This window comes from Ailuropoda melanoleuca, chromosome 1, assembly GCF_002007445.2.
Source record: "Ailuropoda melanoleuca isolate Jingjing chromosome 1, ASM200744v2, whole genome shotgun sequence".
NCBI lineage: Eukaryota > Metazoa > Chordata > Mammalia > Carnivora > Ursidae > Ailuropoda > Ailuropoda melanoleuca.
Window position 1 is genome coordinate 167,977,667 of NC_048218.1, and position 72,089 is coordinate 168,049,755.

The following is a 72,089-nucleotide window of genomic DNA, read 5'->3' on the forward strand; positions in this document are numbered from 1 at the left end:
TGCGTCAAGGTGCTAGTAAGGTGGAATAATATAATTGAAATATGAACAGTTGTCACAGTTTATAAACTGCTTTCATATGCAGATCTCTTCTAATTTTAATGAAAAGCATTTTCTTGGGAAAAAAATCTTATTTTCCCAGCAAAATATTACATTAGGCGATTATCTCTGGAGAGCCCTCCCTGATACTTTATGTCTGTGTCCATGTTTGTATCTATCTCTATCATCTCTCTGTCTCTGTTTCTGAGATTGTATCTCCTTTGCTACCAGAGCAGTAAAGTAGCTGGGACTTCTTTTCCACTGAGAAGAGAGTCAGCCCACACAGTCGCTGGAGATGGGGAGAATTCCAAGTCTTGATTCTGCACTCCTTTCTATGAGCCAGAGGGTCAGCCTGTCTTCTTAACTCTTTTTTTGTAGGTTGTGTCAGTTTTACAGATGAGTGGCCATATTCTTTAAATGTGGGCTTAACTAGTTTGGTGGGGGGTTGTGGGGGGGAGGGTGGGCATAGCCTATGGTTTGCTCTGTGGGCCAACAATGCTAATAATAACAGAAAGTACATAGCCGCTGCTCTTAACAGTATCAGCCATTACTTTTCTTTACAAATCTGACTTATTTTTAATAGACTTTATTTTTTAGAACAGTTTTAAATTTATGAGAAGTTGCCAGTACAGTACAGAGTTCCCACACACCCCACGCCTAGTTTCCCCTATCACTAACATCTTACATCAGTGTATCTGTTATAATTCATGAACCAATAATGGTATGTTATTATTAACTAAAGTCCCTAGTTTATTCAGATTTTCTTCACTTTTACCTAATGTCCTTTTTCCATTCCAGGACCCCACCCAGGGTACCATATTATATTTAGTTAACCACGTCTCTTTAGGGTCCTTTTTTCTGTGACAGTTTCTCAGATTTTCCTTGTTTTGATGACTTGGCAGTTTTGAAGAGTATTGTCAGGTATTTTGCAGATGCCCACTACTGGAATTTATCTGATGTTTTTCTCATGATTAGATGGGAGTTATGGGGATTTGAGAGGAAGATCATGGAGGTAAAGTGCCATCTTCATTACATCATTTCAAAGGTACATGCTATCAACACGATTTCTGACTGCTGATATCGACCTTGATCACCTGGATGATGTCGTATCTGTCAGATTTCACCCCTGGAAAGTTACTTTTCCCTAAACTCATTATGTGCAGCCCACACCTAAGAAATAGGGAGTTATTTTTCCCCTCCTTCAGGGCAGAGTCTCTACATAAACTATTGGAATTCTTCTGTATGGGAAATTTGTCTCTTTCCCCTCAGAAATCACTTTTCAAAAGTTATTAAACACAATGGTATCAAAGTTTTGAAAGGAAGTTATACTATCATTTCTCTACAGAATTACTAATCTGTCCATCCAAGGTATGTATTTTGAATCACTCCACAAACCCAGAATTCCATTATGGCTACAGAGGTGCCAGGCATTGTGCAGAAAGCTCAAGGAAGCAGTATGTAAAGTTCCCAGTCTGTGGAGAAATGTTAGAGGAATAGCTGGGAAAATTCCTAAGTGAGCGCTGAGATCCCCAGGGCAGCTCCAAACCAGGCAGGTGGAGGATTCCACAGACAGTCACCCATGCTGTGATAGACTGATAATGCAAGTGTGGCACGGAGTGTGCCCTGGGGGCCTAGCGTGAGTAGGAATGCCTTCCCTGCAGACAGCTCGGGAGGTGCTAAGTGGTCTGTGGTGGAAGGACACATCAGGAATGGGTGGTTGACCAGAGGTGCTTTTAGAAAGCTCTGTTGGTGCTGAAGAGGAGGAGGGTGGGAGGGAGCTGATAGGGTGGGGCTGGTGAGGCCTGGGGGGAAAGAGTTGGCCACAATTGCCCACCCTTCTGCTCTGCCCTTTGTCTCAGCTTTGTTATCTCTGCTGCAGGGAGGTGAAGTAAGGACCTCAGCGGAACCGAATTGACTTAATCACTGTCCTCAGTTCAGGTCCATGAATGTCATTGGTCCAAGTGAGCTGTCTCTTTTGCTTGGGTTTATTTGTTTTTTCCACCCATTCATCGTTCTCCCCAGTCCCATTCACCTTGCCCTGCATGCACCCACTCCGCTATGTTCAAGCTGAGTCCTTTCCATCTACTTTCCCAATACTCCTAGTTTTTTAGTGCTTACTGCAGTGTTGTTTTGAGTTTGTCATTGTGTTTTATTTTTTTATTTACAATTTTTTAAAATATAGCTGACACACAATGTTACATGAGTTTCAGGGGTACAACATAGTGATTCAGCTTCTTTGTATGTTATGCTATGCTCCCCACAAGTGTAGCTACCCCATCACCGTACGACGCTGTTACAATATCAGTGACTCTGTTCCCTATGCTGTGCCTTTTATTCTGGTGACTTACTCATTCCATAACTGGATGCCTGGACCTCCCACTCCCCTGTACCCATTTGGCCCATCCATTTAAAAATGTTTATGATAGGGGCGCCTGGGTGGCACAGCGGTTAAGCGTCTGCCTTCGGCTCAGGGCGTGATCCTGGCGTTATGGGATCGAGCCCCACATCAGGCTCCTCTGCTGTGAGCCTGCTTCTTCTTCTCCCACTCCCTCTGCTTGTGTTCCCTCTCTCGCTGGCTGTCTCTATCTCTGTCAAATAAATAAATAAAATCTTAAAAAAAAAAAAGATAAAAATGTCTATGATAGTAGTATCATGCTATACATATTACAATTTTTTTACTTTTTAAAACTTTTTAAATGTTATTTTCACTCAGTATTAATTTTTAAATCTATCCACGAATTCTCCCTTACCCTGCCTTTTGTTCCACTCTGGCCCCAGTGGATTGGACGAGGCCCGCCCACCCCGGGAAGGGCGATCTACTTCATTCAGTCTACCAACTCAGATTTTAAACTCATCCCGAAATACCCTCACAGACATACCCAGAATATTTTTTTTAAACCAACTATCCGGGCCCCGCATGTTCCAGTCAAGTTGACACATAAAATTAACAATCATAGAGAATGGTGGTAGGGGGTAGGTAATGCATTCAGTTTTTTTCTAGAAGGGCTGTTGAATGTCCAGTAGTTAGGACATTGGGCCTATAGGAAATATAATTAAACATTGTATGCAGGGCAGTTGTAAATAATATTTAAATTTAAATAAAATTTATTGATTTTCAACTTTTAGAACCAATTTATGGACAAAGAATGGATGATGTTTGCAGTTGCAGAAATTGATGTAAATGGTAATGAAAGTAACAACGGTCAAGTGCAAGTTATAGGGTAGAAGGTGGAAGGGAAAAATGTTAGAAGGAATGGGAAGCATGCCAGCATCCTTTTCGTATTTAGAAGAGAATTAAAATAATGGACTCGTTTGTAGGCCAAAAAATAGAATCATGGTGTTGTATGGAAGCTTAGTCATTCTCTCTGGCTTTCTTGAGGACTCAATGAAATGATAATACAGGAATAATCCCATAATAGTGAAGGAAAAATAGAGCGATTAGCAGCAAACAGTGGTCTTAGTAAATTTGTGAATAATAAAGATGTGGAAGCCCTTTGATGGTTAAAGTGAGCAGGAGAGCTATAGCTCAGGATATCCAGAAGGGGGCCTGCAAAACCAGAGCACGTCAGTCTGCAGGCCAGAGATCTGGAGACTCTCCAGGATCGGTTGGTGAGGCACAAGTACAGGAGTTGATGTGAGTGCGAAGGAAACCTGAGAATGGTGCTGGGGAGAGGGCGCATTTAATGGAAAGTCTGTCTAATACTTTTCCATGGAGGCATTATTGGCATTTTGTGCTGATCAGATTTTATTAAATGGGATGGTCCTACGTATTGTGGGTCATTTGGCGTCCCTGGCCCCTCCCATTACATGCTAGTACTAATGATCCCTCAGTTAGTATGACAACTAAAAATGCCCCCAGTTGTTTCAAAATAAAAGGGGGGTACTGCTACCATTTAAGAAGCACTGGAAGGAATGTCTATACTGGTTCCATGCTCCCTATATCCTTCTGTCCAGGGGACAAGTAGTTTCTCCCTCCCTCCATCACTACACATCAGATGTCTCTCTCAAGAAATTGGATAGGGGCGCCTGGGTGGCTCAGTCATTAAGCATCTGACTTCGGCTCAGGGAGCCCCATGTCAGGCTCTTCCACTGGGAACCTGCTTCTTCCTCTCCCACTCCCCCTGCTTGTGTTCCCTCTCTCACTGGCTGTCTCTCTCTCTGTCGAATGAATAAATTTAAAAAAATCTTAAAAAAAAAGAAATTGGGTAAAAATTTCTGAGAATTAAGGTCACAGTGTGGATGCCAGTGCCAACTTGTTACCTTCTTGTGGTAATAGAATTCTGCCAGCAACACACCCCACCCCTATGTATAACACTAGTCAGATTTTTCTATTCTTGGAAAAGACCTAGTGATGGGGGAATGGATAGGGAGATGTACATATATGGCAGCAAAAAAAAAAAAAAAAAAAGCATCACCCAGCTGTACCAACAGCTATCACTAGATATAAAGAAAACCAGTAAGCATGAAAATAAATACCATGGTAGATTAAATAGGATAATTCTCCTAGAAGAAAGTGGTTAAAGCAGAGAACATAAGAAATTAAAAGAAATCCTCTACTTAATATCCTTGGAGAGGTTCAAGAAGGTTCTATAGCCATAAAATAAGTACAGTATGCTAGGAGAAAAGGAACAATCATTGAATAACAAGGAGCTCTTGGAAATTAAGCATTTATTTCCCAAAACTAACATTTCAAAAGAAGAATTGAAAGATAAAGTTGGAGAAATTTCCCCCAACATGAAAATAAAAAACGAAAAGAGAGAAAACTTTAGATAAATGAAGCCACTCATCCTGAGAAGTACAGTATTTGACAAATACAACTTCCGTAGAATGCTTCTGTAAGTAGATGTTTTGTACATATTGATAGAAATAAATGAAGATAAATCCATTCGTGTGGAAATTCTTCATGTGATTGTTTTGGAGTCGTCTTTCATTGCCTAGAATTTTGGGATTAGGATCTCAGATTCAGACCCTTCCCTTTGGTGTTTTGAGTGCTCCTGAAGCCACTGTCACAGCCTAAACACTTCTAGGGTATAGGCAGGGAGTTCTCCCAGTAAGGAGACCACCAGGCACACCACACCTGCTTGTGGTGCCTGGATGGGTTGCTAATGGGAACTGGAGCCCACCTTTGACCTCCCGCTCCAGTGTGAGCCACTGAGACACTTCCTTCCCAGAAAATGGTCCAGCAATTTCCCTTGGATATTCAGGTGGATTCTTCTTCCTCTTAGGGAGATCTCTGCCCAAGTATTGTCTTCTAAAAGAAGGCTTCTCTGATCATCTGAGCAAGAGCAGGCCTCTCCGGCACCGTCATTCTCTGCCAACATAGGCAGTTTTACATTTCTGCATCTAACTGCCTGGCTTGATGGTTTATGTTCTGGGTCTTCCCCCCAGGAATGCATGTTCCAGGAGGCCCAGACTTTGTCTCTTTGTCATGGTGTTCCTAGCACTTGGCACACTGTATATGGTTAATAGGTGCTATTATTTGGCATTCTTTATTCAGGGACATCACAAGGGAACTTCTATTGTATTTTTATATTACAGGGAGCCCTTCTTTCTGTTTTCCACTTCTGTGGTTAGCTCCTTTCCTACTGGAGTCACTGTGGGAAACAGAATGGCAGGTGAGGGCAGTAAAAGTGCTGACAGAAGGGCAGGGATGCCCCAGTTGTGACTGTGGGATGAGTTTAGCCCCAAATGCTATCCTGATGGCAAGTTCGACCCTCAGCCCTCCAACACGTTCAAACCACGTGGCTGTATAAAGTGCCAGAGTTCAAGCTCTTGGGAGTGGAAGTCTTTGAAGCTAAGAGAAAAATTTATAGAATTAGGATCATACGCTACTGTTCAGCTTCAGTTAAAAATGAGTTAGCAAAACAAAGTTTAAAGTTCCCAACTGAACATTTAAAATAAAAATAGAATTTTGCTGGGAGCATAACACCTTTCATTTCAAGAAGAGATAAGCAAGCAATGAGTCTTTTCTGAAAAATGACATGACAGAACAATCCAAGGTCGTTGTCCAAGGTGACCGGAAATTTGTAGGGGAAACTCAAAAATCCTAGCTATCAATAACCTCCTTGCTCTTGCTCTACTAAGAGAGATGGTCAGCAAAGCCTGTGCTTGGCTACAAATACTCCCTAAGTTCTAATGTGTCTAGGGGTTGTGTGGAAGGGGCTTTTTAAATAGTGGCTGTTTTAGCTCCATATCTTGCAAGTTGATTTCCTTGTACTTTTTTAGGTTCAAGAGAGAACTGATTTTTCTGCCATCTTGCTCATTCCATCACTGACCCATAAATGAGCAAGTATAAGAGTCAGCACTAACAAAACAAATCTTGTGAGTGACCTAAATCATATATGCGGGAGGGACAATAATCAGAGCTATTAATCACCTGATATGGAAGGTTCTGAAGCCATAGCAAGAGGCTGAAGACTCTTCCTTCCTTATCAAACTTGCCGCACCTCTGCACATGCTGTTCCTACTCCTGGGAATGACATTGCTCCCAACCTGATGACCGGATCTCATGTGGAGTCTACTCAGATGTCACTTCCGTTGTGCAGCCTTCCTGACCATTGCTTTCCCCACAGATAGAGTTAGTTGCTTTCTCCTCTAAGTTTCCATAGTACTTTCTTTCATGCCACTATTGTAGTCATGCCACATATTGTAAATAAGTGTTTATCTGTTTGTATCCTTCAATGGATCATCAAGTCCTCAGGGGTTAGGGAGCCAAGTCCTCTTTATTTCTTGTCTCTAGTGTTTTTAGCAAGTGGCTGGCCCAGAAAGTGGACACAGGAGGGGGGGTCAGTCATCTACAATGCATATTGATCAACCACCACTCCAATTTTATGACCAAATTCTCCCATGACACAATGTGCTAACCTTGGTCTGATGTTGTCCCTGTGCACATGGACGGGGTCATGGCTGCAGGAGTCCTTCTCTTCAGATCTCTGGGATAAGATTGCACAGAGCAGCCAAGGTGGCAGAGGCTACACTGGCTCCTATTGGTCCGATTGATCATTACCACTAGGTACACTGCTGTGTGCTTCCTTCCCATTTTGGCAACTTCCCAGCGAACCCCAAAGGCTTACTCTTCAGTCTGCTCCAGATGCAGAATCATGGTTTGACAGGAAGCTTGGATCCATTTCTTGGTGCACTCTGCCTGTCTTTTATGACACACGCATTCTGCTGAGATCCACCATCAGCAGCATGGAGCTGCTCATCCTGCTCCTTTAAATTAATTTTCCCTGCTGTTTTGAGTCTCTGCCTTCTCAAAAGAGTGACCAGATGTCTTCGAGTGCCTCTGGCAGGCTTGGCACGAGAAGACACTGCCATTTCTCCCAGTGTACCTCCATCAGGATGCCAGGCCAAGATGCTGGAGCAGCTCTCCTGCCTGCCTGAGTACAGGGACTTTTCCAACACTGTCTGAGTTCTTAGATGTCTGCCTAGGGCCCAGTAAATCTGCACTCGTTAATTTATCAACAAGGCTTTAAAGTAAATGAACAAAACCTGGCAAAGATCATCTTGTCATGGAGTGGAGATATAATGAGGTCAGGTTCATTCTTTCAGAACCCCATAGCATGTGCTCACCAAATCGGTGTAGGATATATCCATGTGAGGCTGGTGTTTGGCCAGGACACAAACCTAGAGAAATGCCAGTTAATCATGTTCATTTCTGGTAAAATTGTGAAGTCCGATCATTTACCAACCAAGTCAGCAGACTGACTGGTAACCTTGACTCTTAAGCTGGCTTTTGATTTTTGGTTTCTTAATCTGAAAAATGTAAGAGGTCAGTAGTTCACTGAAGAAATTATGATGAACATTTTTATTGCCCCGGAGGTGCTGTGTTTTAGAAACCTGACCTCTAGGCCTGCCTCTGCCAACATCTAGCTGTGTGACTTCAGACCAGTCACCTCTCTCTTCTGGCCTTCACACTCATTTCATAGGAGTTGGGAATTCTTTCCATCTCTAATAAATCAAGCATGGAGAGATTACTGGAGCTTCAGAGATTGAATTTTCTGCAGGCACAGGAAGGTTCTCCCTATCCCTCGGGAACTTTTTAATCTCTTCCTCAACAAACAAGCTCCAGGTGGTCTGGCTGTTTTGTCCAGATCTGTCCAGAAGGCCCTGTGCTCCAGAGAGCTCCATTTTCACAGCTAGAATCCAAGGATGCCCCTGCCATTGTGAGACACAAAAGTCCAACAAAGTCTGCTTTTTTCTTTTTCTTGAAAAGATGTGTCTATTTCCAGTTTTGTAGCTGAAATTAAATAGATAATGGTATATAAATCATGAGGCAAAGCACTCATTTGTAAAATGTCATCTGAATATACCTCACAGCAAAAAAAAGAATGTTCACCTAAGCATAGCTCCATTGAAAATAGCAGTGTATCTGCCCTTCTCTCTGCCTGCACCAGCGGATTAAAAGAATTCTTTCTAGATACCCTCCCAATTCAGTGCTTTCTTTCTGGTCATTTAAATCCAATCTGCTGTTGGATCCTTCTGTGTTTGTCCTCTCTGATATCAGTCTATTTTCCCTCTCATTCCTTTGTGCAAGCCTCTCCAGCTCTCATTTAGACAACGACAGTATCTTTTGGTTTCCCCACCTGCACTCTGCCTTCCAGGCCATCTCCTGTGCTCCTGCCAGATGTTGCGGTGAAGACTAGGTGGGGGCTGTGTAGTCAGGCTCTGGTTTGGATCTGGGCTCCTCAGCTTGCTAATTGCACACTTGAATAGGTGACCTATCTTCTGTAAGCATCACTTTCTTCTGGAAGATGGAACTAATTACTGATCTAACACTAAAGAGTGAGGAGAAACTATATGTTTGGTACATTGTAAAAAAAAAAATGCTAGCTGCTCTTTTTATTCTTGGTATTCGTGGCTCTTTATAATCAAAGCTTACCATTTCTGCCCAAACTTATGTGTTTCTACCTTGCTTTACATAACCTGTGTGAGTCTACCCTGCTCCCTGTTTCTTGCAGAACACCTGGAAGTTCCCACCTCCACCTGAACACGTGTAGGTTCTTTCACCCTGGTTCCTTATTTATCCATGGTGAGATCAGTCGCTCATAACAAATCTGGAAAATTTCATCTGTATCACTAAAAGAGAGAGAATAATGAAATGAACCTTCCTGTGCCCATCACCCAGCTTCAGCAATGAGCAAACACATGGCCAGTCTGGTTTCAACTTTACCCCTGAATGGGTTATTTTAAAGCAGATGCCAGACATCATACCGTTTCATCCGTAAGTACTTGTGTGAGTATCTCTAAAAGATAAGGGCTATTCTGAAGCACAATACCATGTGCTTAAACCACCTTGCTTTAGCTACAATACCATGATCAATCTAAAAAACGAATAGCTTTTCTTTAATACCAAGTATCTAGTCAATGTTTAAATTTCTCCAATTGTCTCACAAATGTTTGTTAATTTGTTTTATAGTTGGTTATTCAGATCAGGATTCAAAGTCCACCCACTGAATTTTGTTGATATATATTTTAAAAGTCTTTTAATCCATATAGTCCCTTTTCTTTTCATGTAATTTGTTTGTTAAAGAAATTGGATTATTTGTCCTGTAGAATTTACCACAGTCTGCTTTTTGCCAGTTGCATTCCTATAGTACGGCTCCACACATTCCTCTGTCTCCTGTATTACCATTGGTAGTTGGGTCTACAGGCTTGATCAGACTCAGGTTTTAAATTTTGGGCAAGAATATTTCACAGACAGTGTCAGGAACCATTTGTTAGCCACTGAGCCCTGGGTGCGGTTCTGGGTGTACAGGGGGTGAGGCATGTTTTCCACATCAGGTTGCATACTCCTCCTCCGGGGTCCACCTCATGATAATTTTCTGGTACATACGTTTTTGCCTGGTATTAGGCTTTTTAGATCTGAATCTTCCTTTTCCCTTCTCTCTAGTGGTCTTTCCAAGGGAACCCTCCATGTGGAAATCAACTTCACGAACATCTATTTCTCCACCACCCTGACCTGACTGTGCAATTTTCCTGAGTGTTTACTCTGTACCAGGCACTGTGCTATGCCCTTAACATGAATCATCTCACACGATTTCACAAGGATCTTGTGACAAAGGTATTTTAGTATTCGCATTCTTGAGATGAGGGAATCGAGGGCAAGAGTTTCAGAATCCCCTGCAGAAAAACTTCTAAGTGATGCCCCAAATAACTGAGATGGTCTCCAGCTTTGAGTCTTGGCCTTTGGCAGTGATTCAGCCCTGTAGATCACGTGCTTCTGCTCCTCCTTTGAGAGAAACCCTTGGCTCTTCCTAGTGAGTGTTAGCAGAATTTTGCTAATTATAGAGGAAGTTGTTGGGAGTGTAAAGTCAGGTGTGAAATGCCTTGAGAGCTGTAGCTTAGAAGGGGTTGCAGTATGGTAGTTAGAGGAGGCAGAGGATTAGAATCCTAACTCTGCAACCTGTGTGTCGTTGGCCAAGTCACTAAACCTCTCTGTGCCTTAGTTGCCTCAAAATGTGCGTGCCAAATGCAAGTACTTAGAAAGATGCCTGGCATATAGCAAGCACTCAGTGAATGTGACCTGCCACTGTCGCTATTGTAGCCATTATCCAACGTGTTTGAGTAACTACCAGAAACAAATAAAAAGCTTGAAAACCTCATTTTGCATCCCGTGTTGTGAAAAGGCCATCCCCCTTTCCTTTAACTAGTTATGTCTTTTCTTTCCCACAGAAGCATGAGATTTACGGAGGTCTCCCCTCCCTCTTTCCCCCCACCGCACACATTTTAATTAAGGTGTCTTTTGAGAAGGAAGACTTTAATCCAAAGTGATCACTTTGATACTCGAAGAGACACATTTGGAGGCTACTTGGCGAGGAGGAATTAAAGACGGAGAAGCTGAATAAATAGCAAGCAAAATGTTAATGTTTTGGCTTTGTGGTGTCTGCATCTGAGAGCACTCGTCGCAGATTTTTTGGCCGGCTCCAGCTGGAAGCTGCGGCGGCTCCTTTTGTGTGCGCGAGAGGCCTGGCTGCGGAGCGCCGCGCTGCCCCTAGGGGTCAGTGTGGTGCAGGGATTGTCGGGATCCGCGCCGCTCTGGACATGCTGGCGCGGGACCAGCGGCTTCCAGAAGCCTGAGGGCGGCAGGCAGGTCCCCGGGGGGGGGCGGGGGGGAATGGGGGGTGAGCAGAGCCCTGGCCCCCGGCCACCGCCTCGCTCGCCCGCCGCCCTGCCAGCGCCTGACTCTCCCACCCCCGTTCTCCTCCCTCCGAACAGGATTGTTTAGCCAGGGTCAGAAGAGGTCGAATTGTTCTTGAACTTCATCGACTGGGATTAGCCTCACTTCTTAATGGTAAAAAGAAAATAAAAGAAAGAAAAAAGAGATGGATATAGATGGCTTAGTCATTTTCTGATAAACTCTTCATTTTTCCTGGTGCTACATTCAATTGATTGCGTCCGGAGCTATAAAATGTTAGAGGTGTGAGAGGGCCAATACCCTTCCTGATAACTGTTCATCTTACAAAAAAACAGGTCCAGAGGAGAAAAACAAGCAAGCACCCGGATATCACATTGGAAGTCTGAGCTGAAGGTTATTTCTATTAGCCATAACATTATTAGTTATTAAAAAAACGATGAATGATGATTAGCTTTAAAGGTCACGAACTGATATAAAAATTAGTTGTAAGGTGGTTAGCAGGCAAAACAGCACCGAGGTTAAGGGGGTGAGCTTCAGAGAGAGATTCTCTGCGTAGAAATGGTGGGTGGGACAGGGGAGCAATGGTTTCCACCCTCTGTGAGTTCCTAGGGCCTTAACCTCTTTTCGCCTCAGTTCTACTCTGTAAAATGAGCATAAATTGAGAAGTCTCATTAAAAAGAAATCCTACAGAATAATTTGGTAAACACTCAGTGGATGTCGACTGGCATCGATTATTATAATTAGAAGCATAACAAAAACAATTTTTGAAGTTGGAGGAGGGTGGGTACCCCGTATTTCATCTTGGGGAAGCCAATTTTACTCCTTCAGTTTGTCCTTCGCATGGTTCCCAGAGTGAAATTTAAACACGTTTTGTGAGTCCTTTCCCTTATCCCAATACAAAGAGCAGAAAATGAATGTCCCTTGGGAATCTGGTGAAAGAGTCAGGGGTAGTGTGCCAGGTCTTAGCAAGAATCTTTTCCAGGAGACATTTACAAGGATGGATTCCCAGCCTTTAGTACCTTCCTCAAGTTCAAATTGCAAAAGAACAGCACCTTCTGGGGACTTTGGATATTTTATTTCTTGCTCTGTGATTCAGTTGGCTGTGTTGTTCAAGCTCAGGTCATCCAATTGCAAAGTCCTAGAGGACAGAGACTCCACCCCACCATGTGGAGGGGATGCTTACCCCCCTGGACTATCTTTGGTACCATTCTTTCTCTGCAGACACCTCCTACAAGATAAGTGGTGAGAAGGGCAATCCAACAATAGACCACTGCCTTTAGGCTTCTCTTGTCTTCTTTCCATTGATTTTGCCGCATTGGTGGTGTTTGAAGATCTCGCCACAAACACTCTCCTCCCATTATTAGTACTTAGTCTGCTCTCTGAGAAGAGCTGGCATCCAGTTCTCCTCTTACCTGGCAAGTCTGGAGATATTTGGATTTCAGAAGCTTTGTTGAAGGCCATGTTAAAATCAAGACAAATTATACCCGTGGCATTCCTATTAATCAAATGTAATAACTGAGCTCAGGAAATAAGGTCAGTGTATCACCACTTGAGTTTCAGGGATTTGTTGCCTTCTTAGGCAAATTGTTACCCTCTCAGTGGTACTGTTTTTTTTTTTAAGAAATATGAATAAAATAGTACTATATTATCAGGTTGTATGGAGAGCACAATACTCCATACATAACATTTAGCATAATTTCTGGCACATAGTGTATGCTTTAAAATGCTAACTACTCTTTCTTGTTATTACTTTTATTTGGCCAGTTATGAACCCACTCAATTGGATTAGTATCCAATAAATTGTGCATTCATTCAATCAAGTCTGTTTTGATTTTTGAAATTAGTTTAACCAGTTTGGTGTTCTATAGCCAGAAACCATGGTTGGCTCAAATTTTATCATATCAACCTTTTTTGTTTACTTGTTTGTTTTGTTTCTTTGCCTGGAAGAGACAAAGACCTGAATGTGTTCCTTATGAGCAGATGCATGTGTTTGTTTAAGCTGGTGGCACAGGGCTGGGAAGGGAATGAGGTAGTAGGGCCAAGAGAGAACCTGGTAAATACAGGTCAGGCCAATGCAAAGAGAGTTTGTTGGCTAAGAATCATTTGTGTCTCAGTGATTTGTGAAAATGAAATGCACGGAGTTTTCTCCGTCTCTCAGCAGAGTAGTTTAAGCATATGGGAAACGGTCTAGCATGTTTCATGCAGTTGTATAAATTAATAAAATCCAAAATCCAACACTGAATGAGGCATGGTCACTTGCCTCTGTGTGGTTTGATCTGTGGAGTTTTAGCATGTGAGGGTTTTTTGCTGCTGCAGTTGAATGTATGTCTTGATATCCTCGTCACAGGTGATAGTTCCAGGTAATTGTTAATATCTAGTGGTTGTGGGGCACCTCGGTGGCTCAGTTGGTTAAGGGTCTGCCTTCAGCTGAGGTCATGATCCCAGGTTATGATCGAGCCCTGCATCAAGCCCTGCATCGGGCTTCCTGGTCGGGCTCCCTGCTCAGTGCGGAACCTGCTTCTCCTTCTTCCTCTGCTGTTCCCCTTGACTGTGCTCTCTCTCTCTCTCTGTCAAATAAATAAATAAAATCTTAAAAAAAATCTACTGATTGTGACTATGCCATTGTCTAAGATTTTTCTAAATTGCCTCTCTAGTCTTGGTATTATTTAATCCTCGAAACATTCTTAAGAGTTAGATATAATTATCTCAGCTTCCTAAACAGGGTAAATAATTTGTTCAAGGTCACGCAGCTAGTAAGGGACACAGCAAGTTCTGTTCAGCTCCAGCAGTTATTAACCTTTAACCATTGTGCTTTATCAGCCCCTCCATAACATGTTACTATCTTTTAGTAGATCTCAGTGGCTTCTCCAGCTTCCTTGGTGAGCTCTGAGAATGCTTTATGGAAGGAGGAGTAGCATATATATTATTTTTAAAAAATGGAAGGGCCACATAACTTCTTGTTTTAATCTCTGGGAGAAGTAGAACCAAAGAAGTTGGTTATAAATTATTCATGAACAGCCATTAATTACCTTCTTTGACTTTTGAAGTTTGATTCTCAGTTACTCAATTCAGAATTTATTAATTAATAATTTAATTAATTCAACAAATATTAAGTGTGTATCATTTGCCTGGCATTGTCCAAAGTGCTGAAGAACTTTGCTCCTCCAAGGGCTTTCTATACCGTTGGATAGTGGCCTAAACTCAATACTCTTCAGAAAACTTAGATTCTGAGCATCATTCCAACTTAAGTCTCTGGTGATTGCATTATTCTTTATCCTTCTAGTATAATTTATATGTAGCTATACTTACCCCAGAGCCCTGGCCTCTCCTCGCCTCTTATAGCCACTTAGCTAAACCCCATACATCCTTCAAGGGGTCAGGGTCCACCTTCCCCTTAAAAACTTCCCTGACCACAAGGCTGTAGGTTACAGGCTCTTCCTCCTCTAACTCACATGCATTTAGTGTCGCCACACCCTTTTGTCCCTTAAGACCATGACTGTTGGATTCTTATATTTCAAGGGTTCTTAACCTGAGGTGAGCCCACAATCACCCAGGGAATTTTATCAAACTTCATGTGCCTGGCCTTCATCTCACTAAATATTTTCTGATTCAATATTTCTGGTGCTGGAGCTTGATTATGTATCATCTGAAATAGCTTCTTGAGTGATTCTGAAAGCTGGAGCAGGTTAAGAAACCATCTTGTTATATTGTTGTCAGGCATTATTCCTGACTCCCTACATTTTATATTCAATTGTGCATGCCAAGTATTATCCCCTCAGCTAGATTTAAGCACCTGGAAACATTGTGATTATAATTCTTCGTATTTTCCTATTTCCTAGCATGATGCTGAACAAATACTCAATAGTTAATCACTGAATGAATCATCAATTAATGAGATTGATTCCATTTCCTCTTTCCTCAGACGTACTCAGAAAATTTCAGGAACGAATTATGCAGTCTGATGCCTAAGTGTGATACCTTAGGGGCAAACTCCCTGGCCTCAGCCTGTGGGGTAAACGTGACGATGGTTCACTTAACGGGCTGGTGTGCTTCCTTCCAGATGTGGTAGAATCGTGCTCCCCCACACCCCTGAAGTTATTTGTGTGGCCATGTGACTCTGTTGCAAGACTTGTGAGTGGAAGGGATGGTGTGTGTATGGGTACAGTTCCTCCTGGGTTCTGTTCTTCTGCCTGGGCAGCCAGCAGTGCTCTAGATATGGAAGCCCGTAGCATGTTGGGTCCCATTGGGTCTCCCGTGAGGAGCCATGAAGCAGCCCCTCCAGCTGCCGCATGTGGGCTATGAAGCATGAGTAAGAAATAACGCTTTGTGGTGATTAAACCACACAAATTTGGGGGATTTTTGTTACTGTATTTTAATCTTTCCTGACTGACTCATCGTGGGCCAAATCTATATTAAATTATTTGTCATATGCATTATATAAGACTTTCCAATTAAAATAAAAAGGGTGAAGAGTTGAACTGTTTCTGGGAAGGACAGTGGAAATGTACCTAGTCATGGGCATATTCTTTTCCTCACAGTTTTGATAGGTGAAAAACTGTACCTTGCCTTACTTTGAGTTTCTTTGGTGGATAGTGAGGTCGTCCTACATTACAGGTGATGTCGAATCTTTATTTCTTCTTTTCTGAATTGCCTCTTTGGATCTGTACTAGGGGAAATCTTTCGGGAGGTGATGTCTTTCACCACGTAAAAACACAAGTCCCCTCGGCCACTCTGCTCACCTCAGGGCCTCAGTACTGTCCCCAGGTGCCCCTGTCGACATCTCAGCACCCAGGGTGGCAGGAGGGCAGGGGTTGCCAGCGGTGCAGCACCTTTCAGAATCACTGCCTCCCAGCCTTGATCCCTGACTGTCCCACTTAGTGTACTCCCAAAACTCCAGGGTCTGATCCGTTTTCTGGAATGGCCAGGAAGGTTAGAGAGGTTAGAGAGGGTGTGAGAATAGGCAGCTCAGAACACTGGGAAAACCCAGACGCTTTCACTTTCAAAAATGGACCCCTTTTCCCCCTTCTTTTCCTTTTCCAACCTCTCCCTTCCCCTCCTTTTTCTACCCTAGGGCAGTAGCAGGGCTGCAGCAGCAGTGGAGACTGACCCCTTGCTTCCCTGGGAGCTTGTAGCAGCTTGTTCCATACCACACACCCCTCTGCAGGGGGCGGGGGATCACTCACAAGCCCTCCTGACCTTGTGGAAGGCCACATTTCAAGGAGGCTGTGGAACTTTCTCCTCCCTACCTCTCCACCCCACCTCCACTCAGGCTACCTCCATCCTGGTCTTCTGCCACACTGACATCTGTGTGATCTTTCGTTGTACTCATCTACCCTTCCTCACAGCGAAGGCCCATCATCTACAAAGCAGACGAGATCCCCTGACTCAATCACCTAACCCACCAGCTGACCAGGACTATTGGCCATACCTGGAAGTATAGACTGAGGCCAGATTCTGATGGACTTTGAATTCCAGGCCAAGGAGCTCAGATGGAATCCTTTAGACAATAAGAAAACAGTGCAAGTGGGTGCCTTATGATCAGAGGTGTGCTTTATGGGGAGGCCAGGTGACCCACTGCCCCCTCTTTTGTTTATAACACCTGATGAGAAGCATGTGGTCACCTTCCTGCATTAGGGTCAAACTCTCTGCTGAAAGAGGCACATAGATCAGATTGGTCTTTCTCACAAGTGCTGGAAGGCTGGTGGTGGGTGGTACCCTGACATTACCTTCGTCTTGGTAATAAGCACAAGGACAGTGGTCCAAGTGATAAGAGCAGTGATTGGGCCTTCATAGCTCCAGAGGAACAAGAAAAAGTCAGCCAGACTTTACTGCCAAACCAGGAGAGAGGGCTTGGAGTAGTAGGCATTCTGTGATTTCCTAGGGATGGGGCTCAGGTTCAAAGGCAGTGGGATTTCCTCTAAATCCATGATTGTTTTCTATCTTCCCTGTGTATCTGTGAGGGTTCTAGTGAGAAAGAACATCCAAATTGGATAACTTGAATATATGACTATGGACAAAGATGGAGCAGGGTAAAGGAAAATTCAAGAGGTATTGCACCACTCAGGGATAGTTAGGACTCTATCACCCCTAGACCACAGGGGTAGAAGGAGGGAGCAGTTACCAGAAACAGGAGCCAGAGAAGTCCTGTGGAACAGGATCCTTTACAGGAGTGAGGACTTTGAGTTGAGGGACAGAGCCCATGGTGACCCCACAGCGATGAGGAATTTGGGGGCATATAAGTACCATGACTTCATTCTTCTTTCTCTTAGCTCTTTCTGATGCTCTCCATTGGCCAAACCCAGCTGGAAACCAGACAACAAGGGAGGCTGTTGAGTAGTCCGTACAGCAAATCTCCCAAGGCAGAGCAAAGGGCAGAAGGGTAGAGGCAAGTTCTGAAGGGACAAGTGGAAGAGATCCAGCATATGTTGACCCCGCTATAGAGGAAGAAAAACTTTTCCTCTATCCTGTTAGCTTCAGAATGTGGGGATTTGTGAATTAAACTGACAACAGATTAGCAAGAGAAAAGACAGATTTAATCACATACTTAAGGTAGTTCACAGAAACCTGTGGCAGTTAGATTTGGGGCTTATATACCATTTTAATAGGGGAAGAGGAAGGGAGAAGGGCACTTATGGGAAAACAAATGACTTTTGAAAGGTAAATGGGCCCTTGGGAGAAAAGACAGAAGACATGACAGTTTTAGGACAATGGCCCCTCTCCAATGACAAGAGTCAATCTTCTTTGGTTGTGAATAGAGGATTTATGACGTTTGAGTTCTTTTGACTTCTTTTGAGGGACTCTTTTTTGGCAGATGAGGGATTTTAGGAACCCAAATGCCTTCTGCTCGAAATAGTTTTTATGATGCAGTGGCATATTCTGGACTCCTCTACCACCAAAAGTAGCAAGGTCTGTGAAGGACTGTAAAGAGACCAAAGCTTCCTATTTTCCTTCACACAGAGAAATGACCAGGTGACCCTGTTTCAAGGGTGTGCTGTCCTGACCAGTCTTAAGCTCTTGTGTATTATGGCTGAAGGGCATCACACACCATTTCTACGTAGTCCATGGAGTACGGCACATGGCCTTCTACTTGCTTGGAAGTCAGTGTCATATTTGTCTAGGAATTTCAGGAAATTTTATAGCCTCTAGGCCAGGTTCTGGCTGGAGTAGAGAATTCCAGACCTCATTTTCTTCAGGGTTTGGGGAAAATGCAGAGCCCTTCTGCACACTCAGGAGAAAATTCTAGGTACTCTCATAAAAGTTTTTGGAATTCAAGAAGAAAGTGAACTTCCCAGGTGCGTGTGCATGTGTGTGTGTGTGTGTGTGTGTGTGTGTTCTCCAGATGGGAGGAAGAGTAAAACAGTTAAGGTGATAGAATTTCCATTGTTAGATGCCCCTTGTTTGTCTATGAAATACACATGAAGGAGCTATACTAAGCCATGAATAGTGAAAACACTTGAGTGTTTTTCCACGTGTGAAAACGTTACCCTTTGAAAAATCCAAGGCCCCTCCCTGGGCCACACATGTCGAATCCGGAGCTCAGCTGTTAGGAGCTCCTCACCTGTGCCAACAGCAAAAACAAAAGTGGTCCGGCACAGACATTGTTTAAAATGGGTGCGTTAAAAATACCATCTTGACTTCACAGATTTCTGGAACTGTGAGGAGGCATCCTCATTTATGTACTCTGATGAAGGTAAGTCTGGGAGAAATGCACAAGCCAGTTAAAAGTGGTTCTCTAATTGGGTTATGCAACAGCAGCTTTAGAATCTCAGTGCTTAAAATTTCAGAGAACCAGTGACTTCTTTGAGCACAAAAGTGCAACCAGGAGCAAGGCTTCAGGACATCAAAAGAGGAAGGGGCTGGCAGCTTTGTCAAGGTGTGATTTTGGTGGTGGCTTCCTTTGTAAAATGCAGTAACAGGGCCTGTGTGGGGAAGCAGAGACATCATTTATGGGTAAGGCTTTCCTAAGTGCTGAGGAAAAAAGAAGCTACCAGCATGTTGAAGGGAAGGATGCAAAGACTCCAGAAGAAGGCTTGACTCTGGGGCTCTGTTCCCAGTTAAAGAAGTTGGTGACAGTCTTGGTTCAGGTTTATTTTAGAAACCAGGTGGGCTCTGCTCTAAAGTGAACATGGCTTTTGCATAGCCAACTCCCAAGAGCTTAGTTTGCCTTTTCAGAACCCATTCATTTTGTGCCCCCAGGAAAACATTTTACCAAAGACCCTTTTACCTCCTGTTAACTGCAATCTTAACAGCCCACCAGCCCACCAGCCGTCCTCCCACTTGTTTGGCACAAGGTTGACCTGGCCAGATTCCATTCCAATGGCACAAGGCTAATAAGCTTGTCTAGGACTCACAGACCTTCTGAAATGGAAGACCATGGCTGTAAACACAGTGGTACATCTGGCTCCAAACCAAACTCTCTGTTGTCTCCATTGTTTATTTCTCTTAGTACTCACTACTTTTGTCTCCCAACTGGCCTTCAAGGACTAGTCAGAGCTGTCAGTGTTTCTGAAGTTCCTGCCTCCAGAAGTGGTGGAGATTGGCGCTGAGGCAAGAGGGAAGAAGAAAGATATAAGAAAGATGACCGATGTGGTGACCCCATAGGAAGATAACCTCTCGTATTTACTTCTGAAAAGTGGAACAGTTGGCAAACCACCCAGAACTCAGGGAAAAGGATTGTAAAAACAGAAGAAAGAGGAAAAATACTCAACATGTGTTGATTATGAATTTTAATTACTGAGTTATCTGTTCAGTCAAACAGACTGGGCAAGAAATGTGGGCAGGAAGAGCTCTATGAATGTTACAGATGATACAATTCTGTTTTTAGGAAATGCACAATTAGACTGTGTCTATACAACCCAAAGTAAAAGCAGATGTATCCGTCATCAGACTATTTTGATTAATGGGGAAATTTGGAGCTTAAATTATCTGGTTCCGCCAGCTATGTTGATCAAATGAACTGGATCATTGCCAGATCTCCATTTCCCTCAGTGGGGTGTAGACACAACTTTTTGGGTGAAGCAGTTTCAGAGACAGGACTCATCGTGTGAAGCAGCAGAATCTATGTGGGGAGGAAAAAGTGCCGTGAAGAAGTGATAATGATAGTCTTCATTTGAATAACAGATACGAGAGGTCATAGACTGAGTTTACTTCCAAATCACACAATCCACTCAGCAGGCCTCATAATCTCTGGTGTGGAACCATGTTCTTCGTAATCTTCCTGAGAGATGGTTCTCCAATTAGGAATAAGGTCCTCACGTTATTGGTCTGTGATGAGAGGACTGAGTGGCTGGACAGAAATAAAGGAGGAGATGAAAGACCCTTCGATACCCAGGGTAGAACTTTCTCATGATAGCTCACTGCAGATAGGAGACTAGTGCCATAACGATGGACCACTTCTGTGATCCTTCTGGACAAAAGTTCTCTCTTGATATGACAGACCACATCATCTGCTTTCCGAAGTTCCCATGGAGCCATTCGGGGTTTTTTTCCCTTCTCTAGTACATAGTTGCTTGTTTATATAGGTTGGCCACTGCAGATTACGAAGTCTGTGTATTCTTTTGCACACCAGGGCTCTTTTTAGGGCACACATCTTAAATGGCACCACTCTCTGAGAAAAGAGGATCATTTGAGTTATGGGGGGTGCTGTTGAACCAAAAAATATCTTTTGAAATAAGGCCCTATTGGAATGTGGGCACTTTAACACTAACTGAAGCATTGAGTAGACTGAGATGTCTATTATTGAGAAGCAAGAGAGGCAAATTAAAAAGGGATAACCAGAGTGGAAATCATTAATGATCATGGGTGATAAGAAGTGGCTGTGACAACCCAAAAGTCCATTATGTATGAAAGGATGAACAAGTTAGAGTCAAGGCGTACTATGGAATATCACTTTGCCATAAAAAAGAATGAAGTGCTGATACTGGCTACAACAGATATGAGCCTCAAAAACATACTGACTGAAAGAAGCCAGACCCAAAAGGTTACAAAGTGTATGATTCCATTTATATGAAATATCCACAATAGATAAGTCCATAGAGACTGGACACATATTGGTGGTGCCAGGGTGTAGGGGGAGGGGAAATGTGGATTGACTACTTAATGAGTATGAGAAATGTGCTGGAACTAGATAGAGGTGGCGGTTGCACAACATTATGAATGTACTAAATGCTACTGAATCATACACTTTAAAATGGCTAATTTTATGTTATGTAAATTTCACCTAAAAAAGTGGCTAGAAAGCAAACATGCTTGAATCATGCTATTTCCACTCCTTCCCTTTTCCTGATGAAGAGATACAGAGAGCTTAGGACCATTTTGGGGATGGTTCTTAACAGCTGAACTAGGTCAGTGCTTTAAAGAACCTGAGAGACCATCTCCCCCCACCCTTCATTTTGTGGATGAGAAGCGATGTGGTAGTTTCACTAGAAGTTAGGAAGAGGGCCAGGTTGGTATCCAAGCTGCTCGATTCTTGTGTCTGTGTCTAATCTAGGAACTCACACTATGTCCTAAGAGTAGGTGATATAATAGTCTGAGATACCCACTCAAAGTGGTGCAGAAAGTTTTAATAGATTTTTTTCTGCTATGATTTGAACCAGTGTATTAATAGAATAATGATAGCAATAATAATAATAAACCAATAATAACATAAGGTTTGATCTCTTATTAGATTCCAGATACTGGGTGAAAGAAACACTTTCTACGCAATATCTCATTTAATTTGCCCCCAAGTCCTATGAAGTCAATGAGGAAACTGAGCTCCAGGAAGGGTAAATAAATTTCCTCCAGATATTAGTGGTGGAGTTGGGGTTGGAACTATCTGTAGGGCCTACAGTGCTCATAACCAATACACTAGTGGTTTCTAAGCTTTGTTTTTCACAAACTAATAAAATTCCCAGAAACCAACAGGAGGTAGTCATATTGTATTTTGCCAAGTATAAACATTGAGCAAAAAACAAATAATAAAGGAAACAAACCCTAGTATTTCCTATCATCATTAAGTAATCAAATAAAAAATGTTTTCGTTTTAAAAAGTAGAAGGACCTAATCAGAATAGAGACTGTTTTATAAAGTGGATCTGTTTAGTTTTATGGTTGAGTTCTTTAGTGCAGTATGAGGATCAAGTACTGTGGGAGTCTGAGCCAGCTTTCTGTGCTCTTCAGCTGTTCTTTTCAGACTTGCTTGGGCCTAGTCTTATGCAAACCATTTCCACTTGACAATGGGATGCTACTGTGTATATCCATTTTTTTCTGACTTGGTCAATCAAATAATACCCAGTGTATCACAGGTAACCACTTGATGTCCCCATGGTCAGGTGTTTGATCTCTACTAGGCTCAGCAGCAAGTCTGAATCTGCCTTTCTAATGGAGAATCGTTATTGGCAGAATTGGCATGGCTGTACTCTAGACCCCAAGGGAGGTGTTCTGCACTCTTTGTAGTGGGACTTTCCAGAGACTCCACTGAGCATCCCTGTCTGCCACAGACACTTCCAGTCGAGTTGGATATGATTGGTCATAAAGTCCAAGAGGCTAAGTAACTTGAATGGCAGCCTGGCTTTAATCAAAATTGACAGCCTCACAGGGGATGCAGAACTTGGGTCGTAGCAGCACACCTATGTTGTTTCTAGAACCCAAAGAGACCCAGCAAATCTTATGCCTCTTTGTGGACAGTGGGTCCATTAAAACATCTGTCTCATACTTTAGAAGATGCACCCTGCCATGCTCCCAGACTATTGTGTCCTTGGAATCTTACCAATGTGGTACACCCCTGAAACACGGTGGAGATTTTCTCCCGTACTCTGGCATGCATATGTCTCTCTAAGACATCTGGGATTCTAGCTATTGCCTCTTCTTGAGATCCAGTTAGCATAATGTCATTGGTGAACTGGACCAGTGTGATATTCTGCAGAATATCAAGGCATTCAAGATCCCTCTTGACTGTTTTATGACAGACGGCAAGAGAATGGGAAGAACCCTTATAATGTGTAGAGTTGTCCCTTCCACTTGAAGGCAACCTGTTCCTACTTATCTTTTCTGAACTTTCCCCTGGCTTATTGGGGGTAATTACGTATGATGATTAAGCACTGCCGTATGGTTTCTACCACCCTGAGAGTCCATGATTTCCATTGAAATCAGGAAGTTTAATGCCAACTTCTACCTTCACCTCCTCATAATATCACCTCAGGGACTTTCAAAGATGTGGGTGCTTCTCTTGCCAATGCGTTTCTAAATGCCTTGAGAAAGCATGGTCCAGGTCTTCTTATGCAGATGGTTAGGGGATGATGATAATTTGAGTGTTCATGATGGCAGCACATGCCATAAACTACTGTGTACTAGTCAAGATCCTGGCAAGAAACAGATGGCACACTTAAATGGGATAAAATTGAAGAGTTTAATAAAAGGAAGCAATCCTCACCTTTAGGCCTGAATGGGCAAGGGGAGGAACTGTAACTAGAAACTGGAAAGTGCTACATCTATGGGAAAAGGAGGCCTGGCAAGAACCGTGGCCTTAAGCAGAGAAATACGGCCATTGCCAAAACCATATTCTTTTTTTTTTTAAAAGATTTTTATTTATTTATTTGATAGAGATAGAGACAGCCAGCGAGAGAGGGAACACAAGCAGGGGGAGTGGGAGAGGAAGAAGCAGGCTCATAGCGGAGGAGCCTGATGTGGGGCTCGATCCCATAACGCCGGGATCATGCCCTGAGCCGAAGGCAGATGCTTAACCACTGTGCCACCCAGGCGCCCCGCCAAAACCATATTCTGGCAGGGAAGGATAGGTGGCTCTCTCTTCCCCCACATTTCAATTAAGGTCCTCACCAGCACCTTTTGGGATTTCCCTTTGGTTAAACCCAACTGGAAGCCAGAGAACAAGAGCTCCTGGTGTTCCTCTGTGGAGGTGAGCCTGCTGGACAGAGCAGAGTGGAGAGTGGATCTAGGGGGGCAGATACAGAAGACCCAAAACTTAGGCTAAGGATTCTGCATTCTAGGGTCACTGAGAATTCATGGCAACTTTTTTTCTTCCAAGGTTTTATTTAAATTCTCTTTAGTTAACATACAGTGTAATATTTTAGTGTCATGTTTCAGGTGTAGAATTTAGTGATTCAGCGCTTACATACAACAATCAAACACCCAGTGCTCATCACAAGTGCCCTCCTTCATCCCCATCACCTATTTCACCCATCCCCCTGCCCAACTCCCCTCTGGTAACCATTAGTTGGTTCTCGATCATTACAAGTCAATTTCCTGGTTTTCCTCTCTTTTCACCCCCTATGTTCATTTGTTTTGTTTCTTAAATTCCACATATGAGTGAAATCATATGGTATTTGTCTTTCTTCTCTGACTTATTTCAGTTAGCATAGTACACTCTAGCTCTATCCAAGACACTGCAAATGGCAAAATTTCATTTGTTTTGGTGGCTGAGTAATATTTTATTGTATATATATACAACATCTTTATCTGTTGATCACCAACAGATGGACATTTGGGCTCTTTCCATCGTTTGTCTATTGTTGATAATGTTGCTATGAACACTGGGGTGCATGCATCCCTTTGAATCAGTATTTTTCCATACTTTGGGTAAATACCTAGTAGTGCAATTGCTGGATCGTAGAGTAATTCTATTTTTTAAGTTTTTGAGAATTCTCCATACTGTTTTCCAGAGTGGCTTCTCTAGCCACACAGGGAAATTTGTATTTCTCTGATGATGAGTAATGTTGAACATCTTTTCATGTGTCTGTTGGCCATCTGTATGTCTTTTTGGAAAAATGTCTATTCATGTCTTCTGCCCACTTTTTAACTGGATTATTTGTTTTTTGGGTATTGAGTTTTATAGGTTCTTTATATATTTTGGATACTAACCGTTTATCAGATATGTCGTTTGCAAATATCTTCTCCTATTCAGAAGCTTGCCTTTTAGTTTTGTTGATTATTTCCTTTGCTGTGCAGAACCTTTTTATTTTTTATTTTTTAAGATTTTATTTATTATTTATTTATTTTAGATAGAGAGACTGAGAGCACGAGCAGGGCAAGGGACAGAGGGGGAGGTAGAGGAAGGGGGAAAGAATCTCAAGCAGACTCTATGCTGAGTGCAGAGCCCCAAGCAGAGCTCCATCTCACGACCCTGAGATCATGACCTGAGCCGACACCAAGAGCTGGATGTTCAACTGACTGAGCCACCCAGGTGCCCTGAGGCTTTTTATTTTGATGAAGTCCCAGGAGTTTGTTTTTGCTTTTGTTTCCCTTGCTTCAGGAGACATGTAAAAAGTTGCTGTGGTCAATGTCAAAGAGGTTACTGCATGGCAATTTTTTTGAGTTGAGACATAATAGTTTTGGACTGTTTCAGGGTAATGGTAGCATGTGAATTGAATTTTGGGTAGTTTTGAGAAGGAAGACCTAGGAGTCCAACAGTTGGAATGTTCCTGACACTCAGGTGTTGCAATGAGAATGGAAAGGATGGGGAAGATGCTTGGTAAGAAAATATTTAGTGAACACAAATCTTTTATGCCAATCAGGTGATACCGAGTTGCCGTGTGAATACTAGAGCTTCCATCTGATGCTATATTAGTGAACCCAGTCAGGAGGCTGTGAGGACTGAATGCTGCAGCAGATTGCCTCGGAGTTCTGCTTTTGAAGTTAGAAAGCCAAATAGATGTGAAGAGCATTTGGTCTATCCTCATTTCTATGCACATAGAGAGCTCATATTAATATCAAAGGAAGTCAGTTGTGTACGTGACGGAGAAATAATTTACTTTGGGGTCCTTATTTGTCAAACTCCATCAGGATTTTCTTCTTCTTGCTCATGAAAAAGACAGAATTCAATTTAAAAAGCTTTGACAGCATGTGATGAAATTTGATGCCAGGAGTGGTAGCAAAAATAATAACAATATTTATTGAGTACTTAAAATGATCTAGGCAATGCACTTTGCCTTATTAATCACTGACAACAAACCTATGAGATGGTATTCTTTATCATCCCCATGTCTCAGATGAGGAAACAGAGACCTTGTTGAGTTAAATCTAAGCTCACACAGTGAGGAAGAGGCAAAGTTAGTTCTCTAAGGCAGAACTGGCCACCTGTAAAGGCTGTACTCTTAATAACTTTTATTCTCTGTCGTATCTTGATAAAATTTACCCTGATGATTATCTATTGCCTTTTAATTATGTATGCTTGTGCAGGTGTGTACTCAGTACATTTAAAACTTGGCTATCCAATCCTGCCATTAAACTCGGGTTTTAAAAAATTAATGATTAATATAATTAATTTTCTATGGGATGAGAAATTGACCAGGCTCTGTTTGAGTTATTTGTCATAGTGAACAAAATAATTATTGTTGATATTAACAAAGCATTTACCTTTGACCAGACACTGTTTTAAGTGCTTTACATATATTATCTCATTTTATCCTCACAACAAATTCTAAAAGAGAGATACGAATAGGTCTTCTGAGATTTAGCAATAATTAACAAGGTGGGAAGTTTGCCTTCAGATGGAAAGACTGTATTAACACTTATTTTAATATTTTCACATAAAAAGACTCTTTGAAAGCAGAATTTTGTCAGGACCAGTCACCCATTCATACTTTCAGGATCATTCATTTGTTCATTCATTCAAAAAATACTGCAGCTAATATTTGTGAAGTTCTGTCCTCCATAATGTTTCTATTCTCAGTAATGGGACACACTCATGGATAAGACAACCTCTGCTTTGGAGATGCCTTCTTCTTAGCAGGGGGAGAAGTGAGGCCCATCTACGTGCCATCAACACTCCTGGTAAAAGTGAATGAATGAAACTGGATGAATTCAATCTTGGTTGAGGAAGAAATACAATAACATTTTCTTAACATTTAAGATTGAATGTTAATCGAGGTTTCGTTGATAACACAGTGCTCTGAGTATGCTGCATTGTCCTAACTAAGGATGGGATTTTTGCCTCTCCTGACCTCTAGCTCTAATCAAATTCCTGCTTTCCTGCTCCACTCAGAGGTCCAGAAAATGAACCCCATTCAAATGTGATCTTTAAATGGGACTATTTTTACCAGAAAGAAGTTACCTTTCTTTGAAAAGAAAATAATATTATTATATACCAATGTCTATTCTACCATTTAGTATGAGAACTATACATAATTATTTAAACAATCATTGGGGAGCAGTAAATGCCATTGAGTCGCCCCCATGAGCAAGGACCATTAGGTAACACTATGAAAATACTTCTGTTGTTTTCCTCCTTTATGAAGAAAGAGAACGAAATGAAAAGAAGTGAAAATCTCTTCTATACATTGGATTAATATATTTTGGTACTCAATGTGGATCACAGCAGTGTGACCCATCATAATGATCATAAAATATCAATCCCCAGGAAGAGTTTAGCTTGGAACACTTGCTAGATCTGTAGGGTACACTGCAAACCATTTGTGCAAACCATTGCTTTGATACAGCATCAAACTTATCCAGGGAGAAGAAATCACATTTCGTCCGAGAACAGGTTTTCCATCTGATTTGTGCCCAGAACATGTAAAAAACATAGCAGATTGCATGGTGCATTGACTAGGGAACATACATATGCATTTAAATCACTTATGTTTTACTTTTTTTATGAGGCATTGGTGAATTGTATTCCTTTTGCATTTGTAATTAGAAGGCAGAACAGATGTGATGGCTTTGTTTAAAGGGATATGTCCATTAAAATAACCTATACTACCAAGTAATTGTTTCCTTTTGCAAGGGAGTCTGCCCATTGTGATACCATTTTGAGCCATTTAAATAGATGATGGAGAAAACATGGCATCTTCAGGAAATGTTGATTGATTATGGAAGTCAGAAATTTTTGTGATGAGGTTCAACTATTTTTATAAATTCGTTGTTTTTATGTTCTTCTTTCTATCTGGAGATGTGACGTCATCAAAGAAACATTCATTCTTTCCAGCCTCACTTTTTGTCCTCAAACTGAGATGAATTATCAAACCTATCTGTATTTCAAAAGATACTAAGACTTTTTATTTTAACAAGCTATGGTACAGGAAAACTGAATATTCAACCATCACACACTTGGTGATCAAATATAGTTGATATTAGCCTTGGCTCTTTGTTTGAACCTAAATAAAATGTGGATTTTTATTTTGATCAATAACAGCTTTCTGGAGATCTGCCGTTATGCTTGATTTAGACAGACTGTGACAGCCCATGCAGTAGCCGGCAGCCAATTCTTTAATATATGAACTTGACTGACCCAATTACCCACCTCCCACCCCCAATGCAAAGAGCATCTCCAGCAAACCTTTTTGCCATTTTATTCTTGTAAAATCAATGCACTTATAATAAAAATTTAACTTAGTCTTTGTAGAACAGATGCATATTAATTTCTCTTACCGCTATAATTAAACACCTCTGTCTTGAAGTCACCAATGCTGGTAGACACATCCTCAAGTTCAAAGTTGCTATTTTTTTAAAAGGGAAATTAAAATCAGAAACACGGTATGGTCTGTACACAGCTGAAAGAAATAGTATGGTCTCACACAAATTCCATTTAGGATATATTATTGCCAAAAATAATTGTTCTCTGTTGATATAGAACATTCAGAAAGGCTTTATAAGGAAGAAATGTTAGTATCAATCACGTTTGCACTTTCTTCTAGAAGAAGGCTTCTATGAGCTCCAGGGGCACTAGTGTTATGCCCTATGAGGCAGGTGGAGAGAAAATCCTTTCCAACTCCTGTAACCTGATCCTGGAGATGGTCAGCATGGTTATAAAATTGAACACTAGCAAATGTGTTTTGAGTTTTGCTTCTCTTGGCTTGGTGGTTTTGTAGGGGGGGAGTTTTTTTCCTCAACCATCTTAGAGTCCCTGGATAGGTCTGAAAATGAAATTGATAAGGGCAGATTAACAGGAGAAAAACACAAATTTATTAAAAACAAGTTTTATGTGACACAGGACCCTTCGTAAAGAAATGAAGACCCAAAGAAAGAGTTGGGCGTAAGTTTATGTATGCTAGGTTTGATGAAGAGTGGGCAGCCATGTAGGAATATAGGTTAAGGAGTACAAGGGGAGTATAGTAAACGGGGGAGACTTAGCAAGGCCCATTTGTTAGGATGGTGTCCCTTTGTTTTCAATGAGAAGGATGCTTCTTTTGTCCAGGTGTAAAGAGGGCTCCTTTCCCATGAAGGTTTTATGACCTATTTCAGGGGAGAAGGATGGGGGGCAGACCAAAGTGACTTTTCTGCATCTGCTGTTTTGTCAGATTCCTTCAGCTTAAATATACCAAGGTACCAGATTTTGGGGTAGTGTATCGTGAATCCCATCAGTTTGGATTTTTTGAAAAACAGAATGGCTAGCTTTTTGGTTTTGCTGTTGAGATTTATCTCCGTTCCATGTTTTCCTTGTTTTACTCAGTCATGGTTCTGATTTTTTATTTCTGTAATAAACTTATTGAATTTACACTGTTGATTGTTGCTTTCATATCTTATTTGGAAGGAGATACATAGACATACACAGGTCAATGATTGTGAATTGATTTGACCAAACAAACAAAGCCTTTAATTTTTTACTAGCCATTGATTTTCCATTTGTAAAAGAGAAATACTGATAAATTTTCTCCAGCTGCATTATATAATCCGCGTTTCCTATAAATCCGTATTTTATAACCGCTTTAAAGGATTATTCAAAATGCCAACTAAGTAGTTGTTGGCAAATGATTGATAGATACTATTAGCAAAGATATTACAATATTAATAATAAACTGAACTTATTAAAATGATATTCTATTGGTTAGTTAATTATTTCTGGATATCAGATGTACAAACACTCAGGAAGTGTGTTAAGGAGCCTCTTTGTGGACTAGCTTTCGGTATGATAGAAATCTGTCTGTTTGCGTTTATTTAGATATAATCCTATCTGAAACTTTGACTTTTAAGGATCATTTCTAAGGCTTTTATTTGATTGTTTACTTAGACCAGTTTCATGCTAAAATTTAACTTTTATTAGAAAGTAAAATAGATGTCATTACTATGATCTTCAAAATAAAAAGTTGAACTCTCCCAGATTTGTAAGTTAATTTTAAACTAATTGATATTAAGTGTAAATTGACTTTATTCTATAATAGCCAAAAATGCACAGAAGGCTCAGTATGCTATAAAGCTAAGAACTGCTCATAAATTCACTCATATAAAATATCATTATCTTTTTTCAAGCCCAGGGGTTTGGGGAGTGACAAGGAAAAGTTTAAAGACAGTTCTCTAATCAATGGGAAAACTATCTTTTGGGGGCTCTTCTCAGCACACCTTTTCTATGAGCATCACCTTCACACTGTGAGCCCCTGGCAACTATGTTTGTAGGATGCGGCAGATTCTGTCCCTCTACCCACAGCAGATAGAATGGACACTGGGCAATCCTTGCATGTGGTTATAACTGGGGATATCTAAATGTAAGTGCCCTGAGCAGCCTTATTCATTAAGAATCAGAGAGAAGAGACCAGACAATGTACCAGAGAGAGGAGTTTTATAACCTTTGATATTTATATCAATGTCCTGTCATTGTTGGAATGAACATATGAAAAGTCAATGTTCAGTGTTGTAAACTCCACGGAGTTCTTTGATTTAAATCCTGCCACTTGGGAGAAACAGGTTAGGTTGGATTGCTTCTATGACAAATATTCCATGAGGCTATATTTGAATATATTTTTCTTCAAATTTAATGAGAACACATTTATTTCCATTAAAGGAAATTGTGAGATAAGCAATAGCTGGTAGTCACAAAATGGCTTGATTTTTGATAATTCTATTCAGATTTACTATAGCGGAGAAGAAATTGAGATTCTTGTTTTCTGATAGTGCAAGTAAAAATGAGTCTACTTTATTATCTACAACAGGAGGAATCCTTTCATTTGTTCCATTGAAAATTTTAGTCATTTAAAAATGAGTTTGCTCGAAGAGGATTTTTTCAAGGTTCTAGAACAACTACCGTAGCTAAGTGGAGGTTTTCTGACAGGTGGACGCCCTCCTTCTATCTCTGCAAAAAATGCATCACTTGTTTCTCTTTTGACTCTTCTCCCCTAACGGCCCTCCATGGCCCCTAGCCCAAATTCCTCTTCTGTTTTTCTGTTATTTCTCTTGGCAATTTAATCCCCTCTCATTGCTTCAATGACGATCCAGGATCTATAGCTGCACCCTTGCTTCTAGGACTATAAAAGTCTCAAGGATATATAGAAGCAAACTTTTCCAAAAAGGAGCGTGTTATATATTTCCACAGAAATACAGTGCATATATAATACATGTGTATGTATACATATATACATACATACATACATATACATATACACACATATATACACATATATATGTATATATGTTGATTTATTGCATATTTCCAAACCCATTTGAAATTGCTGGTCCTCAGTAGCTCTAAAATTGCACTGGTCATCATCCTCCCTAGACCCATTTTTCCACTCCCTTCCTAGTTCTATACTTAATGCCATCATCCCATCCTTCCAGAACATGAAATCAGAACCTTCCCATCGTCACTCAATCCTTCAGGTCTTCTTCCTCCCCCTGCCTCCCACGGCAAAGCCATCTGCCGGGTCCTGATGATTTCACCTGTTTTGTGTCTGTCTTTTCTGAACCTTCTCTACCCCCTTACTCTACTCTATTGCACTGGGCTGCCAGCCGTTCTGCCCTGACTCAAAATCCCTCCCTCTTCCAACTGACCACCACATCACTTCCAGGTTAACCTGGAAGCACAAATGTGATTTAGTTACAGTGCCACCAAGATACTTCAGTGGCTTTCCTTTGTATTCAGCCTAAAATCCAAGCTTGTTATGTTGGCTCTAACCTACACTCAGCCTTTCTTTCCCTCTGCCCAGCCGGCGCCTCTGCTTTTCCACAGCTGTGTTCTTGACATGTAAAAAATGCTGTGAAAAATATCCAGCTCCTCCAGCTCCATGTGCACATCTTCTACTCCGAAGGCCATTGCCAAGCCACTTCGATAGAACTTTCTCCAAGCCTCCCAGCTGGAAGGAGACTTCCAGTGCTCTGATCAAGACAACATGCTTTTTTCTTTTACTTATTATATTAGTTAACCAGAGGAGCCACAGCAAAGTACTAAAGACAAGGCAGCTCAAACAACAGAAATGTATTTTCTCACAGACCTGGAGGCTAGATGTACCAGATCAAGGTGTAGGCGGGTTGGTGTCCTCTGAGGCCCCTTGCCTGGGCATGCAAGTGACTGTCTCTTCTCTGTGTCTTCACGTACTCTTCCTTCTATGTGTGTCTCTGTCCTAATCCCTTCTTCTTAAAAGGACATCAGTCGTATTGCATTAGGGCTCACCCTAATGACCTCATTTTAACTTAACTACCTTTCCAGAGAGTTTATATCTAAATACAGTCACATTCTCAGGTAATGGGGGTTGGGGCTTCAACCTATGAATTTTAGGGGGATGCAGTTCAGCCTCTAACACCTCTCTTTGCAGCCTCTATCACTTTAAACATTGCATTTTAGCCTTTTTGTATGTGTACATCATAAATTTCCTAATATATTCTTCATATGAGGGGCAGGGTCCACATTTTCTCCATTTTATACACATTTTTTTGAATAAAGAAGACAATTCACAGCATTTTTTTTTCAAATTAATCCATTCCATTATAATTTGACATACGTTGCTATCACCATTGATAATACTGTCATTACTATTTCTCTTTTGAGATGACCATGCTTTTAAAAAAGTCTTGGTTGGATTTCCATACTGTTTAACTCTATGATTAAAAATCTTTTTCCTTACCGAAAGGCAACCTCTTCATCACAAGAGAAACAGAAAAGACTGAGATTTAGTTGTAGAAATTGATCTCCCCCAGAAAGAATTCACAGTCCATAATCTTTCAGGGTTGTGCTTTTACTTGGGGCTTCTTTTCTGGGAGAGGACACTGTCTCTTATAGATGTTTGCTTAAAACAGAGATCATGCCCTTCTGCAACATAGAAGAGAAATAAGGTCTAGTCCCTAGAGAACAGACAGATGGTCCTCCAGGAAAGAAACCCTAATGGCTCCTAGGTAATAGTCATTCTGGCAAGGTCAGGGGACAGAGTCACTGACCCTCTTGCTCTGATCGGTTAGTAGTAATAAGGCCTAACCAGGTGAATGGGAGAGGTAGTAACTAGCTTCCAGTTAGACTCTCTAGCTCAGGAATGTCTGTGTTTGAGTAAGTTGGAGCTGGAGGGAGACGTTACAGAGTCTGGAGAAAGTGACTAAGAATAGGCAAGTGTGAAAAAGATACTGGTTTCCTCCAGGGGGACCCACAGAAAGGGGACACCACCAGTCAAGGGCAGTCCTGTGCTTTTCTTTGAGAAGAGACTACACTGAGTGGATACTGCAGTTCTCATAGAACAAGTGGAATGATACTGAATAAGAAGAAAGTTAATTCAGAGTTTCCGTCCATGGTTCAGAAAACACAGAACACCTGTGTGCAAGGCAAAGGGACAGGTGCTGAAAAACAATGAAGCTAAGATGTGACCCTGACTGGAAGGAGCCATCTAGCAGCGGCCACCAGACCCCTGCACACCATGGAGTGCTGTGTCGCTGGGGCCACATGGAGGGAAGGACGGCTTCTGGCTGGCACCATCAGGGAAGGCATTCCTCCATCCTCTCCTCTTGGTACTCAGTGTGTCCTCTGTGCCTCTAGGTTACTGCTCGGCCTGGCCCATTCCAGGCACTTGCTTATCTTCCTTATCTTTCGTCATGGTGTGAGAAATGGAAGTTTGAGAGGATAAGATCCTGTCTCACAGGTGCCTAGTGTGTGTGGAACTGATGTGCTGTGGAAATGTCACTCTGTCTTGGTTTCCAGAAAGGTGGAAAAAATTGGGGGAAAGGAGAGCTAAGATGGGGTGGTAAGGGTATGGTGTCTTAGTCAGAAGGTGGGAGCGAAGTTATACCAACAAGCAGTTTTAGTACGCAGCTTAATCCAGATGATAGAAAGAGCACCAACACTGCCAAGGACCTCAAGAAGGGAGCTGGAGGTCCTCGGCCACGTAAGTTATTCTGCAGAATTGGGAAGCTCATATCCTTTCCTATTATCTAGTCAAGCTCAACCAGAGCGTATGAAAGAATAATGAATAACTAGAGGGTCTTCAATTTCTGGAAAGTAGAAAAATCAAGTAAACTCAGCATTCCCCAGCATCCCCCACCCCTGCCCCCAAAACAGTGAAGCTGAATGTCAAAAGTGGAGAGAAAGCTTTTGGATATCTTCTTTAAGTCTGTTTTTGGTGTTCTGGTCTGTAAGCAACCAAGATAAAGAGAGATTCTATCTCAAAGAGGAAAGTTTGAGGAACGAGAAGTAGTTGAGCCCAGGCATTTGCGATGCCTTGAGACCTACACAAAACCATGGCATACAAGGGCTCTCCCACATGAATCAGCCAGGCAAGCCAGTGGCCACTGTGCAGGCGGGCGTGATGAATGTCCACCAAGTCCTGAGTGAAGGGCCCAGGGGCCCTAGGCTCTGGTAAGGAATGCTCTGAGGCCAGAAGACAACCCACATGTAATACCCAAAGAATATGCCCCGTTGGAATTGTGTCTTACCACCTGCTGCTGTCTCCATTGTTGCAGCACATCCCTGAGAATGCTCCATGATGTATTTCTGTGTAAACCCCAGAAACACTGATTGCAGTACCTTGCACATAGGAGATATGTGATACCTTTTTTAAGATAATAAAAAAATTAGAATTTTTTTTGAAGATACATCTGGTATGTAAACCAGGACTACATTCAGACAAATAGATTTGGACAGGTGTCAATTATTTGGATAATTCTTGCAAATACAGCTACTTAGAAATATGAAGAATTTTAGCCGGGATTTTGCACATTGTTAACATTAATTATACTAACTAACTAACTGCTGTGTATTCTGTTAATGGGGCAGGAAGGAGTTCCCTAAAAGAAGCTATTCCAGGGGCGCCTAGGTGGCTCAGTTGATTAAGCATCTGACTCTTGATTTCAGCTCAGGTCATGATGTTGGGGTTTGAGATCGAGCCCCACATTGGGCTCTGTGCTGGGCATGGAGCCTGCTTGAGATTCTCTCTCTCTTCCTCTCCCTTTGCCACTCTCTTGCCTCTAAAAAAGAAAAAAGAAAAAGCTATTCCATTAGTAAATTAAAAACTCAATAATAAGAAGACTTCACTTTTCCTGAGCCCAGCTTATGTGCCAGGCCCTTTTCAGTTATTAACTTCTTAAACAATCCCAACAACTCTGTGGAGTAGAAACTATTATTATCCCCATTTTGACCATGACAAAACTGAGGAACAAAAGGCTGAAGCAATGTGCCCCAAATCACAGCAATGCCATTAAGTGGCAGAACCAGGCTTTGAACCTTTGGAAATCTGTAATCTGACTGCGGGTTCTGAGATCCTGTACTGTGTTAATTTAGTCTTCTTATGATAAATTGTTTTAAGTTTCTCTAAATTATTACAAAATATGGTTCAAATATCTCTGACCAAGAAACATTAACTCCTAAGAGTATTGTAGACTTCTGGGTCCTTCTTAAGATTTTGGAAATATGTATGCAACATAAAGAAAAAGTTAAATTCATTAGCATAGACAGGCAAATTAAGCATTTTAGGCCTCAGAGTAGATTCTTTGGTCTCAATTATCTGGCTAGCATTTCACAATGATCATTGCCAAATGTCATACTCAAAGTGTTACCGAACAGGCCCAGACTATAAAAAGACTCAGTTTTGTCTCATGGCCAATCTCTCTAGTATAGAAACTCAACTCTGGCATATAATTAAAAATTGATACATTGCTATGGTGGATGAAGGATTCCTCATAAGTACTGAAATATTTGATAAATACAGATCAGTGACTTAAAGTGACACAGATAATTAAAGATGGGCCGGTGGAAAACCCTTTTAAGATCAACATATATGGATCTTTTGAGATACTGATCCACTTCGCCCTTGTAAAATTTGAATAAAAACACTACAGAATTAAGAAATGTAAATTGGTACATAATATTTCTTCTGACTTTTGCAGATGTCTATATTAGGACAGTTATCCAAGTCAAAATAGTGAGACAGAGAGAGAGAGAGAGAGAGAGAGAGGAAGAGAGGGAGAGAGAGAACTTTTAGGCTCCTGTCAGTGAGAAGTCCTAGACAAGTTGACCTGACATCAACTTTCTGACTCTCTCTTCCTCTTTCTCTCTCACTTTCTCCTCTGCTTCCCTCTATGTGGGTTTCTTTTATCAGAAAAATCTCACTCCTCACAGCAGCAAAGATGACCCCTTATCTGTGCAGACCCTCCCTATTCATCATTTTAGAAGGAGAAAGAACCTCTTTGCTCTGATATATTTAACCCCCTCTCAGGACTCCGGGCATCCCCACCCCATGAAAAGGGCAGGGTGGGGAGATGGAGCCTCCCCAGGACAGCCACATGGCAGGTGGGGAGGAGGTGCAGATCCAAAGAAGGAGAAGCGCAGGTGAAGGAGGAGAGTAACAGATGCCTCCTGCAACTGCTCAACTATTTACAAACAAAATCTATTTAACCTCCTTCTGGGGAATATTCACCATTTTTTTTTTAAACTCAAAATACATCCAAGTGGAAAAGATAATCCTTTTACAAGCTAGGAAGTCCATAATTAATGCCACATTAATATGATAAATGAAATCAAGATGGGAGGTCCAGGTAGTACTTTGTGACAAAAGTAAATGCTGTGATCTTACAAGAATATTAAGTGTTGCATATATTCTGGCCTTTCAAAGATGAGTTTTCAAAGAGGAGTAGTGGTAGCCAGGTATATTGGAACACTTGAAAGCTTTGGGGTAAAACAAACAATCTGGATTTGTTTTCTGGCTCCAAATCTTGCTCCTGCTGCTCGCTTATTGGAAAATTTCATTTCTTTCTTTTTTATGGAGCAAGGGACTTAAATTCTTTGGGTTTTGCTTTGTTCACTTGTCAAATGAGAATAATTATACCTTCCTTGGATGATGGATGCAAAGATTAAGGAGATGATGCCCATGAAACACAATCATGTAGTAGATCCTCAATAAATGTCAGTTTTCCAGTGTATCTACTCGCACAGTCAGGTTCGATTCCCTGTTTCCTTTGTTAGCCATTTTTTCCTACTTGACAGTATACAACACAAATACAAATGGAACAAAAGTAGTTTGTTCAGGTAGTATGGACTAGGAGCAGAATTAATAATAAATTACGCTCACTGTATTTCTGGGAATGAAAAAGACAAGCGTATAAAAAAATTAATTACATCTTGTTATATGTCAGAAATCAGTAGAAAGGAAAGATAGAGCTGGACACCCACTGAGTCACAATCATGGTATGGCAAGCATTTTGATAAGAGAGAATATTATACGTCACATTGTCACCACCGTTCTGTCAGTCATTGGTGACTATGGCCATATGAGGCCCGGAATCATGCACAGCTGCTCAGCACAGCATCCAAACCAAAGAACAGAGCAAGATCTTGTGTTTGACCCGTTATTTTAAAAATCCAAAATAATATTTTCCTTTCATAGTGCAGAAATGGGTTGAATTTTTTACTTTGTAGCTTTGGATTTTGTGTTCAAAATTTAAAGATGACACAACCTGTCATCTCTTATTTATGCTCTTATTTCTCAAAAATTGGTTACTGGTAGGCTGAAATATGTTTTTGGATATATCTGAAAAATATTCTCTTCTACTTGCAAAATGGCAAGCCTCTCTTACAAGCCTATGAAAGAGTAGTTAAGGGAGAGTTCGTGAGTGTTAGTTTTACGTAGCTGTCACTCCTTTGGGCCCATAATTGAGATTAAATGACAGGTATGGGATTTTCATCAGAAGAAATCCCTGGAAGTTTGATGAAAAACAGGGAAAAAAACCCTGAATTAATTTACACAGCCTAACATATGATCATAATTTTGGGGGGATGTGTCTTGCTGTTGGTAAAATTTAGAAAAATCCACACATATTATTTTAACTGAAGTATAGTCTCATGAAATGTATGTGGTTGTGTGGTTAAGTGTTTATGGGAACTTCTCAGTTTCTGCTGTTCGGCCTGCTTTCAAAATATTCAAATATATTTGGCTTTTGTAACTTCGCTAATTAAACCTTCTAAAACAGATGGAATTATAGAAATTACAGGGTTTAAAATATCATTTTAATTGGTTTACGATCTATGTGACACATAGTGCCATTCATACTGTATAAAATATATACGGATGACTCGAAAGAGATAGCATACCAATTAATTTTTCTTTAACTCTCAATTAAATCATGTTGTCTTCCTTATTTAATCCCCTTTCCATTAGCCTGGCTCCAAGCTGGTCTGATCAACCTTAACTGAAGATACAGGTTGTATCCTGCAACAGTATCGGTGAGTTCTTTTAGGATGACTGACGGGGGTGGGGGGCAGAATCTGAATTTACCTTCTTTCAAAAGAAAATAAATGACTTTAAGAGAGACCTTTAAAAATGCATATGGCAGTCTCCTGAGTGATCATAGATCAATCTTTCTTCTTTTAATATGACTATCTAATGTATGCAGGCAACCATAGTCCTCTGATTTTCTGGAAGTCTTGATTTCAAATATTCTGTCCTACTGTCTCACTAAGAACACTTGTATTTATCAAACTACATGTTCAGATTTTTGAGTTGAGATGGGAAGTAATAATCACTGCACATAGATTTTTGGAAGATTTCTATAGGCTGCTTCATGCATGTCTATGTGCCTTACGATCAAGAATCTGGTTGAATAAAGCTCATTCCGACCCACAAGGATTCTAATTTTGAGGCCAACAACGAAGGTCTCAATTAAATAAACCTGCTTTACCCAGCAAAATAATGTGCAGTTTTGAAAAATACTATGTTGCAATTTTTTGGCTACTGTTGGCTAACAAAATTAAACTCAACCGTTTCTTTCAAATATCTCAATTTGCCATTTAGATGTGATTTTAAACACACTATTCCCCTTTGTTGCCATGGTTACAGGTTTGGGCCCTCATGGGTGACAGAAAAGTATCACAGTACTGGTTCCTGTTTGAACACACATGTTCTCTGGGTCTCGCCTTGCAGCGGGAGGAAAGAAGAGGATGGAATCACCACACTCCCACAGCAAGCAAGGTAAACCCATGTATCAAATGACACTCAGAGCTGGGGAAATCGCCCACAGCAGGGACAGATTACCTCTTACAGTCACTATGGAGAACGATTCAAATTCTGGCTTTAATGATCCCAGATAGAGCCCTTCTCCTCCCCACCAATGTGACACTTTGCAGACATTTTTTATATCAAGGAAATATTTAACTGAAATGTGCTTCTGAGAATGCCTACCGAGCTGGCTCTAGGCATCTTCCAACATCGCAGGGGTCAATTAAAAGAACCAATCAACTGTTTTTAAAACTTTAAAATATAAAAAAAAAAGTGGGGGGAAAAGAAAGTGGACAAAAAGTAATGTTAAATAGCATGGAGCATGACTAATGGCGCTAGCATGTTAAAATCATTGGGAAAATGTCCTTGGAAGACAAATGAATTTTCAGCAGAATAATTAACTTAATTAACAAATTTGCATGCATATTCATCAGGCTATTGAAGTCTTTCCAGCCCAGCTTGATGAGCGTTGGTGTAATAATTGTCTCATTTACATTCTGCAATCTACTACAATTTAGGGCATGCAAAAAAAGCAGACCTCTTCCCTTTGACTTTCTTTAGGACCCACATACTCCTAATAACACAACCATCACCCACTCAGTGGCCTTAAGTTCCGGCCTTTGGAGAGAACCCCCAGAGAGAGCTGATGGTGGGCTTCCCCATCCCCCAGCCTTCCTCTTCTTTCTTCTTTTATTTTTTTCCTTTTGGCCCAGGTTCTCTGTTTTTGCCTCTGCTTGCTCTCCTGGGTAAATCTTGGCACCAGTTCTGACTTCAAATCTCCTGGGTCGCCAGACTGCATCATGTAAAAATTGCCATTTCCCTCTATCTCTGCAGGGCAATCTTTAAAGGCAGTAAGGTGTGACGCTCCAGACTGGCAGCTTGGCAAGACGGAGCCCATGGATACCAGCACACGGGAATCTGGACCGTTCACTCTGACAGCAGTCAGCACTGGGAACAAAAGGAATGGAGGGAAAAAAGCGCAAATGTATTTTTACATATTGTAGGCATATGGCCACAAGACCAGCAGAAATATATTTAATTACCAATTGCGCGTATTGAGGAGAAAAACACTGGGAAGGAAAAAAAAAACCTGTGTACACAGCAATATTATTCTACTTTAACTTTTCACCTCCTTTTTTTTTTTAAATTGAAGATACAAGAGATGTGGATTAGAATCAAAAAGTGTTATCTGCTGGAATCCTATCAAAGGTGATGCGGGTTTTTCATGTGCCTTTCTCAGTAGCGTAACATTATGTAGGAAATAGAAGTTTTCTTTTAATGATTTTAATTATGAAATAATTTTACTAAGGTATTTTTTGAGGGGAGGCGCTGGAGGGACCTAATTTGAACTGTAAGAATTAGACAATTTTACTGTTCTATTGAAACTATACTTCCAACATTACACATTAGTTTAGGCCTTAACCGTGAACAAACAACCGTTGAAAAATTGTAGTTCTGTTCCTTCCTATAAAATGAGAACAGTTCAACCCACACTTACTGCCTGCATCCTGTCTATCAGGCACTGTGCTAGCCAATGGAGGGACAGGGATGCATCAGAGATATCCCTGTACTCCAGAAGCTCATCGTCTAAGATGGGAGACAGATACACATACGCATAATTATAGTATTAAATTATTAAAATTATGACTAAAATTAGAACTATAATTATAATATACATAATAAAACAGCTGCAATATAATGAGGTAGGTGTATCAATCCAGGGGCCACAGAGGACTGCTTTTAGGTCAGCCTGGGAGTCAGTCACCCAAAAAGCCCTGGGTGGTAACTTCCTCTTGGAGGAGTTAATGAAAAGGAGCTTTTGGTCTGAGCAAAGGTGTAGGTAAGAGGTCCCACAGTGTCCTCCGATCCTATTGATCCTGTTCCGTTAATCATAAGCCTGGTGAAAAACTGTATCTGAGTCAATGTATTAGAACATCCTGCCCCCCTAATCTCCACCATCTTGGGAGGGTGGAGTTGGGCAGGCACCTACTTGTACCATGCAGACCTGTGGGTCATCTGGTCACTGGTGGGCTGGTGGCTATGGCTGGAGCTCAGAGCCATGTCCAGTGAGAGTCTGTGCCCAGTGGGTCACAAGTCTGCTCTGAGGAGTGCTAGAGAATGGCAACTATAGCAGGTAGCAAAAGCAGCAGCCCCAGGATGAGAGTTGTGTTGGGGGACTTGGCTGCATGACCGATTGGTGGCCACGGACTCCAGTTAGGAAGAGGAAGCCCAAGGATCAGGGCAGGTAAACATGTCCCAACAAACTAGTGGCCAGGTGTTGGGTCCCCAAGCCCTTATTGGTGATACCTGGGAGGTGTGCCCATCAGTTTGACCTTTCTGAGAATTGTGTGAATCTCTTTTCTTCCTGGTCTCCGGAGAGTTTATTGGAAAAACAGATACAGAAAGAAGGCTCCCACACTTAGGATGGTATAGTTGCAGTAATTGTCAGAAGCTAGTCCCACCTTCACTGGAGCAAGTTTGGTTTATTGTGGGGTTTGGCCTTGGAGAGGCTAACACTTAAGGAAAAGGCCAAGGTCACTGCAGGGCTCAAATGGATCCAATTTCTTGCACATGAGTTGTACTGACTTAGTTGTGAGCTCAAGAGGCACTAAGTGGCAGAGTCTAGAGTTTTTTAAAAGCTAAAGTCTATGTTCTTAATCACTTTGCTCCACTGTCTATATTGAAATTATTATTTAAGAGGCCAAATACTGGTCACAAACACATAGGGTACCAGACTGCAGATTTGGCTGCTTTATTGGCCGTGTGGGGTTTGGGGCTTCATCTTCTCATCCAGTAGGAAAAAAAACTAATTCAAACAATTAAGTAGTATAGGGAGCTAGCTAGCTCTCCTAGCTGTGCAATACAGATTTTGTCTATACCTGGAACAGCATATTCCAAATAAGCTTCCCATTGCCTAGGTAAGTCCATACTACTGTTTCTTAATTTGGTTGAAACATGCAAGTTTGGTTGATTTCATGAACCTTAAAGTGAAGTTATCAGGTTCTGTAGACAATACATGGTAACTTTTAAAACTTTGCGGAGTAAAGTAAGAATGACACTACCACAAGTCTAGAACAATGCCTTGGTAAATTAGATCCCCTACTTTTAAGTTCATAAAATTTGTGGCACCGAACATGTTTATATTCTGTCTGCTAGAAACATACGGAATGTCTTACAGGAAAAGTAATCCTTTAGAATTAAGATTTAAAGGGATTTTTTAAAAAAAAGTTAAATTTGAATAGAAAATACATGTAAAATTGGTTTCTGGGCTTCCTAGAAGCCAACGCAAAAAGGGAAATATGGAAAAAAGCATAATTTTTCATTATCAAAAAGGAGGAAACATATTAGTTCCTCAGGAAGAAAAAGCATTCACTAAGACACAAGCGGCAAAAGTAATTTAACATAGACTTGACCTTTGAAAGAAAGAAAAAACAGTTTAAAGTCTTTGTGATGAGGTAGATAGTAGTACAATTCAAGAACTGTAATGAAATACACTCTTTAAAACCAGAATGAAGGAAGTATTCCTAGCAAGGCATTAAGTCAGAGGGCCACTGGGCCCTGATGCACAGATCTCAGTCCACAAGGCCTCACTATTTGGTTATGTATTCATAAGGCAAACGTTTGTTGATTACCTGATCTGTACCATTCACGTTTCTAGGGCTAGAAATGAGTTATAAAAAAGAAAAAGATTCCCGTTCACAGTCCAAATTAAAATGATTCCAGCATATTAATATAAAATTTTATAGTTATAATTGTTACAATGATGTGTGATGAATGAATTATGGGTTAATCAACTTACATGATGCTCTATGGTTTACAGAATGTTTTCATCATTACAACCCAAGTATCCTTATGGAAACATTGGGACATGCCAGGTATAGGACTGATGTTCCTGACCCTAGAGCCTTGATATATCATGAAAGTGATGTTCATGATTATATTTTTTTCCCATTAGAAAGGATATGCTTGAGATCCCATTGCAGAACTTAGCAAGAAAATCAGCTAGTTAATGCCACAAGAGACCTTAACATACCTTGATGTGTTTAAAAGTTGAATACTACACTTAGTGACACTTGGTTTAACGAACATCTTAATTTTTTCACATCCCATGAAGTGTTACAGGACTTTTGGCAAAATGTGAGATCTTTGTGCTAGGCACAGTGAGGATCTATGAATAACTGTTAGATGATAACCACTCGTCCCTATCTCAAGGCAACGATTGTGAGTCATATGGTCCACTCAGGCTCTAGAGCCCTTTATTCTCCTTCCTCAGCATGCCTATTGTGCACAATGGGTGAAGAATTCTGCTTCTTTTCCAGTTAATTAACCCACATGCTAATGATACTGTTCCATCCTTGGTTAATTCAGAGCAACCTCCAGCTGTCTGCCTCCTGTCTGTTCAGAAGCTTTTGGTGATGAAGGTGGAGCCCATAAGAAGGAAACTGATGCATGCACTCACCAGTGCAGGAAGGTGATATACAGGTAGGGTGACTATCTCATCCCATTTTTCCCAGAACTTACTTGGTTTCAGCACTGCAAGTCCCAACTCCTGGTAACCCCTTAAGTCTTATGCAAATAGGACTAGGATTGGTCACTCCCAGTGCTGGGAACCATCTGTATAATCAATAAGTAACAAATGAACATCTCCATCATTGAGTAAAATACAAGGGCAAAGGTAACATTTGGTGTCTTGGTTTGGATTCTCTTGGAAGTAGGCCCTGAGTCAAAGATTACAAGTGAAGGTAGTTTATTGGGAGGTGATCCTAGGAAACAGTGGTAGGAGAGTAGAGGAATGAGGCAGGAAAGCAAGCTGCCACCTGGAACCTAATCTTACTAGATTAAACTGGGGAATGGTGTAGAATACAGACCTCAGAGTCATGCTACCCATGCGGCAGAAGGGTTGGGATAAGCACAGTCATTAGTTGAAGTCTGTTCCTACTACTGCGGGATGAAGTTGCTAAACTGGTCTCTTGAACCTGTGGGCAGAGTGGACCTCAGCAGTCAGAGGAAGCCCTCTGACAAAGAGGTGCAGGTATCGCAGGAGAAAGGTGTACCATTGTCCACTAAAATGGTATGGGACAAAGGGATATGGGGAGGCCACTGACAGTGCTGTTACAGTGGGTCTACATTGCTTTCCAGGTCAACTCATTCCACAGCATTGATCCCCTGTGAGGTCCCAGGCTCAGAGATGGGTGCTTGCTTGGTAAGGTGAGAAAGAAATGTGCTGGATATGGGGAAATTCAGAGTGTGGGTGCACTTGTGAAAGGCAGGGGACTTTGGTGGCTCCGAATAATACTTGATATGTATTCTACTCATTAGTAATTATCATATGGCTGAGCTACAGATATGTGGGCTTAGTTGGAATCTTGTACGTAGGCTTCAATAATGTCACTTCAGACATTCATTGATTCTAAGGGACAAGACTTTTGAACACCCCTTAGGATCTCATTGCATGGTTACCAGGTCTCATTATTATAAAGGAGTTATTTCTTTTTTACATATACCTTCCCCTTAGCCAATAAAAACTATTTTAGTATTTCTGTCTTTGAGCTGGACAAAGTTCGTCTCTCTGGTCTCCCTTAAAAACACCTAGAACAGGACCTCTTTCTGAAGTCTGTAAAGCGTTCAGAGTGGAATGCAATGGTAAGCTCTGCATCCAGGAACCCTGGCCAGCTGCCCAAGGTTGGTGACCTAGCCACCGCAGCCATCTAGGCTGATTGTCAGTCACCCCGGTGACCTGACAAATACTTCTGCCAAATGGAGATATTTGAATCTGGTTAGAAGCTGAAGATTCATTCAGTCATTGTTCAAGATTAACAAAGACAATGGTGAGCAGAATCCACGAGTCATGAGAAACCTGAGGCAGAGACTACAAGGAAAGTCTGTTGGAAGTGGAGTCATCTTAGCAAATACAGAGCAGCTGTGTGGCCATAATGGCGGGTCACTGGAATGAACAGCGATGTTCACTTGCCATGGAGAGGAAAGGGAAACCAAGTGACTCAACCTGGCTAGTGTCTTAAAAGCTGATCCAGGGTCCATGAGTGTAACTAGGAAGCTGTTTCCTGCATTCTTCAGTTCCCGCATTCAGCCTTTTAAGAAGCCCTGTTAATTGAAGTAAACTGAGTGACCCTCATCTATGTGAAAGAGCTAACATATCTTTTATATGCTTGAAATCATTTCTCACCTTTCTCAGATTAAGGCTAAAAAATTTAATTTCTATTAGTATTTTTTATTCTCACAAATTTTTTTGATAAGTTTTCATTAGCCATGCTCTTTCTCATCCTGTCATTTGCCTTTTGGAACTGTTATATTTTTTTTTTATTTTTTAAAATGTTTTCACTTTTATTGAGGTATAATTGTCAAATAAAATTGCGAGATACTGATGTGATGATTTTATATACGTATACGTTGTGTATACCAACAATTTTCTTTTAAGTAAACGCTATGCCCAATGTGGGGCTCGAACTAACTACCCCGAGATCTAGTTGCATGTTCTACAGTCTGAGCCAGCCAGGTGCCCCTTTATAATTTTTTTTAAAGGTTTTATTTATTTATTTGACAGAGACAGCCAGCAAGAGAGGGAACACAGCAGGGGAGTGGGAGAGGAAGAAGCAGGCTCCCAGCGGAGGAGCCCGGTGGGACTCGATCCCGTAACGCCGGGATCACGCCCTGAGCCGAAGTCAGACGCTTAATGACTGCTCTACCCAGGCGCCCCTATAATTTTAATAATATTTTCATTTTAAATTGAATTTAAAACCTCATAGATTCAATTCACCCTCTTCAAGTTCTCTTGCCTACTAGGCATAGGAGAGTAGGTTAGGCTAAGATTGGGGTCAAAGACATAGATTCATTCATTTATCATTATTATTATTTTTAAAAATTTTATTTATTTATTTTAGAGTGGGGGGGGAGCGAGCCAGCTGGGGGGTGCAGAGGGAGAGGGAGAATCTCAAGCAGACTCCACGCTGAGCACGGAGGCTGCCGCGGGGCTCCAGCTCACAGCATTGAGATCATGACCTGAGCTGAAATCAAGAGTCAGATGCTTAACCAACTGAGCCACCCAGGTGCCCCCAGAAGATACAGATTTAGGTGCTGGTCCCAAAATTCACTATAGATGTGCCCACAGGGAAGTTACTTAACTTCTCTGACTTTTAAATGAGGACGGTATTTATTATTAACAATAATTTACTATTATTATCATTGCCCACAAAAAATGATAGGTGAAAATTTTTCTCTCCCTTCATCCTTGCTCCTCAAATGTATTCTGTAAAGGATTAAAGTTTGTCATATAAAAAAACAAAAAACAATTTGGGGCACCTGGGTGGCTCAGTCAGTTAAGCATCTGCCTTTAGCTCAGGTCATGATCCCAGGGTCCTGGGATCCAGCCCCATGTCAGGCTCTCTGCTCTGTGGGGAGCTGGGTTCTCCCTCTCCCTCTGCCTGCCACTCTGCCTACCTATGCTCTCTTTCTCTCTCTCTGTCAAATAAATAAAAATCTTTTAAAAAATTAAAAATACAATTTGATAATAAAAAGAAAATAAGAGACTAAGAACCAAAAACTTGGTAAAAGGGTAAGGAGAGAAGCTGAGAAAGTCTATCGTAATTGAGTTAAAACCTCAACAGTGAGCTTCTTGGAAAGAAAGAAAAGCAAAATATAATAGTCACATCTTACTCTAATAAAATAAAATAAAAAGTAAAATCTTGTAAGGTAAGAAATATATTTTTGGTTTAATTCTGACATGAATTATTACATGGTTCTGTCTATAAGAGACATTGAAACACACAGTAGAAATTTTGTGGTAGACAAAGGGCCTCTGTATCCTATTTCTTACACTGACTGCAAATGAAAAGCTATGAATGTAGGGTTGTGTTGAAGGTTTCTGGAAGGCATTTCTATTAACAGCTGAAAGAAGAGAGCCCAGGCATCTATTTTTTAATAAAATGAATAAAGCAGCAACACAACCTGAAGGAAGTAGAGGAATGGTTTGGTTTACTCCCTGACCCTTTTCAAGGCTGAGCTGGCTGTGCTTGCCTTGATAGTGCGTCAGCTTGCTAGCTGACCTCCTTCGCACCAGGCTTGCCCACCTCGGGCCCTTTCTCTCTCCTGCAGCCAGGGCGGGGATTTCTAAAACACAACTCGCGCTGTGTCACTCCCTGGCCTCAAGCACCTTCGGCAGTTCACTTCTCAATTCTTTCAGTTTCTCAGATATGCCGGGTGTTTTCCCTTTCGCACATTCTTCTTTGCCTGGAATAGCCATCTCTGCTGTCAACCACCATTCCCCCCAGCCCCTCCCCAAAGTGCCAGGTTAATACTCACCTTTTAGAAGTCCATCGATGGTGCCAGAAAAACTTCCTTGACAAAGCCAACCTCCTTGCCTGGATTGGTTTCCCCTCCTCTGTGCTCCTTCGGCATTCTGCTCCGCAGAACTGTTCTTTTGTGTTTACTGTGTGTATCTCCCCCTAGACTGAAGGTTTGTGTGTTGGGGTCGCAGCTGTCAGAGCATCATGGAACCTTTAGCATTAGCAGCACCCTGGCACGTAGGAGGGGCTGAATACAGATCTGACACATAAATGAATGAAAGACTTGGTAGGAGCCGGCTTTCAAACAACAGTCGACGTCGTGTTAATAACCAGTAGACATTTTCCCAAAGTGTGTTTCATGAAACACTGCTTCTGAGGAATATTAGTAAGCATCCTGGATGAAAGACTTTTATCATTAACAAAGCAGAAAATGCTGCCTATTCTCTCAAAAGTCACTATTTTCATTAGAATATTAATGGCTCCTGTATGTTTTTCAATTAAGAAATTTGTGGGGCGCCTGGTTGGCTTAGTCGTTAAGCCTCTGCCTTCGGCGTTATGGGATCTAGCCCCTCATCAGGCTCCTCCGCTATGAGCCTGCTTCTTCCTCTCCCATTCCCCCTGCTTGTGTTCCCTCTCTCGCTGGCTGTCTCTCTCTCTTCAAATAAATAAAAATAAAATCTTAAAAAAAAATAAAAAAGAGACTTGTGTACTGTATCTTTTTTCATGTTTTTTTGGTGTCTGTGCGCACATGCACACACACACAGTACCTGTTGGAACTAATTCCAAGCAACACCACCAGTTAGTTGTACGTGGGCTTTTACTTTAAATTAGGAAATGCAGTAAGGATGCATTCGTCTTCTTGATTGTTTATGTTATTCTGTGAAGTGTGACCCAGGGCAGTAAGACCAAATAGGAAAAAAGAAAAAGAGGAAGCACACAAAAATGAAAAGACACGATGACGATTTTGCAGATTATAGGAGTCAACTCTGAAAATACAAGAGCACCAACTGGGAAAACCTATTAAACTAACAAGAAACATAAGTGAGGCTAAAAAATAAATATATTGAAAATGACTACCTATACTACATGAATAGTGCTGATCGATTTTGGAAAATATTACGGGAAACATTTAACAGACTAACAAAATATAACAACTTGGAAATAAATGTCACAAAAATATGTATGAATTAAATAATCCAAATTAAAAAAAATGAATATACAATGAAGGTTCCTAAGTTCAGAGATTTGCTACATTCCTGAATGGGATCATTCAATATTATAAGACATATGAAGATATCGATTAAACACAATGCTACTTAAAACCCCAGTTTGGAACTTGAGAAGGTGTTTCTGAAGTTCAGCTGGAAGATAAGTGGGAAAAAGTAGCAAAGAACAAAAATAATTAAGAAGAGCAATTAGGAGAAACCAGTAATGTCAGTTTTTTAAATATATTAAAAACTATACGTCTTAAAACCTTACTACACCTTGCAAGAATAATCCAAGAGAGACTAGAATATTATAAGCATTTTTATACCTAAAGACTTAATGTGGAGTCACACATAAATGTAAGAATGGGTATTGCTGCAGAAATTGGTTGATAATTTCTCAATTAAATTTAGTTTCTCATTTCATGCTGTATACGATTTCCAGATGGAGTGAAGATTTACAGGTAAAAGAAACAAAGCATAGGAGAACTAGGAGAAAATGTAGATATTTTGTTTGCTTTAAAATTAACAGTTGTTCTTTTTTAGAGTTTTTAGAGTTTTAAGAACTGCATAGAAAGTGCAGGGCTCTCATACTCCCCTGTCCCCCTTCCCCTCACGGGTCCTCCTATTAGCACTTCTTGCGTTGGTGTGGTGCATTTGTCATCATTGATGAACCCATGCTAATACATTATTATTAACTAAAGTCCATAGTTTATATCAGGGATCCCTCTTTGTGTTGTGTAGTTATAAGGGTTTTGACAAGAGGGTCATGTCACATGTCCACTAATACAGTATCATACAGGTAGTTCCTGTGTCCCACCTATTCATCCTTCCTCCCCCCCCTCCTTGAGCCCTTAGAAACCAATAGTCTTTTTGCTACCTATGCTTTCTGCCTTTTCCAGAGTGTCATACAGTGGGAATTATTCAGTATGCTGCCTTTGCACGCTGGCTTCTCTCATTTAGCAACATGCATTTAAAGTTCTCCTGTGTCTTTTCATGGTTTAATAGCTCATTTCTTTCTATCATAGAATAATATTCCATTGTATGGATGTACCACAGTTTATTTACCTGCTCACATATTGGAGGACTAAATACTTTTTTAGAAAGTTTAATAATATTCATTAAACAAAATAAGACACTTATTGAGAGCCTACCGTGGGCCAAGTCCTCTTCTAGAATCCGGGGTGTATCAATGAGCAAAACATACAACAAGCTTTGTTCTTGAGAAGATTACATAGAAGTAAGAGGAGACAGACACATGGAAAATGAAGAATAAAAACAATTAATGGGTAAATTTCAAAGTGTACGGAAGGTGGTAATTGCTGTGGCAAAGTAAAAGGCAGAGCTAGGCAAAGGGAGTGGGGGGTGTGAGGGCTGGTGAGGTTAGGCTGCAGATGGTAATTCTGTATCGGGGGGTCACTGCCCCATGAGAAGGTGAGGTTTTCACCCAGATTTGGTGGAGAACAAACAGATGGCCTGTAAGTGTAAAATTTTACAATTTGCTACCAAATAAGAAGGGCAAATTCAAACAATGTTATAACATCCCACTTATTAATTAGCATAAACTTTAAAAAATATAATTTTGGCGATGATACATGGAGATTTCACATGATAGGAGAAAGTATTAACTGCTATAATTGTTTTTGAAGGCAAAGGGGTAATATGGAATAAGAAGCCTTAGCAATGTTTAAACAGTCTCTCTCTGTTTCTCAAAAAGAAAAAAAGGGGTGGGGGGCACCTGGGTGGCTCAGTCGATTAAGCATCTGACTCTTGATTTTGGCCCAGGTTATGATCTCAGGGACGTGAGATTGAGCCCCACTTGGGTTCCATGCTGGGTATGGAACCTGCTTAAGTTTCTCTCTCTCCCTCTCCCTCTAACCCCTCCTTCCTTCTAAAAAACAAAACAAAACAGAACAAAAAACAATGTTTAAGCAATCATTCCACATCCATAAAGTGATCAAGAATGCTAACAAAGTTTGTGTAAAAACTATTTAATTGTAGTTTTAAAATTTGGAAATAGCATATATTTTCTATAATGGGAGCACATTAGAAATTATTATGGTACATTCAATTCATGTAATGCTATGCAATCTTTAAAAATGATGATATCATTTTTGAATAATATTTAATGATTTGGGAAAGTGCTTATGCACAGAAAATGTTCCAAAAGAAATATACCAAATGTTAACAGTAGTTATGAACCTCGGGTGGTGGGATTATGGATGCTTAAAAAATAACTTCTTTTTGATGTGAATGTATAATGTATTATAAAATTCATGTATAATGCATATGTATTATAAAATACATTATTAAAAGTGAAAAGTATAGAAAAGTAAAAAGAAAACAAAAGCGGTTTTGGCTTATTTCTTCCAATTCTGTCCCTTCTTTTACTTTCTTCTTTCTAATCGATTATCACTTTTCATTCTTCTTTGCTCCTCTTTGTGTCCCTTTTTCCCGCCTTCTTTCTCCTCCATCATCTCCTGCTTCTTCTGCTGAAATTCATGAGTCAAAGTTATTCACAGCCAGGTGGCACTCCAGAAGGTCATCTATAATCCCACCCTTTCTCTTCATCCTCACCAGCACTTTATTTTTTAAAGATTTATTTATTTATTTGAGAGAGAGAGAGGGAGAGCAGGAGAAGGGGCAGAGGGATAGGGAGAATTTCAAGCAGACTCCCTGCTGAGCACAGAGCCCAACGCAGGGCTCAATCCCATGATAGTGAGATCATGACCTGAGCTGAAACCAAGGTCAGTCGCTTAACCGACTGAGCCACCCAGGTGCCACAGCACTTTTTAATATATAATCGAACTTTCCATTGTTGCTGTTTGGATGGATAAAGAGTAATGTCTTGTTTTGAATTGCATCTCTGTGATTTCCAGCGAGGCTGAAGTTTCCTCTTGTAATGAATTCAGTTTACATATCCTTTGCTCTCTTTCTGGTTGGGATGTTTGTTTTTTATTAGTTTATTTATTCGTTTATTTATTCATTCATTCATACTTACACTTCTGGATGGTAATCTCTTTGTCAGTTTAGGCAACTCAACAATCTTCTCTCAACCTCTGCCCTTCCTGTTAACTTTGCTGTGCTGTCCTCTATAGGCAAAATTCTTGAACTTCGATCCATCGGTTTTTTAATTGACTCACCAATATTTCCATGTAGAGCATCACTTAGATCTTTAGTTAGATCTCTGTTTCGACTTTCTGTATCCATCATTTGTCTTTCTTCCCATTTCCATTTTTGTCTTTTTCCTCTTTATTCTATAACGAATTCTCAAGTTTGTCCTCCACATTACTTATTCAGTATGTCAATGCCAATTCTGCTATTTCTGCTTTCTGAAATTTTGGGGTTTCCTTACGGCATTTCGACTTCACTAAACCCTACTGTCCTCTCATCTTATTGCTTGCAGGTCTATTCCCTTGCTAACCTTCTTTTTCCATTGCATTTCATCATCTTTTGAAACACAAACAACTTGTGACTTTTTCTTTTACTTCCTTGAGCTAAACTGTCTAGAGGTATCCTTTTTCTGAGTACTCCAGTAGGTGGTCCTCTTGCTTTTCCTGTGGCTCCACCCTCACCTGGGAAGCCCACTGTGGGAGGGGCCCCCAGGCCCTGTGCTCTGACCACTTCTGCAGAGGCTGAGTCTCTTTCCTGGAGTCACAGATGGTAGGTAGGTTGGTGAGCCCAGCGCCTCACACATTTCCTGTCTAGTTTTGCTCCCTCAGACAGAAATGGGATCCACTCCTACGTCCATCGCTGTCTCTCCAGCACATGGAACAGATGGACCACATGGAAAACTATAGCCCTGGTTTTCACTGCTTCTATTTCTATCTACTCCCAGGCCCATAGTGTTTATTTATGGAGACTACTATGCTGGTAGCCCACAACCCAAGTCTTGCCCAGGTGTTTTCTGAAGAGTTGAAGTCTCTGGATGTAGATAGGGGTGAGGTGGGAGTGACTGAAATGAGAAATTACCATCTGGCTGTCCTAAAAAAAAATAACATGAGCTCAGTGAGGGACTAGCCAGCTAAGTTTTCTGGTAGGTGCAGTTCACGTGTTTCTCAACAAACCATCATGCAGTGGAGTGGAAACAAAGGGTTTTCTCCCTTCTTTCAGCTGTACAGGATTTTCTTCCCTTTATAAGTAAAGCACAAGGTGTTCCCCCTTGTGGCATGGTTCTTATGAGTCTGATTATAGGTACAGTTATCTGGCATTAGAGCCAGATTCTCCTAGATTTTGGAAGTAGGTTCACTGTTCTAGTTTTCACTGGTATTATGAATTTTCATCTTTGTGCATCTTCAGAGAGTTTTTAATGAGACACTGAGGCCAGGTGTCACTTAAAGCTGATCCATTTATTTAAAAAGCCACAGTTTTCGTTTCTCATCCTGGAAGGGACAGGGACCTCTGCTCAGAAACTTCTTCAAAAGACACCTACAGGCCAGGCCAGTTCTCAAATAGTAACAGGCTTAACTGCTCTTAAGTATTTGGGCAAACAATTTTCCACGAAGGAGAAAAATTTGAGCGATTCTGAAGTCTGGCTTGATTAATGCCTGCCTCAACTATATAAAACGTTATAATATGGCTTCTCCTAAGGGTATGAACTTTAGGTAAAGATGTATCAAATTGCATCTGATGGACCCATTCTTGTGGACGAAAATACAAAAATGAATAGAACAGTCTGGTTGTGTGGATATAGAGTGAGAGAAGGAAGCAAAGAATGATCCAAACAAGAAAAATTATACGTGGTGAGTGCCATGTGGTTTAGCGTGGTGTTCTGTGGAGGAACTTATTTGGTATTATTGCCCTTTCTTTGTTTGAGGCCCAAAGGCCAAAGAAGAACAGTAGGTGTTAAGTAGTCTTTATTTCAACACAAGGTCTATGCCAGCTGTATATACGTTTGCCAAGTAAAATGGAGCATGCCCCAGTTGAATTTGAATTTCAGATAAATAATGCCCAATTTTTTAGTATGAGTATATCCCAAATATACAGGACATGCAGAAGGCTGTGTCTGAACATTTTAAATGGCACCTTGAATATATGAGTAGAAGCTGAGGAGGCCAGGTGATAGACTTTTGGAGACATTTGCTGGAGTTTGGTATCATTCCCACTGTCCCCTACCTCCATGGGGGAGAGGAGGGTGTGCTTCCTTCTGCAAGCACCTCTGGAGAAAGAGTTGAAGAACTTGAAGCCTGGAGACAGAGGGAGCTGGTAGTGTCACGTGCCTGGAAGATTTCAAGTTAAAGATGGCAGGAGCCATCTGCCAGCAACAAGCAAGGGAAGAGGATGCCCTTGAAAGCAAGCTGTGCCTCTTTGGGGTCATAGTACCCACAGATCAATTACAGGTCCCTTGCCAGAGAGTAGTCCTGCAGGTTATTTGAAAATGAACTCCACTGCGGGCTTCCTTCCAGATGAAGAGACTGGTGGAAAGAGCCCCACGAATTGCAAGCACTGAGAAGGTTGCCGTGAGTGGCCACTTGGAGGAGAATTGAGGAAGGTAGTGGCTGACGTTCCCAGAGAACTTTCTGCAGGGTTTGTGAAAGTGCCCCAGAAAAAGAGCCATATGATGGCCAAGGAGCACCAGTGGAAATCAGCCATTCCCTCATTCCTTCGTTCTCAAAAATCTATATTGCATGCTAGGTACACACTGCTCTTAGAGCTCAGGATACATCAGAGAACATGATGGACACAGAAACTTGCTCTTAAGGAGGAAAGGGGTGGCAGACAGTGACCTAAACTTGATCAATACATACAGTATAGAGTATGTTAGAAAGTAAGAATTGTTATGCTGTGGTTTTAGAGCAGAGTCAGGGCTTTGGGAGTGCCATGAGAGAGAGGGGGTTCAGGTCTTAATTAGGGAGGTAGGTACTGATTGGTGTCAAGGCTCCTCGTGAAAGGCTGCATTGTCTGTTGTGATATGTCAAGTGGGCACGCATCCAGTTCATTTAAAATCACCAAGAATAAATTCGTGCATACTGTCAATGGTCACATGTCATTCTAAAATATCTTCTCAACTGGCCAAAAGAGAGGACAATAATAGTAAATGGCAAAACTCCCCAGTCAGCACTGTCATTTATTACAGAGAAAGCTAACAGAGAGTCCAAAAAAAAAAAAAAAAAGCTGGGGAAAATGTTAATACTAGTCTTCCCCCTTCGGCCTTTTGTTCCTCTCGATACCTGGCTCCTGGCTAAGGTGGTGTTAGTAGGGATGACAGTGGGCGGGGAAGGAGCCAGAAACCAAAGGATGTGTTTTTTTGGAAACAGAAAAGAAACTAACCCAGAGAGGAAAGAATGGCCCAGAAAAGGGAGAGGGTAGCAATGGAACAGACCCAAATTTCTAAAGGCAGGTTTGGGTGAGAGTTTAAAAGAGATTTAAACAGGGAAAAGAATATGTTTAAAGTACTTAAACAGTCTTTCAGTTATTTCAGCTTGTTAAAACAGGGCATCCCTGAATATGATTCTGTGCCAAGGCTGACTTCAAAGTTAGGAAGCCAACCCAGCTCACGTCCCTAGCAGCACCGTTTGAAGGAATTGAAGATCACCAGGGAATGTGTAGATGAAAAGTGGTATGTACCACTCAGTCATGTACTGAGTTTATATGTGGCAACACGGGTTGGTTTCAAACTATGGTTGCAATAGAAATGGGAACTGATTAATAGCATAATGCCATGAATGTAATTTAAAGTATAGACACACAAAACAAGTCTTCTATATTTTTTATACTACATGATGCCTACATAGGTGTATTGGATGTAGATAAAAAGGCTAACTAAGAAATATACTAGAGTGGTGGGCAAGGGAAGGAGGGGAATTAAGAGTGGAGATGGGAAGGCAACAGCACTGAACAGCCACTGACATTGTCCCATATCAGAGCTTGTGGGAAGTGTCCCGGATCATCTCTCAGCAGGTAGGGCCATTGCCTGTGCTGTTCCGAGGCTCAAGTACTTTGCAAGTTTAGGCTACTTGTTCTTTATATGAATGAATCTGGAGCCTGGTGTGCCCTTGTATGATCCCATGTATCCGTGAAAGAGCAGTAAGTTCTCTGGGTTGCCAGTGCAATTCCCTGGAAGCAGCAGGGTGAGCCCAGGAATGTGGTATTACAAAAGTAGGGTCTGTTAAATTCTGATAGTTAATCATGGCTCTGGGATGGGCATCCCTGTTCCTGGTGATCAGGCAGAGGCTGCAGGGTAGATCAGAGGGGCTTTGGGAAGCACTGCCAGACCCGAGATGCCTGCAACTGATGAAAGCCTCCGGTGTCTCCTCGCCATTTTCCTAAGGTAAGTTTGCGGCTTCCCAATAATGGGCCACAGCTGGGGCTCTGCAGTAGGCTGTGGGTACCATGGCAAGCCCAGAACACCATCTGGTTCCAGCTGGTGGACGATGAGGCCTGGGGAGTGGCCTTTCCTCTGGGGCAGACCATCACACCTCTCTTGCAGGGGAGCTTTGGGTCTAGGTCTCTCTTCTTCATCTTCCATCCTCTTTACAACTCATTGACAGTGGTAGTGAGATGGGGAAACATCTTCCTACCCTCTTCACTGATTTTTCAGTGAGCCAGCATGCTGCTAGCTTTCTTGCCAGCTCAGGCTTGTGCTTAATCCTACCAGCTTCTCCTAACAGTGCATGTGAAACCTAGAAAGAGATGGAAACTGTTTGTCTTCTGCCCACTGCTGGAAGATCAAATTGCTTGATTCAAATACTGTGTGCTTATATAACAGCAATTATTTTACCATATATTATGTTTTAAACTGGTTTGTAAACTTAGAAAAGAAAGCACACTTTGAATATTTCAGTATGGAATCATTCTGTTTTCCAAAGGTAATATATTTTCTCATTTCAACCTAGAACTTGGACAAAATCACTCATTAAACAATATTGACAAAACACCTATCTTGTGTCAGGACCTGATGTTTAAATGGTCCTAGGTTTACACAGATAAGTCATGGTTTCTGCCTCCATGAACTTATCTACAGCCTACCAGGGAGACCCTTATAATATGTTAAGACAATTGCTTTTTGAATCAAGATGAACTTTACAGAGGAGAGAAATCTTCAGCGAAATCTTGAGGGACAATTGGACAAGAGATGGGATAGGGAAGAAGGGCTGTGAATGGGTTCTTGACAGAATGGCCATTTCTATTTCTGGACACCAGATGAAGCAGGAATGAGGAGCTGGAATAGAATCCTGGCTCTCAGGACGAGCTTTGTAAATCACTTAGGTCTTTTAGGAACTTTGGTTGAGGAATCTTTACAGATCAGCGATTCCCACAGACTTCAATACAGCTTTCTGTTTGTTTCAGAAAGCAGCATGGATTTGAGAATCAGTGTGCATTGCAACAGCTCCAACAAATGTATCACAATTATAAAAACACCTGTTCTAGAGATGGCACTATTTTTGTTGCTGTTGATCCAGTAGGCTGAGCACATCAAAACTAACTTCTTCATTTAAAAAAAAATTAACGAATAAATGATAATCCTAGCTTCAATTTTTACCCCTGAAATTTAAAAACCAGTTTAAAAACCATGAATTTTTGAGTTCCAAAAAAATCTCACAGTGAGCATTGACGAAACTACTTATTGTAGAAGCACCATTTTCTTCAAAGATTGCAATTGATTATGAACAATAAGTAAGTGTAGATTTGACCTTAAGGATTCCAGTTCCTTAGTAATATATCTAAGAGATTATCCCATCTCAGTATATAAAGATTTTATTTTACTTCCTTAAATTAAATATTTTAATATATTATTAATACTATCAAGACTATATTAAATGTTACAATAGACATATTATTAATATTAATATTTATAATTAATTAATATAATAATTATATATCACAGATACCATAAGTATACAGCTTGATGAATCTTACCAGTGTGTATGCATGTGTGCCATCAACACTTGGATCAGGAAATAGAGCATTATAAGCACCCTGGAAGTCCCTGTGAGCAGATCTCCCCATCACTACTGCTACCTCCTCCATGACTCTCTGTATCAGTTAGATCTGCTGTGTAACCAACCACTCCAAGATTTAGAGGCTTAAGCCAATAGTCATTTACAGTTCTGTGGGTTGGCAGCTTCGGCTCAGCTCAGCTGGGAACTTCTGTTGATCTGGAGGAGGCTTAGCTCATCTTGGGGTGACAGCTCGCTGCTGCAGGTGTCTGCTAGATTCCCTGTGGGCTGGCTGACTTCGGACTGGGATGTCAAGGTTCTGCTCTATATAAGCCCTCCCAGGGGCCAACTCAGGCTTGTCCTTCTAGTGGCAGAATTGTAACAGCAGCAAGAATGGAAGTTGCGAGGCTTCTTAAGGCTTAGGCTCAAGGGATACATCCATTGGTCACATTGTATCCATCAAAGCAGCTCACAAAGCCAGCCCTCAGCTAATCTTGAGGTGACAGCTCGCTGCTGCAGGTGTCTGCTAGATTCCCTGTGGGCTGGCTGACTTCGGACTGGGATGTCAAGGTTCTGCTCTATATAAGCCCTCCCAGGGGCCAACTCAGGCTTGTCCTTCTAGTGGCAGAATTGTAACAGCAGCAAGAATGGAAGTTGCGAGGCTTCTTAAGGCTTAGGCTCAAGGGATACATCCATTGGTCACATTGTATCCATCAAAGCAGCTCACAAAGCCAGCCCTCAGCTAATCTTGAGGTGACAGCTCGCTGCTGCAGGTGTCTGCTAGATTCCCTGTGGGCTGGCTGACTTCGGACTGGGATGTCAAGGTTCTGCTCTATATAAGCCCTCCCAGGGGCCAACTCAGGCTTGTCCTTCTAGTGGCAGAATTGTAACAGCAGCAAGAATGGAAGTTGCGAGGCTTCTTAAGGCTTAGGCTCAAGGGATACATCCATTGGTCACATTGTATCCATCAAAGCAGCTCACAAAGCCAGCCCTCAGCTAATCTTGAGGTGACAGCTCGCTGCTGCAGGTGTCTGCTAGATTCCCTGTGGGCTGGCTGACTTCGGACTGGGATGTCAAGGTTCTGCTCTATATAAGCCCTCCCAGGGGCCAACTCAGGCTTGTCCTTCTAGTGGCAGAATTGTAACAGCAGCAAGAATGGAAGTTGCAAGGCTTCTTAAGGCTTAGGCTCAAGGGATACATCCATTGGTCACATTGTATCCATCAAAGCAGCTCACAAAGCCAGCCTAGTGTCAAGAGTGAAACTCCACCTCAAAGCAAGGCCTTCAACATGCTGTGTCCATTATAGTCAACCACAATCACCAGGAGTTGGTTTTTGCATTTTGTGTAAATGAAACCGTATGTTATGTACTGTTTTTTGGGGGGTCTCCTTTTTCATTTGACATTACGACAAAAATGTTATATTGGTACTATTCACAATAGTCAAAATAGTACCAATGTAACATTTTCATCTGTGTCTTTTGGTGAAGATACATATACATGTATCTATTGGTATAAAATCTAGAAATGAAATTTCTAGGTTAGAGTGTATGTGCATATTCAACTTTAGCAAATATGGCCAGTTTTCCATAGTTAAAATTGTGATTGTAACAATTTATGCTGCCTCCAGCAATTTATGAGAATTCCAGTTGTTACCCATTCTTGCCTAAACTTAGTGATTACTTAATATCAGTGTTTCTAACTTGAGCCATTCTAAAAGGTGTGTGCTTATGGCTCATTGCTGAATTTACATTTCCTGCATGAATAAAGATGTAGAGTTTCTTTCTACGTGTTTGCCAACCATTTGGCTATCCTCTGTGGTGAAGTCCCTATTCAAGACCTTGGCCTGTTTTTCTACCCAGTGATTTGTAATGCCTGGTCTATCTTTGCTTTCGTCTAACTCCTAGCATGTGGTCTTCAGGGATCCCAAAGGAAAACTTGGGGTATTTATCATTGTTCCTCTTTCCTGGAAGGCCCTGAATGTCATTTAAAAAAATCTTCCCTGCATGATGAAACTGCCAAAAGCTCTACAGTTCTTGGCTGCCACTTTTATAAATTTTAAATTATGATATGTTAGTCACCATACAGTACATCCTTAGTTTTTGATGTAGTGTTCCGTGATTCATTGTTTGCGTATAACACCCAGTGCACCTTGCAATACATGCCCTCCTTAATACCCTTTGCTGGGCTAGCCCATCCCCCCACCCTCCGCCCCTCTGAAACCCTCAGTTGGTTTCCTGGAGTCCATAGTCTCATGGTTTGTCTCCCCCTCTGATTCCCCCCCTTCATTTTTTCCTTCCTTCTCCTAATGTCCAACATGCTATTCCTATGTTCCACATATGAGTGAAACCACTTTGTGCAAGGCTTTTCTTGGCCCAAGCAAAGCAGTGAGGCATCAGCGAAAGCATCAAGGTTAAAGCTGTACACCATCAGCTCCATGTATCTCTGCTTCCCCTCTCTTAGTCTCTCAGCCCTGGGGCATCTTAACAGCCTTAACTCCACTTTTATTCTCACCAGATCTTGAAGTTGCTGAAAGCTACCCTCAGTTTCCCTGTTTCTCAGTAACCTCTTTTGGCTCATTTCCCAGCTTCTCTTCCTGCACCTAGTGCAGGGTGGCAGACACTGAGGCATTTCAGTTTCCCTTCTATCCAGGATTTCGGCCTTTCACCTGCTGGCCACCTTGGTACCCCTCAGTGGTCTTCAAATATCCTGTTAATCCAGCTATTTAGTTGTTCTTAGTGAGAGACTCAGTCTGCTATAAATCAATCCCCAATTACCTAAAGTGAGATGAATGTCTTTGTCTTTTCTTATCCAGCTACATAGTACAGCATTGTACGGATATTCTAAAATTTCTTTATATACTCCCTACTTACAGATACTTAGTGTGTTTCCTATATCTGTTATTGTAAACTATAAAGCAGTGTGTAAATCTATATGTCTATTACTTTATGCATGTGCAAATATATGTTATAAAAATTCCTAGAATGGAATTACTTGGTCAAAGGGAATATGCATTTGTATTTTGATATACATTGCCATATTATCCTTCATAGAACTTCTACCAATTTATATTCCAAACATGTTATGAGCATGCCTGTTTTCTCACAGCTTAACAACATGGTATGTTATCTTAATGTTGGTATTTGCCAATCCAATAGCTAGAAATAATGGTATCTCATGAAAATAATAGTATTCCATTATAGTTTTAATTTGCATCACTCTTATTGTGGGAGAGATGGAACATCTCTTCATATGATTAAACTCTCAAGTGAACAAACTGCTCTACAGATTTGTGATGATCAACATTTACCAGAGTGTATTCCACTAAATTCACATAAAATTTTCTGGAAAAAAACCCACAAAAAAATTGCTTTATATTATGCTTTCCCTTCTTGGCAATTCAAAATTCATTATAAAAGCCTCTGATAAAATTAACCCATTTAACTTTTTTTTTTATTGTGGCATAATTATATAACATATTACTTATTTTAACCAACAGTAAGTGTACTATTCAGTGGCGTTAAATACATTCACAATGTTGTGTAACCATTTCCACTATCTATACCCAAAATTTTTTCATCATCTCTAACAAAAACTCTGTGGCCTTTAACAACACTTCCTTCTCTCTCACCCTGGTTACCTCACTTCCTGTCTCTCAGAATGCGACTTTTCTAAGTACCCCATGTAAGTGAAATCATATACTATTTGTCCTTCAGTGTCTGGATTATTTCACCAAACATTAAGTTTTCGAGGTCCATCTGTGTTGTAGCATATACAAAATTTCAGTCCTTTTTATGGCTGAATAATATTCCATATTATATTTTATTGTTTATCCATTCATCTGCTAATGGATGGGTGGATACACATTATTTCTACCTTTTGGCTATTGTGGATAGTGCTACAAACATCAATGTACACGTTTATTCATAGATTTGCTTTCAGTTCTTTTGGATGTATAGCTAGGAGTGGAACGGGTGGGTCCTGTGGTGGTTCTATGTTTAAACTACCAAGAAACTGCCAAATTGTTTTCCACAGCAGCTGCGCCATTTTATGTTCCTACAAGCAGTGTATGAGGTGGGAATCTCTTCATGTCATGTCCTCACAAAAACTTATCAGTTCCCTTTATTTTTTCTTTGTTGTTGTTACCAAATTCAGTGTTACAAAGATTTTCCCCAGTGCTTTCTTCTAATAGCTTTTTAGTTTTGGCTATTTCGTTAGGGTCTTCGATACATTTTGAGTTAATTTTTGTATATAGTAGATATACATGTGGATCTATATTTTGCATGTGGATATCCAGTCTTCTCAGCACCACTGTTGAAAAGACTGCCCTTTACCTATTGAATGGTCTTAGCACCCTTGTCAAAAATTATTGACCATTTACATGAGAGTTTATTTCTGGGCTCTCTATTTTATTCCATTGGTCTATATGCCTGTTGTATGCTAGTACCCCACTCTGTTTTAAGTACTAGAGTTTTGCAGTAAGTTTTGAAGCCAAGAGTGTGAGCCCTCCAACTTTTCTCTTTCAGATTGTTCTGGTTATTTAGGGTCCCTTGCACTTCCACCTGACTTTGAGGATCAGCTTTTCCATTTCTGGGGGAAAAATTACATATTTATTTGAGAGGGGGAGAAAAGAGAGAGGGAATGAGCAGGAAGGGCAGAGGGAGAGGGAGAGAGAATCTCAAGCAGACTCTGTGCTGAGTGCAGAGCCTGATGTGGGGCTCGATCTCACCACCCTGAGATCATGACCTGAGCTGAAACCAAAAGTGGGACACTTAACTGAGGTGCCCCACTTAAGGCACCCCAAGGCTGTTGGAATTTTGATAGTGATTATGCTGAATCTGTAACTCATTTTGGGTATTAGTGAACTTGTAACAATGTTAAGTCTTCCTATCCATGAACCCGAGATGTCTTTCTGTTTACTTATGTCTTCTTTATTTTCTTTCACCAATGTTTTTCAGTTTTCACCATAGAAGTTTTTTCACTTTTATGTAGATTCATTTCTAAGTATTTAATTATTTTAGATGCTGTTACAAATAGAGTTGCTTTCCTAATTTCCTTTCTAGATTGTTCATTGCTGGTCTATAGAACCACAACTGATTTTTGTGTTCTTTTACCCTGAAACTTTCCCCGATTTGTATATTAGCTATAGTTGCTAGCTGTCATGTGGCTTCTTTGGAATTTCTTATATATATATATGATGATCTCACCCATGAATAGAGATAATATTACTTCTTCCTTTTCAATTTGGATGCCTTTGTTTCTCTTATACTTCTAATGGCTCCAGTATGGTGTTGAATAGCAGCAGTGAAAGCAGGTATTCTTGTCTTGCTCCTGATCTTAAGGGGAGAAATTTCAGTCTTTTACCATTGAGTAGGGTCCACTTAACTTTGTTTTAAACCAAGATCATCCAATTTATTTGTTTCGTACTGGGAAACACTTTTACTGGTAGATTCATACCTGGAATGAGTCTTCAATATCTGACAATTAGAATAAAAATCCTGGTGCTCAAAAAAACACAGGGTATTTAGATTTCAGTTTTTTAGTCCAACATTTAGACTCCACCATTTTGCTGAAGCCATTCTATCTGTTTAATCAACTTCTTTGTATACATCAGCTCATTTCACAGAATGAAACAAAAAATGTACTTTTCTCAAGCAACTAAGCAGGATGTGGCTACTAATTAAAATGCAAAGAGCGAGTTGTATGTGGCACTGTTAATACAGGGAGGACCGTCGCACACATGACTTGGTGCTCTGTGGTGTTGTATTGTTGGTGGTTGTAGGAACTCAGCAGGAACACTTAACAGCTGAAAGTTTTATAATTTGCCTTTTAGGGAGAAAGGTGTGAGGTTGATATGAAAACATTGAGTGTTTTCTCCTCTTGCCAAAAAATTCTTGATTTTATCTTCTTCACTCCAGTCACTACTCGTTAATTTTCACCAACCACCCCGTCTCCACATGCATGCTTTCTCTCAAAAAAATCCCAAGTGAGACTCTGCCAGGACTCTGTTCCTCATCTGAACGCATTACCTCCTTTTACACATTGCAGGTACCTCTGACAAAGGCCAGGAAATGAAATGATGAATAAACAAATTGGCTGAAGATTCAGGGTTGTTGTAAAATTGGCAGCAGTAGGGTAAGCAAGCAGCAGAAACTGGCAGTGGTTAGATAATCAAACAGTAGTGTCAAAATGGCTGGGCTCAACCTGGACTCATCAGAACTTTCCGGCCTTGTGGGCAAAACCAGATGAAGGGCACTTTTTGCAGGATTGAGTCATAAAACCAAAGTCAAGAAAGTTTTATGTATTTCACAGATGTCTTGGTTTTGTCGTGTGTCTGCATAAGTTCTATCTATACTTTTAATAGCACTACCTGGTTTTGCATATAGTGAAAGTTGAATAAATGGTAGTCAGAAAGTCACTGAAAGAAAGATTATCATCCCTTGTGTCAGGCACTCCACACTGGCCTCCTCGTTCTTCCTCGGATACACAATACACTTTTCCTTCTTAGTTTGGACTTCTTATCTCTCTCCCAAAATAATCTTCCGCAAACACATAAAGAGGTTTTTACCCCTCATTTATTTAGGTCTTTGCTCACAGAGGCCTTCCCTAATGTGCCTCTCTAAACTATCCCCCAAATACTTACTATCCCATCACCCTGCCTGGTTTTTCTTTCTGGGTCTTGATTTTTGGTCCTCTGTTAAATGTTTATTGATTTGTTTGTGTGTTATCTGTTGACCAAGATCTGTTTCTCAAGGGCCAGACTTTGTCTTGCTTACTACTATATCACCAACATTTAAAACAGTGCCTTACACAGGTTAGGTACTTAGAAAATATGTTCTGAATGAACAAGCTAATAAATAAACCAAAGGTAAAGTCATTTAAGGTATAAAGAGAATTTATCAGCTCTTTGAAATGAAGCCTTGTCACATATAGGTCGATCATGCCCTCATATGGTGTCATCAGCACTCTCTCTGCCCCTCCCTGTTGGTTTCTTCTCCAGCAGACTCTTCCCTCATGATGGCCCCAGCACCCTAGGCTTACACTGTGCTAAGTTAAAAAGTCCAGAGAGAAGGACATGCCCTTTTCCCAGTAGCACAGGCAGGATTTCAGGGTTCTCTTGGGCTTTCCTGAGAAATACCCCTTTACCAAATGCTCTGACCGAGGAGCTAAAACATGGTAATTGGCCAGGCCTTGGAGATTGGAGGGTATGTCCAATCAACCCACTGGGACCAGTTCTCCAAAGAAAAATCAGGGTACTGATACTAGAAGACACACGAAGGGTGCCAAGAAGGCAAAAAAAGTTAGAGTGCACTGTGCTCCCTATGACCGAAAAAGGGAGGAAAAAAGAACAAATAAAAGCAAGTTCTTTGCTGCTCAATTACTTCTTAACTTCCATTAAGTCCTCTCTCCCAGGAAACTAATAGAAATAAATCAAAACCTTATTCCAAGTCAGGATCCTAGTCTTCTTTATTCTTTGTTGGCACCCCAAAGTTGCTTTTAAAGATTCAAATGTTAAACACATGCTTGTGACTCAGGCACATGGAACTCTTAACTACTGCCTTTTCAAACACTCTTCTATGTTTCAGGGGCTAGTTGGGATGGTAGGGACAAATCATACCTCCCACCCCCTAACCCTTTTCCCTGCTCTTTCCTCCAAGGCCACTTCTTGCTTTCTAACATATTTTATGATTTATTTATTGTCTGGGTTCCTTCCACTTTCCAGAATGTAAATTCCATGAGGACAGGGATTTTTGTCCCTTTTATTCACGGGCCCATCCCCAGAGCCTAGACCATTCCACAAATATTTGTTGAATAAATGAACGGGGAGGGGTTAATGTCTGTGCTTTTTTATTTAATTCTTCTCTCTATTCTCTAGGTTAATATTACTCCATTTGATATAGTTTGTTCATTTCTTTAAAAAAGATTCTATTTTTTCTCCTTCATATTCATTTCTTAGAGTGTTTCTAGCTTCTATGTTGTTCAAAAGAATAGAGCTGTTACCTAAAGATGTATTTAAATTATCTTCTGATATTGTTTGTAACTGAACCTGCTTTATCAAAAAAGAAAAGAAAAGAAACGGGCTCACGTACACATGCGTGCGCACTCACACTAAAAAAGTTATGCTCTGCAGTTTTAGAGCAATTCTCATTGTAGTTGGTGCCAGGGAAATAACCTGTCATTAACATAAAGGCTTCCTGATCTGCTTTGTCAGTTTAGTATTAGATAAGGACAAAGAAAGGGGTGCCTGGGTGGCTCAGGGGGTTAAGCCACTGACTCTTGATTTGGGCTCAGGTCATGATCTCCAGGTGGTGAGACTGAGCCCCAGGTGGGACTCTGTGCTGAGCATAGAACCTGCTTAAGATTCTCTCTCTCTCTCTCCCTCTGCCCCTCCCCCTGCTTGTGCTCTCTCTCTCTCTTAAAAAAACAAATAAATAAAAAATAAATAAGGACAAAGAAGAATGGGATTCATTTTTAACTTAAATAAAAATTAGACATTTAGATCACATTTTAAAAAAATATGGCCTCTGGCTAGTTGTACCTTTCTCAAAAGAGGCCAGCATTTGAGCCTGACAACCTAGGAGAGAATCTTCGCATCTTACATATTTTTCAGTCTGCAGGCCAAAATTGGAAGTGGAGCTCCCTTTACCTTATGTTCTAATTTATGACATGCTTTTTTTACCCCGCCATAATGTCTCGTGCCTCCCTCTAAAAGCCTGGAATGCTATCTACTTTTCAACAAGAAAAGCTACATAGCATGTCTCATTTCTCTTTTTGTCATGGATGCCAAATTAGAACCACTGAGTTGCAATTAGGGTTTGTAAACATATACACCAACATAATTGCAGTCTCCTTTTTTCTATAATCTTAATTTTTTACTTCTATTTTATTTACTTTTTTGTCAGTAATTTTGATTGTATTATACTCAGAAGCTTTTACAGAAAGAAACAAGTTACAAATAAGCCAATTAGGATATATTTATATGCTGACCACTGTAATATTGACTAAGAGTGATGTGGAGGATTCCAGCAAAATAAGAGTAAGGCCTCTTATGTTCTTGAAGAGTTTATAGTAATATTTGTTGAATGGGTCTAGTGGGGACCCAAGCAGGCTGGATATGCTCTGCATCATCCCCTGTCCTAGGATTGCAGAGGTCATGACGGCTCTCAACTACTCAGCAAGTGGCTCACAAACTTCACATATGAGAAGCTCTTTCAAATGTCAGAAGATTCTGTAGACTGTATCACCCAGGATGGGCTATGCTATGTGGTAATAACAACAAGTTCAAAATATCATTGATTTCAAACCACCAACTTTCTTTCTGGATCACACTACTATCCACCCTGAACCAATGGGGGCCTCTGATCATCCTAGTTACTGTGGCAGCCAGGCTGATGGAGCGGCCATCACCTCTGGTCACAGAAGCAGAAGGAAGAGCAGAACATTGGAGGGTCTCCCACTGACAATTAAAGCCTGGCTCAGAAGTGATAGTCGTGACTTATATTCACAACTCATTCACCAGAACTAGTCATATGAGGCTTCCCAACTACAAGAGAGCCAAGATGTATAACCTTCGCCTGGGCTCAGAAGAGAGAACAAGAAATATTGGGTACTAATATTTGGGTACTAATGACTATACAGATCTACCTGTAAAATAGCAGATGTCATTTTTTAATATTTGTTGCTTGAGCAAATGCATAAGGATAAAAAGTTGCTATGAATTTGAGTAAGGCTTTAAAATTAATTTGTATTACATTAATCATTAATATCTAAGTAAGTGTAGAAAGACTGAGACATTTTTATCTTAAGAGCTGGGCTAGAAAAAGATAGAGATAGCACCAAGATTATTTCTAGGGAGTTCACTTTGGGAAAATAGCCTGATGATTATGTAGGGACAATAGTGGGAATGTGGAGGACAAGAGTGTTGGCTGGTGAAGAGGACACTGATCTCCTTAGAACAGAGAGAGAAGTTTGAAGTTTGGGAGGCAGTGCAAGAAGATGAAAAGGAGAAGAAGGAGTGTGGGAAAGCAGAGAGAGAAGAGACTAGCAAAACGGAAGAATTATTTAGTCTCTGAAATGACCCTTCCTATGACCTTTCCCCATTCTTCCACAGACTTCAGCAGCATAGTGAGTTCAGAAATGCATGCTGTGAGTAGATTTTGGATGTGAACACTAGAGAAGGAGGTAGGTTTCACACTTGTTTGAAGCAGTAAACACCTTAGACAGTAAGGATGCAGAAAAGGACTGGACACCGTAAGCTGCTCAGAAAGTTGCGGAAGGCTTGAAGAGGCCTCCTGAGGGCCTGGCCATAAACTGCCAATTTCATGTCACTTTTGAATGTTCCCAGCTGACATTTTTGTTAATTCATACTATTATTGTTAAATAATATTATTTTTAAATTTCATTAAATAATCAACTGGTATATTGACTTACTCATTTAATGATATTTCCTGAATGCAAACAAGATAATGAATCCTACAATAAACAAGGCTCGTGTCACCACTTACGGTCACTCAGGAGGGACAGACATTAAACAGATACATATGTAAATAAAATTATTTATTTCAGCCTGCAACAATACTCAATGGCTATAGATTCGTGGACTCCCTTTGGATTGTAGGGCTTGTGGGTTGAAGACTGTATTTCCAGGAGTTTAAGCTATTCTTTAAGAGGCCTGATAATGGAAAGAATGAAGGACCCCTACACCAAATTCAATGCTTCTATTTTTGAGAGCACTCGAAAGGATTTCTTAATTTCAGTGCCATAAACAATTTGTGCTAGATGGTTAGCCAGTATATTAAAGAGAAGAAATTGCATTGGAGGGATGAAAGATAGTATGTCAATTAGAAAGAGAGGTTAAAATAAATATTTTTTTAAAAAGTTAAAGAGATCACGGGATACATAAGGCAAAATTTAGATTATATTTAAAAAAAAGAACAGGCAAGTTTGAATAAGAGACAGATGGAAATTCTAGAGACAAAAATATAGTCATTGAAAAAGAATTTTAAAACATTCAATAGCTAGATTTAAAAGGAGCTTACATACAGTTGAATGTGGAGTTAGTGAAATGAAATATGGATCTGAGGAAATAAATGCAGCTCAGAAAGGAAACAAGAGATTTAAATATGAAGGAGAAGGTAAGAGCTATGGAGAAATAAAAGAGTTCAATTTATGTAATAGTAGTTCCACATGGCAAGACTCCAGGATATAGGTTTCAAGGTTCCACGTTGACATAAGTGATGGCTGATAATTTTCCATAATCGAAGAAACACATGAGCTCTCAGGGTGAGGTAACATACAGAGTCCTAAAAAGGTTAAGTAAAAACAAATTCTGATTCGCATCACAGTGGAGCTGCAGAATATCTAGGGAAATGAGAAAATTTTACAGGCTACCAGAGAGAAAAGGCAGTCTGTAAAGAAGAGATCATCAAAGTTATTGCAGACTTCTTGTCAGCAACAATAGATATTATAGGACAAGAGAATAACATCTTCATTGTGCCATGAGGAAATAACTGTTGACCTAGAATTCCCTGCTTATCTAAACTGTGGTCTCATAAAGTGAAAACAAAATAAGATATTTTCAGTTGCTTAGACCAAGTACATGCACTAACCATGGACCCACCTTTAAAGAATTACTAAAGATTTACACCACAGCAAGAAGGAAAATGAACCCAAAAGCAAGGTGTTAGGATGCAGTAAATGATGATCTGAAGGAAAGGAAAGACTGAAATCAAAGTAAGTATAGAATTTAAATAGTATTTAAAACACAGAAGAAGTTGGCAGAAAAGCTGAATATAATAAAATATGTTCTATTTTATTATATATTTATATATATTTTACAAAATAGTAAACAAGGAAGAGTGGAAAAGGGAAATAAAACAAAAAATTTTAAACTACAAATGGAAGTAAAGTAAATATATGACAAATTTTAAATCAAAAGAGGAAGAAGCAGGGAAAGAAGAGGAGACTCGAGCAAATAATCATAAAACCAATCAGAAAGTTCATTAGATGAATATCCGCCATTAAAAGTGCCACAATCCAGATAGTGATCTAGCTTTCCACGAATATACTGTTCCTAAATCACTTAACCATCCCAGGTCAGATGAAAGGATGAAAAACTTCCTAAACCATTTTCAGAAACTCATATAACAGAAATATCAAAATCTGATAGAGATAGATAGAGATAGATCTAATAAAAAAACTAGAGAATGAATATACTTATTAATATCAATCCATGTAAACAATTAAAAATAAAATATTTCCAAACTGAATAGAGCAGTCTATCAAAATAATAATACATCATATTTAGGGAAGCTTTATTCTAGAAGGAATAGCTTAGTGTTAGGATCTCTATTGATTCATTAAATCAGTAGATCAAAGGAAACAACATAAAATCATCACAGTAGATGCTGTGTATAAGCATTTAAAAATGTTCAACATCTATCACTGATTTAAAAAATCTAAGAAAACCAGAAATAGTGGGAAACTTCTTTTACTTTTAAAGAATATTTATTGAAAATGGTAGTTCACAGTACATGGAGGCATTCCCATTAAAATCAAGATTAAGCAAAAATCCTACTATTTCTAGTATTATTGAACTTTTTTGTGAAGTCTAGGAGATATGAGACAGAAGCAAATAAAAGTATTATGAGGGAAGATATAGAATAATCATTACTTATAGATAATGTGAACTTCTACCAAGAGCATTAATGAGACTGTTCTGAATGAATTTATTTAATAACATAACAAGCTAGAAAATTAAATATAATAACTTTTCTCTATGCCATCAATCAGTAAAAATATATTTTGGAAAAATGGTTGTGTTTAAAATAGTGGAAATAAAAGTACCTAGGGAAAGCATTAACAAGAAATGTTTAGTACCTGTATGGGGGAAAAGAACCCATTGGGTCTACTTCTCTGTGTACATGAAGGAATTCTCGAAGCATGTAGGCAAGCCTGAATATTATAAGATGGAAAATCTCACTCAAATAAAGGTATATGGTTCACCACAAGTTCAAATGAAAATCTATGAGATTTCTGGAAGTGACAGGTGGGTATGATCAATAAAATGATTTTTTTAAAGATTTTATTTATTTATTTGACAGAGATAGAGACAGCCAGCGAGAGAGGGAACACAAGCAGGGGGAGTGGGAGAGGAAGAAGCAGGCTCATAGCAGAGGAGGCTGATGTGGGGCTTGATCCCATAACGCCAGGATCACGCCCTGAGCCGAAGGCAGACGCTTAACCGCTGTGCCACCCAGGTGCCCCAATAAAATGATTTTTAAAATAGCATAGAAGAATAAGTAAGTGCTAGCTGTCAGTAGTAATTTGGTGGTAAGCAGTAATATGCAATATCTCACTAATCCTCATGAAATTTTAAGTCTAAACTTAGACTTAGAAAGGTTAAGTAATTTTCCAAGGGTCACACAGCTGGGTGGAATTGGTACTCCAACACAGGTCTGAAGGTCTTACTTCAGAAACTGAGATTTTTAATATCTGTGTTATACATCGCAAGTGTGACAGCCATTTAAATTTCTTGTATTACAAATCATGTCTAGAGCCTATTTGAGGAAGAAGCAGTTTCCACTATGTTACTCACATTCCATTTAAAGCCTATTCAAAAAGGGATACTCAAAGTCTTTCTTTACCTACGCTTAAAATAGTAGTCTATGGAAAGCTGTTCAGGATATATGGTTAAGTGAAAAAAACAAAACAAAACAAAACACACATTGCAAAGCAGAATGATCCACTTCTGTACAAAAATATCCTTTTATGTCCATATAAGTATAGATATATGGTAGGATATTAATACCCATAAATGTATATGGTAGGGCATTTATATGTATATACAATATACTTTTTTTATATGGCAGGATATTAATACCCTAAAATGTTCGAAGTGGCTAACTCAGAATAATTTTTATTCTTTTTGTTTGTCTGTATTTTCTCCAGTCAGTTCTTTTAGAACTTGTAACATTCCCCCCCCCCACCCCCGCCAAACCTCAGTTCTTATTAAGCTGAAAAAAACAGGAAACTAGATTTGTTCCCCGGTTTAGGTTCGTAATAAAAATTAGGCCAGGATTTTTTATCCGCAGCCTAAAAAACTAGTGGTATTAATAAAGTTATTTTGAGGAAAACTGTCAAGTTCAATCAGCTTGATCTTTAGCTGTTATCTAAGTGCAAGGTGAAAATAAACAACGATTCTTGTATGGTAATCAGGTGAAATTACACCATGCATTTATTTTAGAAGTGGGTCTTGTCAACCTGCGAGGCCATTAGGACAAATACTGGTGGTCGAGCTTACATCAGAATGTGGTCCTGCTCCCACAGGCGTCCCAGCCCCTCCCACACTCATTTTGCGATGCCCGCCGGCTGGTGCACGAAGGGACGCGGATTAGGCTCCACTAACAAGAAGCCTTCCTTCCAGAGTCA

At 40.6% G+C, this 72,089-nt stretch overlaps 2 long non-coding RNA genes across 4 annotated transcripts in view; both read left to right on the forward strand.

Annotated features, from left to right (window-relative positions):
* The window catches only part of LOC109489638, a 20,661-nt gene extending 9,735 nt beyond the window's left edge, over positions 1–10,926 (forward strand). Inside the window, exons 2-4 of one of the 2 annotated variants that reach the window (XR_002142682.2) lie at positions 8,997–9,271; positions 9,929–10,099; positions 10,711–10,926. This is a non-coding gene — a long non-coding RNA (uncharacterized LOC109489638). The remainder of the gene's footprint in view (positions 1–8,996; positions 9,272–9,928; positions 10,100–10,710) is intronic. The other variant, XR_002142681.2, reaches the window with a different exon arrangement.
* Positions 10,927–21,873: 10,947 nt separating this feature from the next.
* LOC117804138 lies at positions 21,874–45,841 on the forward strand. Of its 2 annotated transcripts, XR_004628389.1 has the most exons (6): positions 21,874–21,939; positions 38,442–38,506; positions 39,120–39,251; positions 40,113–40,487; positions 43,647–43,760; positions 44,418–45,841. It is a non-coding gene; the product is annotated as an uncharacterized LOC117804138 (long non-coding RNA). The 2 variants fall into 2 exon arrangements; XR_004628388.1 differs by lacking the exon at positions 21,874–21,939 and having other exon boundaries at positions 37,361–38,506.
* Positions 45,842–72,089: the final 26,248 nt, after the last annotated feature.